The sequence below is a fragment of the Pristis pectinata genome, chromosome 24 (assembly GCF_009764475.1).
Source record: "Pristis pectinata isolate sPriPec2 chromosome 24, sPriPec2.1.pri, whole genome shotgun sequence".
Classification (NCBI taxonomy): domain Eukaryota; kingdom Metazoa; phylum Chordata; class Chondrichthyes; order Rhinopristiformes; family Pristidae; genus Pristis; species Pristis pectinata.
Window position 1 is genome coordinate 1,448,215 of NC_067428.1, and position 72,089 is coordinate 1,520,303.

The following is a 72,089-nucleotide window of genomic DNA, read 5'->3' on the forward strand; positions in this document are numbered from 1 at the left end:
AAGGTTGGAGTTTTGGAAAAGGGGAAGTATTGTTACAGGGTAGTGGTGAGGCCTCATCTGTGCACAGTTTTAGATCTCTTATTTAAGAAGGATATACTGACTTCGGAGGCAATCCAAAAGAGATTCACCAGGCTAATTTCTGGAATGAGAGGCTTTTCCTATTATGAGAAGCCAAATAAATTGATCCATGTTCTTTAGAGTTTAGTGGAATGAGAGCTGATCTTATTGAAACATGACAAGGTAAATGTTGAGATGTTTCCAATAGTGGGTGAGGGAACATAGTTACAAAATAATTTGAAACTGAGATGTTCTTCTTGCAAAGTGTTGCAGAGACCAGATCACTGGGGGTACCTAAAGAGGAAGGGGCTACATTTTTGAAAATGATGGCCAGGCAGGCTTGAGGGCCTGCTGCTCATGCTCCTGTTTTCTTGTGTTAGAACAGAGAGTGGTGGGTATGTGGAACGTGCTGCCAGAGGAGGTGGTGGAGGCAGATACAATCACTGAATAGGCAAGGCAGAGGATACGGATTTAATGCAGGAAAATGGGATCAGTGTAGATGGGCTAGAAGGTCAGCATGGCCATGGTGGGCCGAAGGGCCTGTTTCTGTGTTGCATGGCTCTGTGAAGCTCTGACGTGCACAATTCTGATATCATCCTTTTGTTTTAGGGGGTCTTGGAGCTCAAATGCTCACCACAGAACACAGAAGATGGAACAGTACAGCACAGGAACAGGCCCTTCCATCCACCATGTTGTGCCAAAATAATTAAGCTAGTAATTCAACAGCTAACTAAACTAATCCCTTCTGCCTACACAATGTCCATCTCCCTCCATTCTCTGCACGTCCATGTGCCTGTCTAAGAGCCTCCACCACCACCCCTGGCAGCACATTCCAGGCACCCACCACTCTCTGTGTAAGAAACTTGCCCCCAACATACCTTTGAACTTACCCCCCTCACCTTAAAATGCATGCCCTCCAGTACTAGATATTTCAACCTTGGGAAAAAGGTACCAGCTGTCTGCTCTATCTATGCCCCTCATAATTTTATAAACTCATTGTGCAGGACCTCATCCCCCTTTGCACCCATGTAGTTGGTGCCATTGTGCACCATGACCTGGGGCTGCTCACCCTCACCTTGAGAATGTTCTGTAGCCACTCTGAGATATCCTCAACCCTGGCTCCTGGAAGACAAAACACCATCTTGGCGACACAAGAGACCGTAGATGCTGAATCTGGAGCGCTGGGGCAACCCTTTGGGTTCAGTCCAGATGAAGGGTCTTGACCCGAAACATCAACTATCCATTTCCCTCCACAGATGCTGCCTGACCCACTGAGTTCTTCCAGTGCCTTTTGTGTTACAACATCCTGGCCTCTCTTTTGTGGCCACAGAATCTCCTGTTTGCTCCCTAATATCAAGTCTCCTATCGCTACTGCCCTGCCTGACTTTACCCTTCCCTGCTGAGCCACAGAGCTGGCCATAGTGCCACTGACCTGGCTGCTGCTGTTGTGCCCTGATAGGTCATCCCCCCCAGCAGTATCCAAAGGGGTAGACTTGTTGCTGAGGGGAATGACCACAAGGGAACCCTGCACTGTCTGCCTGCACGGTCACTCAACTATTTGCTGCCTGCACCTTCGGTGTGACCACCTCACTTAAACTCTTATCTATGATGCTCTCAGCATCCCAGATGATCCTAAGTACATCCAACTCCAGCTCCAGTTTCTGAATGTGGTCAGTCAGGTCAGTGTTCTTGCAAGATTGCACTGATATAGCAACTCCCACAACTTAGGTCATTCTAGAGTGTGTCACACCAATGGCGTACTTTCAAAGTGAAGCTGTTGTTGTAATGTGGAAAACATGACTGTTAATGGTTTTGGTTGAGAGATAAATCTTGGCTATGACATTGTGTTGAACTTCCTTCCTCTCCTTCAAAAGGAAATTTTTGTGTCTGCTGAAGAGGATAGATTCATCCAAAAGGGATCAGCATCTGATGTGAAAGCTGACACTGTAATGTTCCAAAGGCTGCTGCTGCCCTGCTTATAAGTTCGACACGGTAAGTTACAGGACGCAGGAGCTTCGAATCATGTGGTTTTATCCATCACAAAGTTTTATTTTGTGATGACATCACTATGTCTCCTGACCATGTGACTCACAGATTTTAGAAATGCCTTCTCAGGCCCTGGATGTTGCTGGCAAGCCCAGCATTCATGGCCCACCCCTGACTAGCCTTAGACAAGGTGGTGGGGAAACAGCTTCTTCAGCTGCTGCAGTCCTTCCAGTGAAGGTGCTCCCACGAGCTGTTGGAGAGGGAGCTCCAGAATTGGTAACGGCCTACTTGACCTTTTCAGAGAGAACATGTGGACTATGGTGAAAAGGGTTTGACAGTGTTCAGGCATCGGTTAATAGTCACTGAGAGTGGATTGAAGTTAAACACACGTAGCTTTGCAGAAGGTCCTGTGAGTGAGTTGAGGTCCACATGTGCATGTTATGGCTTCGCCGAAAGGCTTGTTTCTCAGGTTCGTGCTTTTGTGAAGTGGAATAGTACTGAATGTACTCCTGTTCCTTCAAAGCATTGAGCTTCAGATGAAGTGGCTGAAAGGTCAGTTGGAACTGGAGAGAGAGACCTTGAAAGTCGTGGAATCATACAGAGCAGAAGCAGGCCTTTCGGCCCACAAACTCCACACTGACCATTGCAAACACTTACACTAATCTCATTTACCTGCGTTAGGTCCATCACTTTCTGTGCCAGTGATCCAAGTTCTCGTTCGGAAGCTTTTTAAATGGTATGAGAGTATCTGCTCCGACCACCTCCTCAGGTAGTGCATTCGACATTGCAACCACCGTGTGAAAAAATTCCCCCTCAGATGATGCTTTGGAGGACATTTGGAGAACAGGGAGGAGGTATTTGCAGCTTTACAGCACATTAAGGTGGATAAATCCCCAGGGCCTGACCAAGTGCATCCTCAGATGTTGTGGGAGACTAGAGAAGAAATTGTGGAGGCCCTTGTGGAGATATTTGCTTCATCGTTAGCCACTAGGGAAAACTGGAAGGTGGGTAATGTTGTTCCGTTGTTTAAGAAGGGTAGCAAGGACAAGCCAGGGAACTACAGGCCGGTCAGCCTGACATCAGTTGTGGGGAAGTTACTGGAGGGAATTCCGAGGGACAGGATCTACCAGCATTTGGATAGACAGAATCTGGTTCGGAGGAATTGTGTACACCTCCATCTGATCACAGCTTCCTCTGCTACAGAAAGGGTTGGAGGGAAATTCAAACTCAGCACAAAACATTTCTGGTCCTATTTCTTTCTGAAACACTGAACTTTGCAGGGTACACCCCACCCTACCACAGGCACATCCCACCCTATCACAGGATACACCCCACCCTACCGCAGGGCACACCCCGCCCTACCACAGGGTACACCCTGTCCTACCATAGGGCACACCTCACCCTACCACAGGGCAAACGCTGTTCTACCACAGGGTACACCCCACCCCACCACAGGATACACCCCACCCTACCACAGGGCACACCTCACCCCACCACAGGGCACACCCCACCCCACCACAGGGCACACCTGTCCTGCCACAGGGTACACCCCACCCTAACACAGGGTACACCCCACCCTACCACAGGACACACCCGTCCTGCCACAGGGTACACCCCACCCTACCACAGAGCACACCCGTCCTACCACAGGATACACCCCACCCTACCACAGGGCACACCCCACCCCACCACAGGGCACACCCTGTCCTACCACTGGATATACCCCACCCCACCACAGGGCACACTCCACGCCACCACAGGGCACACCCTACCCCACCGCAGGGCACACTCCACGCCATCACAGGGCACACTTCACGCCACCACAAGGCACACCTCTGCAGAACTCTTGATGAAGAGCAGGTTGAGAATATGGTTCAGTGTTATTCACCAACATTTGTCCTTGTTGGACAGAAGTGAAAGACATCAGCGTATTGTTGATCTGCAAGGAACGAGTGTTTACATGTTGGAAGCTCACCTCGCATCGAAACACTTGGCAGGTCAGGTCACAGTTGTGAACAGAGAAACAGCTGGTGTTTCAGGTCTGAGACCCTCCATCAGAACCGGTGGTTTTCGTTGACTGTGTTTCACTGCTGTTGAGACAGGGGGCATCTCTGACATACACCTCTCTCAAAGCACTTAATCTTCACTGTGTCTTTACCTTGGGAAAGGTGTGTGTCAGGGATGCCCCCTGTCTGGCCAGCAGTTCTCTATCTGTCCTTTGTCTTCAGAGCAGGTTGATGAGTTTGGCTCTGTGTGAGCCTGGCATGGAGGTTGTCCTCTTGGTTTACACCAATGACGTGCTCTTCACGATCACAGATCCCGCAGACCTGCTGAGGATGTGAGAGTCCCAGGGGGTCTTTCCTGCCCCATCCTCAACACAGATCATTTTGGAGAGGAAATGACCCTGTTTGTGTGAGGCACCACACAACTCCTCTGTCAGGGAGTCCACCTGAGCCCCTCCGAGGCAGCCTGGCCGAGGGATGTTCGAGAGGGGCTGGAAGCAAAAGTCACCAGCGTGGACTACAAGAGCTGATTGCTGGTTGTAAACCAGCTGGTGACCTCCATGCTGTGGTACCAGTTGGTCACTTTAGTCCAGCCACCTGCTTTTGCCACCAAGATCCAGTAGAAGCTGATGGATTTCTCCTGGGGCAAGAGGAAACACCGAGTCTTTGCCATGGCTCTGAGCTTTCCCCTGGTGGTCAGTCACTGGTATGTGTCCCGACCTAGATGGTGACTCACTGCCTTCAGACCCTGCGGAGATACCTGCATGTTGAGCATCTTCCCAAATGGTTAGTACTGGCAATGTATTTCTCTTGCCAGAGGCAGTACCTTCAGGACAACATGCAGGTTGGTCAGAGGATTGGTCTGTTCCTGGGCCTGGACAGGGTGGCCATTCACAGGTGCAGCCACCGACGGTCTGTCTGAGCCAACTGTCTGCCCCTCTTCCGAGGTTATCCACGTCCTGGTGCCCATGGAGAGGGAGCAGCAGGTGTCTCCCACACTGGGCACAGCAGCTGGATTGCGGTTGACAGCGAGGATCACATTTAATTCTAAAATTATAGAGAGAATTGTAAATATGTAAATAAAGACATTTTGTAAAAAATCTGTCCGGGCTTTATGGGGAAGGGCCACAGTGTGGTCCCCAGGCCACGCCAGACACATCTGTGTTACAACCCCATGATCTATTTAAGTTTGATAACCGATGATATTCGAATCTTACGTAACGGAACAAGATTTCTTGAAATGAAGATGTTGCCTGTGTTATTCATGCGACAATTCTTTATAAGTAAAGTCTATTTGGAAATAAAAGACGCCTTTGGTTAGAGGTGAAATAGCGCTGGGGAAACGCCGCGAATCCTGCCAGCTCGGGCGGTGGGTGCGGACCGTCCCCGGCCCCGTCCCCGTCCCGTCCCCGGCCCCGTCCCCGTCCCGTCCCCGGCCCCGTCCCCGTCCCGTCCCCGGCCCCGTCCCCGTCCCCGTCCCGGCCCCGGCCCCGGCCCGCTGAGGTCCGCGGACGGGGAGCCGGCTTCACCCACCGCGGTCTGGGAACTCCAAGGGTAACTGTGGAGGTGAAGCCGGACACACCGGGGGGACACCCGGACACCGGGGATCCCCCCCCCCGTGGAACCGCCGGAGTTACCCGGACGTGGCAGAGTGAAGGTGCCTCGGGCATGCGCGGTGCCACCGTCGCCATGGAGACCCCCCCCCCCCCCACCGCAGCGGCGGGACGGCAGCGCCCGGGCAACGTTCACGGACACGGTGGGAAACGTCCTGGTCGGTAAAATGTTCCCGCCCAGTGAATGACCCCATGACCCCTCCCGGCCCCCACTGACCCCCCCACCCACGGGCCCCACTGACCCCCCCCACCCCCACTGACCCCCCCATCCCCCACTGACCCCCCCACCCACGGGCCCCACTGACCCCCCCCACCCCCACTGACCCCCCATCCCCCACTGACCCCCCCACCCCCACTGACCCCCCATCCCCCACTGACCCCCCCACCCCCGGGCCCCACTGACCCCCCCCACCCCCACTGACCCCCCATCCCCCACTGACCCCCCCACCCCCACTGACCCCCCATCCCCCACTGACCCCCTCCCCCACCCCCGGGCCCCACTGACCCCTCCCATCCCCCACTGACCCCTCCCAGCCCCTACTGACCCCCCACCCCCGGCCCCCAGACTACCCCCCCCACCCCCACTGACCCCTCCCATCCCCCACTGACCCCCCCACCCCCACTGACCCCCATCCCCCACTGACCCCTCCTGGCCCCCACTGACCCCCCCCACCCCAGGCCCCCCTGACCCCCGGGCCCCCAACTGATCCCCGCACCCCCGGCCCCCAGTGACCCCTCCGGGCCCCCATTGACCCCCACTGATCCCCCCACGCCCGGGCTCCCAGTGGGGCCCCACCCCGGCCCCCAGTGACCCCCCCCCCACCAGTACGTGTGTAACGTGGGCTTCGCACTAAGTGATTGCAGCAACATTGTGCAACATGTCAGTGTTTGCAGGAACTCTCCCAAGGCCACTGCTGTCCCCTGAGGCTTCGGGGAGATCCCAACGCTGACGCTGGTGGGATAGCTGGTGAATGCTCAACATCCGTCCTGTAGGCGATGACAACTTGTTTTACCTGGTGGTTGTGGGTAATGAGTGAGGGAGGGGTGGTGACTCCCACACTGCGCACTTACACACCTGTACATGAGGTACTGAGCAGGAATAGGCCATTCGCTCCGTGCACCTGCTCCTTCTACCCCAGTGTCACTTTTGGGCACCAGCTCCATATCCCTTGATTAATATCTAAAATTCTATTGCCCTTTGTCATGAATATAATAAGTGACTGAGCCTCCACAGCTCTCTTGGGTAGAGAAGTCCCTTATGTTGAGAGTGGGACCTCTGGTTTCAGACACTCCAACCAGTGGAAGTGTCAACGCTGTGTCTAACCTGTCAAATCTCTTACCAATTTTGTACATTTCAGTAAGATGACCTCACACTCATCCATTTAATCTCTCCACGTGACAGACTGCCCATCCCGGGAGTCAGTCTGGTGAACCTTGTGTCTAGGACTGGGCTCCCTGCTTTCTTAGGAAGGAGACTCAACCGAGGCACAATTGGGCACGACAATGGTACAGATGGTAGAGGTGTTACCCCACAGCTCCTGAGACCTAGGTTAAATACTGACCTAACACACACAAAATGCCGGAGGAACTCAGTAGGTCAGGCAGCATCTAAGGAGGGAAATAAACAGTTGACGTTTCAGATGGAGACCCTTCATTAGGTCTGGAACGTCGACCGTTTATTTCCCTCCACAAATGCTGCCTGACCTGCTGAGTTTAATTTATTTTTTTAAAATTTATTTATTTACAGCGTGGTAACAGGCCCTTCCGGCCCAACGAGTCCGCGCCGCCCATTTTTTAAACCCAAATTAACCTACCCGTACATCTTTGGAATGTGGGAGGAAACTGGAGCACCCGGAGGAAACCCACGCAGACATGGGGAGAACGTACAAACTCCTTACAGACAGCGATGGTAATCGAACCCCGATCGTTGGCGCTGTAATAGCGTCGCACTAACTGCTATGCTACCATGCCGCCCCAGCACTCCAGCATTTTGTGTGTGTTGTTCCAGATTCCAGCATCTGCAGAATCTCTTGTGTCTTAAATACTGACCTCGGGCGCTGTCTGTGTGGGGTTTGCACGTTCTCCCTGTGATGGTGTGGGTTCCTGAGGGTGCTCTGGTTTTTTCCCACATCCCAAAGACCTGGAGTCATAGAGCTGTACAGCAAGGAACCAGGCCCTTCAGCCCACTTTGTCAGTGCCGACCCCGATGCCAAACTACACTAATCCCATTTGCCTGAATTAGGTCCATATCCCTGGACACCTTTCCTCTCCATGTCCCTGTCCAAGTGCCTTTGTATCTGCCTCCACCACCTCCTCTGACAGCTTGTTCCAGCCACCCACCATCACACACCATCATATGTGGAAAAACGTGCCCTCTGATCTCCTTTACATTTCTCCCCCTCATCTTAAACCTATGCCTTGCAGTTCTGGACTCCCCTGCCCTGGGAAAATTTTCTAATTATCTATCCTATCTATGCCCTTCATAATCTTTCAAACCTGTATAACGTTACCCCTTAGCCTCCAATGTTCAGTGAGAATTAACCCAGCCCATCCGGTCTCTCCTGATAACCGCAGCCCTCCATTCCAAGCAACGTCCTGGTGAATCTCTTCTGCACTCTCTCTCTATTGCTACCACGTCCTTCCCACAGTGTGGTGTCCAGAACTGTACACAGTACTCCAAGTGTGGTCTCACCAGTGTTTTGTACAGCTGCAACATGACACCCCAGCTCTTATACTCAATGCCTTGGCCTCTGAAAGCAAGCACACCAAACGCCTTCTTCGCTACCCTATCCAGCTGTGTCACCGCTTTCAGGGAGCTACGGACTTGCACCCCAAGATCCCTCTGTACATCAATGCTCTGAAGGTTGCTGTCATTTATTCTGTATGTCCAGCCAGAATTTGACTTCCCAAAGTGCATTACCTCACACCTGTTTGTATTAAATTCCATCCACCACCACTCTGCCCAACTTTCCAGCTGATCTATGGCCCACTGTGTCTTTGGACAATCTTCTTCACTATCCATGACGCCACCAAATTTTGTGTCATCTGAAAACTTACTAATCAGGCTGCTTACGTTCTCATCCAAATCATTTATATATATGGCAAACAACAAAGGCCACAGCGCAGATCCCTGTGGTACACCACCGGTTACAGTCAGAGAAACCGTCCCCCAGTACCTTCTCCCTCCTATCACCAAGCCAACGTTGGATCCATTCTGGCAAGACCCCTCAGATCCCATGTGCTTCAACCTTCTGGACCAGCCTGCCATGTGGATCTTGTCAAAGCCTTGCTGAAGTCCATGTCTACCATGTCTACCGCCCTGCCTTCATCTGCTTTCTTACTTAGCCCCTCAAAAACCTCGATCAGGTTTGTATCACAGCACTTGCTGTGCACACAACCATGCTGACTCCTAATCAATCCCTGCCTTTTCAAGCGAACATAAATCCTGTCCCTTAGAATTTTTTTCCAATAGTTTCCCTACCACTGACGTAAGGGTCACCAGCCTGTAATTTTCTTTTTGAAAAAGGGAACATTTCCTATCCTCCAGTCTTCTGACACATAGCATCCTGGGATAGATCCCATCAGGCTCTGGGGATTTATCCACATTAATGTGTACTAATATATTTAACACATTGCCCTTCCTGATACAGACCTGCTCTAGAATATTAACGTACTCCTCCCCTACCTCTCCATCCTCCACAGCTGTCTCTCTGGTAAATACAGATGAGAAGTATTCATTAGGATCCCGCTCACGTCCCCAGTCTCCACACATAGACTTCCCCATTGGTCTCCGAGGCGACCTACCCTTTCCTTAGTTACCCTCTTGTTTCTAATATAATAGGTCTTGTTAATCCTGTTAGCCGAGACCATTTCATGTTCCCTGTGTTCCCTCCTTTCTTAAGTTCTGTCCTGTATCCCCTATAAACATCAAAGGCCTCATCTGGAACCAGCTGCTGAAACCTGACATGTGCTTCCTTCTTTTTCCTGATCAAACCTTCAATTTCCGTTGCTAACCAAGGTTCCCTCATCTTACCACCTTCGTCTCTTATACTCACTCACAGGGACATGCTGACTCTGAACTCTTACCTTCTCGCTTTTGAACATCTCCCATTTATCAGATGTTATTTTCCCCTCTAGCTGCTGCTCCCAGTCTAACTTTGCCAGGCCCTGTCTTACACTATTGAAATCAGCCCTCCCCTATAAGGTCAGTCCTAGACCCTTTTTCCACGACTACCTTGAAACTTACTGAACAATGGTCACTGTTCCCAAAGGATTCCTCCAAAGACACTTCCACAACTTGCCCTTCTTCATTCCTGAATACAAGATCCAGTACAGCCCCTTCCCTCGTAGGACTCTAAATTGCTGCTTCAAAAACCCTTCTTGGTTGCATTTTAAGAATTACCCAGACAGCCTCATTGGCCAATCCCACCAGGATTTCCTCCTTGAGCACTGGTGTAATGGTCTCCCTGATCAGCAGTGCAGCACCCCTACCCTTCTGTACCCCTCTCTGTCACACCTGAAAGTTCCTATACCCTGAAAAATTGAGCTGCCAGTCCTGCTCTTCCCTCAGTTTTTTTCCCTGATTACAGCGATCTCATAAACCCAGGTGCTGATCCGTTGTCATCTGTCTTACTGTCAGACTCCCTGCATTCAATTAAAAACAGTTACGCCTACCAGCCCCCTCATGTTTCCCTCCTGTCTCTGCCTATTCTTCCCACTGGACCTGCCTGTCTTGTCCTCTACATATGAGTCAGACCACCCCTGCTGCACTGTCATTCTGCGCCCTACCCCCTGCCTCACAAGTTTAAACCCTCCTAAGTGGTGCCTGCAAACCTCCCTGCAAGAATATTGGTGCCCCAGTTTAGGCACAGCTTGTCCTTCTTGTATAGGTCACCCGTGCCACGGATGAGATCGCACCAATCCAAATACCCTCCCTCCTGCACCAGCTCTTCAGCCGCGCAGTCATCTGTCCTTTCTTCATACTGCTCCCCTCACTAACATATGGCACAGGGAGTAATCCTGAATTACAACCCTAGAGGTCTCGCTTTTCAACTTTCTACTTAACTCCCTAAGTTTGCTTTGCAGGACCCCGTCTCTCTTCCTCCCTATGTCGTTGGTACTGACATGGACCACGACCTCTGGCTGCTCATCCTTCCCTTTCAGAATGTCCCGTGCCCACTCAGTGACATCCTTGACCCTGGCTCCTGGGGGGGTGGGGGGGGGGGCAACACTCCATCCTGGAGTCTCGCTCGCAGCCACAGAAACACCCATCTGTCCCCGACAACCATGTCCCCTATCACCACTGCTCGTCCAGACTATGTCCTTCCCTGCTGTACAGCAGAGCCTGTCATGGCTGCTGCTTTCCTCAGAGGCCATACCCCCTAAGAGTGTCCAAAGTGGTATACCTGTTGTAGAGGGGATACAGCCACAGGAGGCTCCTGCATTGGCCACCTGCTCTTCCTCATGGTTACCCATCTACTATCCGACTGGGCCTTTGGTGTGACCACCTCCCTGAGACTCCTATGGTCCTTTCTGCCTCCTGTCTGCTCCTCAGTGAGTCCAACTGCCAACCCAGCTGATCCATGCGGTTTGGGAGTTGCTGTGGACAGAGTTGTCAGAGCCATGGGACTTCTTCCTGATCTCCCACATCTGACAGGAGGAGCACGCCACTCTGCTGACTGCCATTATTACCCCTTTAGTACCTCCAGGGTTAAAAGGAAAGACCTCATCTTGCATTACCAGACTTGTCGCTCTGCCTCCTCACCACAGCCTCTGCACTTTGACCTCAGAAACAGCTGCTCTCAAAATGGCCACTCTAATATGGCTACTCCAGCTATAGCTGGCTTCAACTTGTGTGTTGGTAGGTTAATTGGTCATCGTAAAACTTGCCCCTGGTGTGTCAGTGAGTGCTAGAATCGGGGTGGGACTGATGCGAAAGGAGGCAATAAAATAGGTTGTGTAGAATTAGTGTAAATGGGTGGTTGGTGCAGAGTCGGTGTTCCCGTGCTGTATGGTTCTGTGGTCTGATGTGGTCTTGCCAGGGCTGTATACAATTTGAACAAGAAGTCTCGACTCTTGTACTCAAGTGCACTTGTAAAACAGACCACGAGAGCATTTGTCACCCTAACTGGTTGCTGAACCAACACGTTAACTTTGTTACGGACTCAGTGAAAGTCCCTTTAAGATACAGAGTGTGTGTGTATGTGTGTGTGGGGCGTGCTTACGTCAATAGAAGATAAAGGACGTAATGACGTTGTTGAAGAAGGAGAAGAAGAGAGAGAGAGAGAGAAGGGAGAGAGACACCAGCCTGCTAGTTTTCTCTATCGATGGATGAGAAACAATAACTGTGTTTGCCACAGAAATCCATGTATGGAAGTTGGAAGTAATCCAGTGGAGTTCACTTTGTTGCTGACCTGTAGAGGGAAACAGGTATTTGTGTGTGGATGACCACGATTCGGATGCTTTTCGGGGTGAGGAAGTCACTACCGAGTAAACCCTGAAGTGTCGTTTGGGTTCCATCGTGGAACATTTGGATTTCATATTTATTCTCTCTATGTTCTCTACATCTACGTCTTATCTTCTGACAACGGTGGTTGTTGAAGAAGCCCTTGCTCATGTTTCACCTTATGGCTTGCGGAACTGAACTTTAAGAACCATTCTGGAACTTGGAGTTTGGGACTTTGTCACACACACACACGACGAGTTTAGTTTTGGGGTTAACGTTCGAGGTTTAACATTTTTGAATTCTAACATACTAACATTTTTACTTTTATTTTATGTATTATCATAAGTAGTAATTAATAAAATAGTTTTTAACACTGAATCATGCTCAGTGTGTTTCTTTTGTTGCTGGTTCGTGACAACTTTCAGTGATCCATGTACAATCAACCCCCCCTGAACACCATCACCTTGCAATCTCACACCATTTAAAGAAAATAGTCCACCTTTACATTTTATTCCACTATTTTCTGCATTATATTTGCTCTGCCTTATCCCAGCATTCATTTTGTCTGTCCATGTTCCCTCCAAGCCTCTCTGTACTCTCCTCACAGCCCATACTGCACCCATATACACCACATCCATCTGGATCTATCACACTTGATCCCTCATCCATATAATTGATATAGGTTGTGAACAGTTGGGGTCCCAACACCAATGCCAGCAACACTGACCCTGTTTTCTGTTGGTTACCCAGTCATCAATCCCTGCCAGTGTATTCCCCCCATTACACTGTGAGCATTTGTTCACTCACTGCGCACACTGCTCACTGGGCACACTGCTCACTGTGCACACTGCTCCCCGTGCACACTGCTCCCCTAACCCTACTGCTAGTCACATATTGCTGCATCTGCACAATCACACACACGCACTCCTCACTCGTACACTGATCATTCTGCAAACACTGTTTACTCTCTGCACGCCACTCATTTGGACACTCTAAAAACACTCCTCACTCTGCACTCAGTGCTCTGTGTACACAATGCTCACACATTGTTCACTTTGTACACACAGTTCACTCTCACTATATATACTGCCTCAACAAACAATCTGCTGGAGGAACTCAGCAGGTCCAGCAGCATCTGTTGGAGGAAAGGAATTGTCGATGATCAGGAGACTGATGCACCGCTTACTCTGCATGTGTTGCTCTGTGCACCCTGTTCACCACTGCACACTGAGCTCACTCTCACACTCTGCATATAGTTCTCAGTTGCACACACCCCCAACATTCATCACTCTGCACACACCACTCATTCCCACCTGCTCACTCTGTATATGCTGCTCATCTGGCTTACTCACACATGTACTGCATACTGTGCACAACTGACGTGCATACACTGTGCTCACTCACACACACCGCACATTGTTCTTGTGCACGTTGCTCACAGAACTGTCAGTCTGCACACACTGCTCACTCACATTCTACATATGATGCTCTTTGCCTCCGTGCCTCATACTTGGCACATCCAGTTCACTCACACAATGCAAGTTCTGTTCGCAGTGTGTGCACACTGCAAACATCACATACGGTTTACTTTGCAGTCACGTCTCCTGTGTGCACTACTTACACAATTCCCTGACAAACTCTGCACACTTGGCTTCATTCACATATACTTTGCACTCTTGCACACTGCACAAACTGTCATTTGCACACACTGCTTGTTGACTCCATTTCACACACACAGTTCACTCACGCAACGTGCACAATGCTCACTCTGCACACTTGACATATAGAACAGTACAGCACTGGACAGGCCATTCAGCCCACAATGTTGTGCCGATCTTGATGCCGATTTATACTAAATGTCCTCCTCCTGTTTACCATCCACATCCCTCCATTCCCTTCATATTCATGTGTCCATCTAAAAGTTTCTTAAACTCCACCAAACTGCCTGCTCCCACCACTACCCCGGGAACCCACTCCAGGCACCTCCCACTCTCTGCGTAAAAAACTTGCTCCTCACAACACCTTTAAACTTCCCCCCTCTACCCCTAAAAGCATGTCCTCTGGTGTTTGACATTTCTACCCTGGGGAACAGATTCTGACTGTCTACCCTATCTCTGCCTCTCATAACTTTAAAAACCTCTGTCAGGTCTCCCCTCAGCCTCTGACACTCCAGAGAGAACAACCCAAGTTTGTCCAACCTCTCCTTATAGCTCATACCCTCTCATCCGGGCAGCATCCTGGTGAACCTCTTCTGTACCCTCTCCACAGTCTCCACATCCTTCCTGTAATGGGGCGCCCAGAACTGCACACAATGCTCCAAGTGCGGTCTGACCATAGCTTTATACAGCTGCAGCGTGACTTCCTTACTCTTCTACTCAACACCCTACCAATGAAGGCAGCCGTGCCGTATGCCGTCTTTACCACCTTATCTATTTGCGTAGCCAATTTCAGTGAACTATGGACCTGGACCCCAGGATCCCTCTGTACCTGAATGCTGTTATAAGGGGCCCACCATTAACTGTGTACTTTCTCCTTTCATTTGACCTCCCAAAGTGCAGCACCTCACACTTGCCCGGATTAAACTCCATCTGCCACTTCTCTGCCCATATCTGTAACTGATCTAAATCCCACTGTATTCCTTGGTAGCCCTTTACCCTGTCCACAGCTCCACCAATCTTGGTGTCATCCGCAAACTTTCTAATCCACCCATCTGCATTTTCATCCAAATCATTGATATATATCACACACAACAGAGGTCCCAGCACCGATACTTGCAGAACACCACCGGTCACAGACCTGCAGCCAGAATAACAGCCTTCCACCCCTACTCTGTCTTCCATGGGCACGCCAGTTCCGAATCCAAACTTGCAATTCACCCTGGATCCCATGCATCTTTATCTTCTGAATCGACCTACCATGAGGGACTGACTGAAGTCCATGTAGATAACGTCCACTGCCTGCCCCTCATCAAACACCTTTGTCACCTCCTCGAAATAATCAAGTTTGTAAGGCATGACCTGCCCCGCACAAAGCCATGCTGACTGTCTCTAAGCAGGCCGTGCCTTTCCAAATGTGCATAAATCCTGTCCCTCGGTATCCAATAGCTTCCCTACCACTGACGTGAGGCTCACTGGGCTATAATTACCTGGATTATCCCCCATTTCCCTTCTCGAACAAAGGCACAACATTTGCTCATTTGCATCCTCTCTACACTGCTTTATTCTCCAGAGGTCACTGAGTTCTCTCACTGGCTCACACACTGCACATACAGCATGCATTCCTCACTCTTTACATTGCCCACGCTCCACACTTGCTGCTCACGTTTCACACAGCACTCACTCACCCACACTGCTCAGTTGCACACTCACACACGCTGCATCCCTTGTTATCTGCGCCCCAGCACCACTGGCAGCAGGAATCTGAACACCGATCATACTTTGTTCCAAATGCTAGTTTATTCATGTAGTTTAAATAATGGCATACAAGCATAAATTTGCTTTCTTGCAAATGGTTGATTGATATCTATGGAAACAAAATGCAGAGGTTTTTATTCATAGTTCCTTTCAAGAAAATCAGGGTTTCATGTAAATTTACCAAAGATAAGCTGCTGAGAGGTCTGGCGATGTGGAGGGAACTGGATGGAAATCTGGCTGCGAACACTATTACCTTCACGGCAACACGTCACATCTACCTAACAAGGCACTGTTAGTAAAAGAAGAACATGATATTGGGCCTGAATATGGAGATCAGAGGAAAGGATTCTCTGTGACTTAGTTGTGTGTTTGATAGAGAATAGTCTATATTAATATCCAGACTGGGAATTGGGTGAGATAGTGATTGACAGATCAAAAAGTAGGGAGTTAGACAGGATTGGCAAATTGGAGCAAGAAGCTTAGACCTTGGACTTTGGGGACCTTGTTCTTGAGGTTTGCAGGTCATAGAGTTACTCAGATAAAGAAATCAATCCAGAGTGCTACAAAGAACTTCATTTCTATTCAATAGGCAGTGCTTTCCAGAATTTCACCATCAGTATATATATACAGTTATATAATTGGCTGCAGGCTGGCTTCATTCATCCTGATGATTGCTGAATATCCCTGCTTCCCAGCGCTGGGCCATTGCACTTTTACGGCGAGTGACTCTGGTGGATTCGACTACCTACAGGTAAGAAGCCAAGAGTCAGGAGAATGGGATTGTACAACTATAAATTATGCATCTGCCATAACACAGAACAGACAACCCACAAGAGCATGAAGCACCTTTGATAAGTTAACAGATTTCCAACGCCATGAAAAAAAACAAAAAAAATGACATACAATCCCAGTGGGTGGGGGGGGGGGGGGGGTGGGGGGGATGAGTGGACTACAATGAATATGATGGAGAGGGGAGTATGGTGGGTGCATGTAGGGTTAGGGAAATAATTAATAAAATAAATAATTGAAAAAAAGTTAGTCATTTGTTGCTTCCTATTTTGCAGGCCTGCGATCCCACTGGGTCTCTGATCCCTTGCCAGATGTGACCTGACTAGGACCGGGCAGGCTCCCCAAGGGAATCCGAGCAAGAGTGGGCTCTGTCCTTAGACCCCACGAGGAGTCCGCCATCTGACATCAGCAACAGGCAGCTCCATCTCTTCCTCAGGAGGTGTTGGGCCGTCAGGTTCGGTGCTGTGTGAGAGGAATGCAAGACAGTGAAGGCGGGGGAATGGGTTACAGTGTGTCCGACAAGTTGGGGAAAAGAATGGGAAAAGGTATGGACTTGGATTGGAAGCAGTTGTGCAAGGCTGAGAACTGTGATAGGGTGCAGTGTGAGAGTGGATGGATGGGCTTTGTTTGGCTTATGGTGCACGTGACACTTGATGTGATAAAGTGTGTGTTAAATGGTCAGGAAGATACATGGTATCTTGCATTTGTGGACGTAATGGGGGGGGGGGGGTTCAGTGAATTATGTGTTTAAGGTTGGGAAGGGGTTGCCATGGGGTGTACGTACTATGTGTAAAACTGAATGGGATACAGCACGTTTATGAAAAGTTGTAACATAGAACAGTATGGCATAGGAACAGGCCCTTCAGCACATGTTGTTGTGGCAAACTGATTAAACTGGTAATCGAGTGTAGCAATGTAACGGTGCAGTATTACGCCATGTTTGTGTGGTGTAGTAGCTGGATGGTGTACAGGATTCAAGGGATGTGGGCTTCGCAGGCTGAGCCAGCATTTCATTGCCCATCCCTAGTTACCCCTGAGAAGGTGGCGGTGAGCTGCCGCCTTAAACCACTGCAGTCCTTGAGGTGTGGGTACACCCACAATGCTGTTAGGGAGAGTGTTCCAGGATTTTGACCCAGCGACAGTGAGGGAACGGTGATACATTTCCAAGTCAGGACGGTGTGTGGTTTGGAGGGCAACTTCCAGTGGGGTGTTCCTGGGCCCTTGCTGCCCTTGTCCTTCCAGCTGGTAGAGGTGGTGGGTTTGGAAGGTGCTGTCTGAGGGGTCTTGGTGAGTTGCTGCAGTGCCTCCTGTTGACGGTACAAACTGCTGCCACTGTGTGTCGGTGGTGGAGTGAGTGAATGGTGGTGGATGGGGTGCCTGTCAAGCAGGCTGCTGCATCCTGGATGGTGTCGAGCTTCTTGAGTGGTGTTGAAGATGCCTCACCCAGGCAAGCAGAGAGTGTTCCGTCACACTCCTGACTTGTGCCTTGTAGACGGTGGACAGGCTGTGGGGAGTCAGGAGGTGAGTTACTTGCCGCAGGATTCCCAGCCCCTGACCTGCTCTTGTAGCCACATTGTGTGCATGGCTACTCCAGTTCAGTTTCTGGTCAACGGTAACCCCCAGGATATTGATAGTGGCGGATTCAGTGATGGTGATGCCATTGAATGTCAGGGGGTGATTGCCGGATTTTCTCTCGTTGAACATCGTCATTGCCTGGAGCCTGTGTGGGGTGAATGTTACTTACCACCTGTCCGCCTACGCCTGGATATTGTCCAGGTTTTCCTGCATTTGGATGTGGACGGCTTCATTATCTGAATGGTGCTGAACACTGTGCGATCATCAGGGAACACCATCCATCTGACCTTATGACGGAAGGATGGTGTGTTGCGGACTGCGCATCAGTGTCAGAGTGTGATGGGATGTAGGAAGGTAACATTCTTGAATATTTCCAAAATTGTGCTGGAATAGCCCAACAATGATCTCTCTCGACTGTTTCCATACAGTTCAAGCTTTTAGGTACTGTACGGCCCAGAACGTGAAGCGGTCTCAGACTTCTGATGCGAAGGCACTGACTACCCAAATCATCTGCAGATTTTGTCCAGGTTTTGCTACTTCTCAAGGTTGGCACTTTACGACTGAACATCGCTGCTGGTTCTACCACTCCCCTGGGTTTGAGGAAGTTTAAATAGTGAGGCTGGTGTTATAGGGCCTTGGTCAGATCTCATGGACCTAAATATGAAAAAGGACCACTGACCAAAAATGTCCCCACACGGCAAAGTGCTTTGGGGCAGGCTGGCAGGGTTCCTCCTGTGACTTAATCTCATACATGAGCAATCACTGTCACACGTGCCAGGACTTGGATAGAGAAACCTACACGGACACGGCTCGCCCATTAGTTGAAAGAAATGTCATCGACCTGAAACGCTAGTTGTTTTGCTCTTCACAGATGCTGCCTGACCTGCAGGTTTTCTGCCTCTATATAACTGGTTAGATTTGGTACCCGAGAAACCAGAACAAAATGAAGGAGCAGAGTCTACTTATCCAGACTTGTGCAGATCAGAGATTACAAGAAGCTGACAACTTCCACGTCTCAATAGCCAACCTGCGTCACATTACACGAGAGTTTCTCCCTTGACACTGGTGCAAGCGGAGTGTACCATCCACTGTAGCCCATAACCTACTTCGACATCACCCATCAAATCCACGACCTGCACCATCTAACGCAGGCCACCCAGACACTGGTCAGCCAGCCAGCTCTTTGCCTGTTGGGCCAGGCTCAGACAAACCACTGCACATGAGGTCCAAGGCTGCCAAAGAATGGTGTTTGTGGATGAAGTGTTGGGGAGCAGATCACAAAGACTGAAGAGAGGATCAGTACTTGGGAGGGCAGGGCTGAGGGAGAATTGGAGATGAGATGCCAGGCCAGCGCTGGGGGGTCATAGAGACTTCGTTGGAATGGGGAGGTGGGCCGATGGGTGGTCATAGAGGGAGCTGCAACTTTGTTGGGGTGGAGGAGGGTCAATATCAGAGAGGTCAACATTTGGAGTGGGCTACGGGGGATCAAGGGAAAAGTGGGCCCGGACATAATGGAGAAAGCTCTTCAAAAGGTGGTGAACTGCCCTGGTGAAGTGCTGCCATCCTTCTGGTGAAGATGCTCACACAACACGTGAGGGGTAGGGAGCTCCATGATCCAGACCCAGCAATGATGAATGAACAGTAACACATTTCCAAGTCAGCACAGTATGTGATATGACTGGGATCTGTTGGTGGTGGTGTTCCCATTTAGCTGCCGTCCTTGTTCCCTTGGTGATAGGCCACAAACTTGGTCGGCACTGTCGAAGTTGCCTAGGCAAGTGCATTAATAGATGTTACACACTGCAAACATTGTGCACATTCGGTGGAGGGAATGGATGTTTAGGATGATGGATAGACAATACAAAGCAGACTGCTTTGTCCTGGATGGTGTTGAGGTTTTTTTTGGGGTGTTTTTGGAGCTGCATTCATCCATTAGAGAGGTTCCTATCACACTCCTGACTCATGCCTCCCAGATAGTGGTAAAGCTTTGGGGTGTCGGGAGGTGACTCATTCACTGCAGGATGCCCAGCCTCCAAAGTGCTCTATCAGCCACAGTATCTGTGACTGGTCCAGTTGAGTTTCTGATCAATGGCGAGCTCCAGGATATTCACGGCGATGTCAGATTTAGGTGGTTAGACTCTCTAAGGTTGGAGATAGTCATGGTTTGGCATTTCTGTGACTTGTGAGCTCCTTGCCACTTCTCAGCCCATGCCTGAATGTTGTCCAGATCTTGCTACATGCAGGCATGGACTGCTTCACTTGCTGAAGAGCTGCAAACGGGGATGAACATTGTGCAGTGACAGTGAACATCCCCACATCTGACCTTATGGTGGGAGGAAGGTCATTGATGAAGCAGCAGCAGGTAATGGGGCCAAAAACCCTGCTCTGAGGAACTCCCCCAAGGATATCCTGGGCTCGAATGATTGACCATAAGTCAGAGGCTTTCCCCTTGCTACACACTGACTTCAGTCGTACCAGGGCTCAGCTCCTCGATTGTCACATGTGGTCTAATAATACCTTGATGTCAAGGACAATCACTGTCACAACACCTCTTGGAATTCAGTTCTTTGATCCAAGGTAGGACCTGATCATTGCTGATTGGGAGTAGACCAACTGGCCAGTAATTGACTGGATTGTCCAGTGCCTTTTCCAGATTGTTGGGTAGATGCCAGTATTGTAGTTGTTGTAGAACAGTTGGAGACTCAGCAATGTGTAGAGCTCAGGCCTTTAGTACGAGCCAGATGTTGTCTGGTTCGAGAGCCTGTGCTGTGTCCAGTCCCTCACCATTTCTTGGTATTATATACGTGAATCAATGTTTCTGAGACCGGCTGCTGAGACGGTGGGGATCTCAGGGAGAAGCCGAATATGGGGGAACTGTACAGGCTTTCAGCTTGGTTCTGCCACTCTGTGCCAATTTATAATCGAAGTTCCTTGTGACCAGACCCACTGCATTGTAAGATTACTTTCACCCACAGACTATAGTAGTTCAAGGAAGTGCCTTGCCATCATCTTCTCCAGGGTCCTAGGGGTAGGCAACATTCTTGTCAGAGGTGCCCATGTGAAGAATAAAAGACCCAGAAATGGTTAATGAACAAATCATCAATAGGGCACACGCAACTATATAAGCCAGAGGAGTCTATGTCTCTCAAGGCCATTGAAGAGTAGCAGCCAAGCAGTTAGTAACGCTGAGTATATTTTGTGGCATGCAACAGACTGAAAGGCAGCAAGCTGAAGACCGGAGCAAGGAAAACGTGACTACCTCAGTGTTGATGTCATCGGAAGGCTCGATACCAGCATACTGAAGTTTAAAAAGAAATGCATCAAGAACTTGAGTAAGTGTCATTAGATAAACCACAGTAAAATGCAATAAAGACTGATCTCCATACTATTTAGCCCCTCACTGTCTCTTGGACTTGCTTACTGACACTCTGTGCTGAGCTGTCTCGGCAATCTCACGGCACTGTCACATACAGGCCCATTCAACCTGCATGGTTACACAGGGGCTCAGTGAGGTGCTGGTAGCTGGAAAACTACCAGCACAGTACCTCAGCTTTACACACAAAACCATCAGTGCTATAGTTATATACTCGGCTCATTATGTGTGGCATTGTATGTGTCGGAGAGGTGGGGGAAAAGGGGAAACCAATAGAGAAAGATGGAAAAGTAAGAGAGGAAGCAAATGAAGAAAGAGTAGAGGAGGAAGGAGATTTCTTACATTAGCTCTTCCTTTTCTGAAGTGATAGTATTACACATCCCATTCTAAACAAATGAAGCTGTCATTGAACCTGATTCTTTTACATCAAGTTGACCTCCCTATTCTATCTGTTTACTCTGTGTTTCCATGTCAGCTCTCAGTCTCCACCAATCACACCTCAGTGACAGTCCTTGAGACTTTTCATCAGCTTAGGAATCCAATCATTTCCATGTGACCCAAGATTTATTGTCGACAGACAGAGACAACTGAGGTTGTAAACATGCCTCAAAAAGCAAGTGGAATGTCTGCACAATTTACTGCCAGAAAGGGAAGGAAACACAAACTTTAACTCACTGAAGATTCATCCTTTTTTCCTGAAGGTTTCACTTTCCTTCCTCCCTGGCTGTGTGTCACTGGAAGATCTTTTGGTTGATCACCATTCAAAGCTCCAGCTCTTGAAGTCGACTCAGGATGCACCAGGGGACTTTGGGACTCTGATGTGGGGGCTGGTGCTGTAAGGAAATAACAAGATCTTTAATCTTTAAGTATGGAGGAAGCACTGCCAGAGGCACAGCCCAGGGAGAATGCTACGTTGTACTGAGGGAAGGTCACACTGTGGGAGGGGCAGTACTGAGGGAGGGTCACACTGGGAGGGGTGGTACTGAGGGACGGTCACACTGTGGGAAGGGCAGTACTGATCCGCGCTTACGTGCACGCGCGGGTGCGTCTAGAGAGGGAGCACGCGGTTTCCGCGGGCACCCTAGCCGAGTTCCGCGCTTGGTGGGCCCCTCAGGGGATCGCGTGTGTCGTGGACGGTACGGACGCGATTCTTATTTGAAGTGTCACGTTGACGGGTGTAGAGTTGCGTGTGTGTTTCGGTAGTATTAGTTTGCATTCTCTACTGTAGTATGTCGTTGCGTAGTTTCTTCTCTTCTGTATTAGATGTCGTGTATTGACACTGGTTGTCTTTTGTAGTGCTTTTAGTGAATAAACGTTTATTATTAAAAAAAAGGGCAGTACTGAGGGATCGCGTGTGTGGTGGACGAGACAGATGCAATTCTGGTGTGAAGTGTCGTGCGTTTTGCGGTTGCGGGCGTAGCGTTGCGCGGGTATTGGTTTCGGCCGGGTTGTTTCTTTCTGTACTCGACGCAGCGTGTTTGCTCTTGGTTGTTTTGTAGTGTTTTTTAACGAATAAACGTTTTGTACAAAAAAAAGGGCAGTACTGAGGGTGGGTCACACTGTGGGAGGGGTGGTACTGAGGGAATGTCGCACTGTGTGAGAGTCAGTACTGAGGAGCGCTGTACTGTGGGAGGGACAGTACTGAGGAGCTTTGAACTGTGGGAGGGGCAGTACTGAGGGAGGGTCACACCATGGGAGGGACAGTACTGAGGAGCGTCGAACTGTGGGAGGGGCAGTACTGAGGCCTGTTTCTGAGCCATAAGACACTATGTCCCCAAGTTATCAAGCTGTCTTAGTCTGGTAACTAGAACATACACAACTCTCGTCTGAGGTGCCGTGTACAGTTCCAGCAAGACCTGGTTGCTTTTATATTATGTACCTCAGCCAATAAAGTCAAGCATTGTACCGTCCTGTTACCTTCAGGGATGTGTGGTTGTGTACACCTTCACAGTGTCCTACAGCCTAGGTCCATTGTAATGTTCAGTAATTTCTCTCCGTTCTCTTTTACATTAGAACCATGGTTCTAAAATGTAAATGATCCGAATAGTTTAGCCTGCATGATGAGTTAACATTGAGCTATGTTCTGCCTCAACCAGAGACATCAAAATCTAATGCCTTCCACAACGAATAACATCATCAATAGTTAGGCTGGGTCACATTACCACAGTGTGGAAGAAGGCATGCTTGTGAACGGCTCGCTGCTATAGAAAAAGCCAAATTCTAGGTACGATCCCCTAGTAGTTATGGTACTGCAGTAGCAACCTAGTGGTCATGAGTTCACACCCCAGTCATGTAGTTAACAGCTTCCAATAAAATTCAAGTAAACTTGTGGCTGGTTTATCATGTAAAAAAATGAATAGAAAGCTGCTGGATTGGTGTGCTGGTATAATTTCAGAAAGAGGCCCTACCACCGTTCCCCCTTTTGGCCAACATTTGACTCCTAATGTTCCGAGTGATGGATAACAAACACAGGCAGAGTTTAGTATCCATGTGGTGGAGCTTTGCACTGGGCTGCAGTAAATCTTTGCCCCACTTAATGGATGGCAAAATTAAGGGCTGGACGCCATTCATTGGTTAGGGTGGGAAGGGGTGAGGTTAGAAATCAATGAGACTAACAGTAGCAATTTCCACTCAGCACATACAAACCATCACAGAAGTTGCCGTGTTAGTTGCTTCATTAGAGCACCACTGACAGTTTTTTCTTTCACTCTCACTTCAGCAAACCATGAACAGAAGGCAGTTCTGCAAACACCCAAGCGTCCATTCACTTTCACACCTTTTGCAAGTAGCAGTAAAGGATATTTGTTAGTCAAAAGTGCACAGGAGACAAAAGTAGTTCAGAAGAAGATTATATGGAATATACTGTAAGTACAGAATGTTGGAAAAAGCCAGAGGTAAAATTCTGCGCAGACAGAAGCTGAGAATGTTTTGGGTTGTATACCTTTCATCCTGTACATGATCATTACTTAGTTGGCCAGAGTGCTCACTGATGATTCAGAAACCAGGGGAAGGAGAGAATGGAAAACTGAGAGAATACAAAGCTGATATTAGATTTTTATAATGGAGGAGAAATTCGTTCAGAAGTATAATTGTAAGGTAAATGTTATCTTTTGGAAGACATTGTAGTCAATCCTACCAAATTTAAGTAAACAACTACAAAACATATTTATACAGGACTTTTAATGTACCATAGAACCATAGAACAATACAGCACAATACAGGCCCTTCGGCCCACCATGTTGTGCCGACCTTCAAACCTCACCTAAGCCTATCTATCCCCTTCCTCCCACATATCCCTCTATTTTAAAATCCTCCACATGCTTATCTAACAATCTCTTGAACTTGACCAACGTATCAGCCTCCACCACCACCCCAGGCAGCGCATTCCATGCACCAACCACTCTCTGGGTGAAAAACCTCCATCTGATATCTCCCTTGAACTTCCCACCCATTACCTTAAAGCCATGCCCTCTTGTACTGAGCATTGGTGCCCTGGGAAAGAGGCGCTGGCTGTCCACTCTATCTATTCCTCTTAATATTTTGTATACCTCTATCATGTCTCCCCTCATCCTCCTTCTCTCCAATGAGTAAAGCCCTAGCTCCCTTTGTCTCTCCTCATAATCCATACTCTCCAATCCAGGCAGCATCCTGGTAAATCTCCTCTGCACCCTTTCCAACACCTCCACATCCTTCCTATAATGCGGCGACCAGAACTGGACACAGTACTCCAAGTGTGGTCTAACCAGAGTTTTGTAAAGCTGCATCATTACTTTGCGGCTCTTAAACTCGATCCCACGACTTATGAAAACTAACATCCCATAAACTTTCTTAACTACCCCATCCACCTGTGAGGCAACTTTCAGTGATCTGTGGATACGAACCCCCAGATCCCTCTGCTCCTCCACACTACCCAGAATCCTGCCATTAACCTTGTACTCCGCCTTGCAGTTTGTCCTTCCAAAGTGTACCACCTCACACTTCTCTGGATTGAACTCCATCTGCCACTTGTCAGCCCAGCTCTGCATCCTATCAATATCCCTCTGTCAACAGCCCTCCACACTATCCACAACACCACCGATCTTTGTGTCGTCTGCAAACTTGCTAACCCACCCTTCCACCCCCTCATCCAAGTCATTAATAAATATCACAAAAAGTAGAGGTCCCAGAACCGATCCCTGTGGGACACCACTAGTCACAGCCCTCCAACCTGAATGCACTCCCTCCACCACAACCCTCTGCTTTCTACAGGCAAGCCAATTCTGAATCCACAAGGCCAAGCCTCCCTGGATCCCTTGGCCTCTGACCTTCTGAAGCAGCCTACCATGTGGAACCTTGTCAAACGCCTTACTAAAATCCATGTAGACCACATCTACTGCACTACCCTCATCAATCTTCCTGGTCACCTCCTCAAAGAACTCTATCAGGCTAGTGAGGCAAGATCTTCCCTTCACAAAGCCATGCTGGCTGTCCCTAATCAGTCCATGATTCTCTAAATGCTCATAGATCCTAGCTCTTAGAATCCTTTCTAACAGCTAATCCACCACAGATGTAAGGCTCACTGGTCTGTAATTCCCTGGACTATCCCTACTACCTTTTTTGAATATGGGGACAACATTCACCACCCTCCAATCCTCCGGTATCATTCCCGTGGACAATGAGGACTCAAAGATCCTAGCCAACGGTTCAGCAATCTCCTCCCTTGCCTCACCAAGCAGCCTGGGGAATATTCCATCAGGCCCCGGGGATTTATCTGTCCTAATGTTTACCCTTACCAACACTGTCCTCAGAGTCATCAAGACCCCTCTCCTTGGTGAATACTGAAGAGAAGTATTCATTGAGAACCTCTTCCACAGCTTCCAGGCACATCTTCCCACCTTTGTCTTTAATCGGACCTTCCTTAACTCTAGCCATCCTTCTGCTCTTCACGTACAAGAAAAAAGCCTTGGGATTCTCCTTAACCCTACTTGCTAAGGCCTTTTCATGTCTCCTTCTTGCTCTCCTCAGCCCCTTCTTAAGTTTCTTCCTTGCTACTCTATATTCCTCATGAGCCCCATCTGGTCCTTGCTGCTTACACCTTATGTATGCTGCCTTCTTCTTCCTAACTAGTTGTTCCACCTCTCTTGTCACCCATGGTTCCTTCACCCTGCCATTCCTTCTCTGCCTCACCGGGACAAATTTATCCCTAACATCCTGCAAGAGATCCCTGAACATTGACCAAATCTCCATAGTATATTTCCCTTCAAAAATGTCATCCCAATTTACACTCTCAAGTTTTTGCCTTATAGCCTCATAATTCGCCTTTCCCCAATTAAATATCTTCCCGTCCTCTTTGCTCCTATCCCCGTCCATGACAATGCTAAAGGTTATGGAGCGGTGATCGCTGTCCCCCAAATGCTCACCCACCGAGAGATGTAGGGAAGCATCACAAGGGACTAAAGAGTAATCCAACAAATATTTATACTGAGTCAAAGTAGGGTGTGTTAGTAGGGGTGAAGAAAAGTCTGATCAAAAGGCTGGTTACAAAGTGCCTCTTAAAAGGAAGAGAGAGTGTTAGGGAGATGAAAAGATTCGGGAAGGGATTTCTGGAGCCTGGGATCCAGAGAACTAAAGGCAAGCTGTCAGTGATGTGGGCAAGGGAGGTCAAGGAAACACAAGGAACCGGATTTGGAACAACCCGGAGGATTGTGGAGCTGAAGGACACAACAGAAGGTGACAGGAACAAGCAAACAGCACAATATTGTTGAGAACTTTAGAATGGAGCTATAGCCATAGTGTGGCCAATGCAGGCCAAAGTCACGGTTAGAGGTGAATAGAATTCAGTGTAAATTGGGATAAAGACACCAGAGTGTTGGATAAGTCATTGGAATAATTAAATCCGATATTGACCACAAACACAAAGGATAATTCTCTGTGGTTGGATACTCACTTTGGGATCAAATACAACATTGAGGTGAGGCTGTGTAAAGGTGGCTGTGTAGGGAACAGAGCCTGTGGTTTGAAGAAAATAGAACATAGAAAATCAGAGCAGGAGTAGACCTGATGGTCCTTTAAACCTGCCCCACTGTTCAATATGATCCTGCTTTCTCCTCGTATTCCTCCAGCTGTGACAATGAAATCTGACTCCTTCATGAACATATGTAGTAATTTGGCTTCAACTACCTTCTACAGTGGAGGATTGCACAGATTCATCAACTTCAAAGAAATTTCTCCTCATCTCAGTTATCCCCAGCCTTGACCCCTGGTCCTGCACCCCCCGGCCATCAGGAGCATTCTTCCTGCACACAGTTCTGTTAGAATTTTGTAGGTTTCTAGAAGATTCCTTCTCACTCATCTAAGCTCCGGTAAATATGTCCAGTCATTCCATGAGTCAGTCCTGGTGAACCTTCGCTGAACTCCCTGCTGAGCAAGAACACCCCTCCTTGGATAAGGAGATCAAAGTACACACAATATTCGAGGTGCAGTCTCACCAAAGCCCTGTACAGCTGCAGCAAGACATCCCTGCTCCTGTACTCAAAATCTCTTGCAACGAAGGCCAACGTACCATTTGACTTCCTAACCACCTGCTGCACCTACATTGACTGGTGCACAAGGACACCCAGGCCTCGCTGCACCTTCCCCTCTCCCAATCTATTGCTTTCAGATGATAACCTACCCAGCTTTATTAGCCACTAAAATGGATAACCTCACATGATTCACCTTAAACTGCATCTGCCACGCATTTGCCCACTCCCTTAACCTGTTCAAATCACACTGCAGCTTCTCTCATCCTCACAGCTCACAATCCCACTCGGTAAACCTGGAGCTATTACATTTAATTCCCTCATCTAAGTTATTAACATATATTGTAAATAGCTGGGGTCCCAGCACTGATCCTGTGGAGCCCCATAAGTCACTGCCTGCTACTCCATAAAAGACCCTCTTTGTTTCCTGTCTGCCAATCAACCTTGCATGCCAGTCTCTCATGTGGGACTTTATGGAAAGCTTTCTGAAGTCCATCCTCAAGAAGTTCCAGTGGATTCATCAAGTATGGTTCCCCTTTTGTAAATGCATGCTGACTTTGTCTGATCCTGTCAGTGTTACAAGAGCTCTGCTATTACATCTCTTACAATGGACCAAGCTTCTTCCTGACCACCAATGTCTGGCCAACTGGGCTATAATTCCCTGTTTTCCCTCTAACTCTACCTCAATCTTCGTAATATTTAGTTGTGGGAAACTCTGTTAATCTACAAGTGGACGTTGGGTACACAGCACAATGCATCAGAGACAGTGGAGGGTGAAGGTGGAGCGTGTTGCTGACAAGTGTTGTCGCTCAGAGACAGCATGTAAATGAGAAATCAGAGGCCACTGCATTTAGTTGCGGGGGTGGGACGTTTGCTCCAGAGGCACTTACGGAAACAGTCAGTGACTCGGGATGACCAGGTGATTGAGAACAGGACTCTGGAAGTGCAGACTGGAGAACAGAGGAATGCTGGAGCAGTTATGTTACTGGACTGTTAGTCTGGAGGGCTGCTAACAAACTGAGACGAACCAACACGGCGGCTGTGGAATTTAAATTTAGTTAATCTACAGTTTAAAACAATGGCCTCAATCATTGTGACTGGAAACTACTAGATTGCCATAAATCCCCATCTGGTTCACTAATATCCATCAAGGAAAGAAATGTGCTATCTTTGTGTGTCTGGCCCATGGGTGACTCCTGACCCACCAAGTGGTTGTCTTACCTGCCCCCAGAGAGCCACTTGTACTGTACTCGCTGGGTTAAGACAGAAAAAGGATTAAACCTGGACAGGTCACGCAGCATCAGCCTAGGACTGAATCAGATGCAGCAATTCACTCCCAGCCCACTCGCCTGGGGACTGGGGTCTGTGCTGGGACAGCTGTCCCACAGACTAGTCAAGCAAATCCTGACAACGTGCCAGACTTCCCCATCACAGTCCTGTCCCACCAGAGCAGGCAGCAAGACAGTGTACAACTTGAGAGTAGCCCTAGGAGTCCTCAGGATTGACTCTGCACCCCTGAACTCTTTCGGCATCAGGTGAAATTATTCCTCAATTACCACCGACTTTCCTTCCTCAGCTGATGAACCAGTGTTCCTCCATGTTGAACTAAACTTGGAAGAAGCACTGAAAATGGCAATGGGAGCCGAACATAGTCTGGTTGGGGGGACTTCAGGACTGGGCTGGTAGCACCAGCACTGACTGAGCTGGCTAAATCCTGGAGCACAGCTGTAAAACGTGCCCAGCAAGTAGCGGGTGATCCAACACGAAGGATAAACCTCCTTCATGCCATCGTTACCAAAGTCCCTGCAGCAGATGCCTCTGTCCACAGCAGCATTAGTGGAAGCGACCAACCTCACAGGTTTTTCTGCCTTACAAGGGCAAAAGAGTGGATCTACCTACTGGAAGGAAGGCTCCCCGCAGGCTGCTCCTTCAGTCTCCGGGCCCGCAGTTCCTCTTCCCGGCGTTGCTCTTCCTCAATTTCCTGCTCAATCAGGAAGTTGGTCTGGTTCTTCCACATTCTCAGGGTGAACGGCTGGTTCTCTGAACTCTCTTGTGCCAATTCTTTACATTCTGTTGAGTCAGCTTGGATTGTGTTGCTTTCTTCTGGAACAGCATTCACATCCAAAGATTCCTGTGAAGCCGAGCTGACTAACTTAGACTGCCAGCCGAGCTGTGGTATAACTGGTACATCATCTGTTTGCTGTTCAAATACCTTCTTCCGTTCTTCTACCTCTTGAGGTATTCCTTTATCGTACAAGCCTTTGACTTTACCTTCTTCCTTCAACTTCTCTTCCCTCTTGGAGTCCATTTCAATTTCTCTCTGGACAAAAAAGACCATGCGGTTCTTGTCCTTATGTTTTGAGAAAGGAGATGTGGGGGGTACTTGGGATAACAGTGGCTTGGTCTTGATTTGCACCATTTCCTCAGAGTTTACCGACTTCCTAATCCCTCGTTCTTTGCGAAGAACCTCTTCCCTTTCCAAGGCTAATCGGATTTCTTTCTCAATGGGTGTTTCAGGCATGGGTTTCTGCTCGGAACACTCAAAAGCACAACTGTTATCAGTTCCCAAGTTCAGCATTTCATTTGATGCCCCACCGTCACTTGTGTAGCCATAGCCATAATCATTGGTCATCTCTCCCAATCCAGAATCAAGGTCATCTGTTGAGGAGTGGACAGGCAGATTTTGCTGCATGGAACCAATTTGTTCACCACCATTGTTTTCCAGACTTGCAACCTTCTCAGCAGTGAACAAACTATTGCTCACAGGACTTTTAGGAGAATGCTCACCACCGTGGACGGAATCAACTCGAACAGCTTTCACCACGATTGCCGGACTGGTGTCCAAGGCAATACCATCCTTGCAGTGAAGTGGCTGGGTTGATCCAGAGGGTGTGGAACATTGGCTTAAGACCGGGTGGGATTGAGCAGAGGGCCTTGGAACAGTTGGGACTTCTTGCCTTGACCTCTCCATCTGGAGGAACTGTTGCCGAGCGGCAGTAAAGTTTATTTGCTCGGTATTGATGCTTTCAGGTTGTGAAACGGGAGATTTTTTACAGAAAGAAAACGAATTGGCATTTTCAGTGGACATCTGGAGCTGAGTGGAATCTTCAAGTGATGTTTTCTCTTCCAAAAGTAATGGCTTTGTTGAAAGCTGCTGCTCTGCAGTGGTGGTGCTTTTCTTCATGGCTTGGTTTTTAATAATCTCCTTTCTCTCTTTTTCAAGATTTTCACAACCAGCTGTTTCTTTAATGATTACTGTTTGGTATTTTCTTTCCTCATCATCTGAAAAAAGTTTTGTTGGTTTTTTTTCTGTATCATATCTCCGAAGGTCAAAGTTGGCTTCTTTCTTTATGGTGGTTAACTTTGCCTCCCTTGGTGTGCTCTCTGTCCCTGCAGAATGCCCGCCATCTGCTCCACCATTAATCAGAGAGTCCTGATCGCCCATATCCTGGCATTGAATGACAGCAACCTTCTCTGCATGAATCTTGGTATCACCACCACAGTCGATCTCAGATGGAGTGGCTGCAAAGGAAGGCACTGAGCCATTCTGTGTGACGGGGTTCAGATTGAGAGAAAGCAAATTGGTTCCATTTTCAAGACTTGGATTAGAACCGTTGTTGACCAAAGCCCCATTCTCCACACTGAAGGCATTTCTTTCAGCTTTCTGCATTGGGACAGGAGCCTTGTCTTCCAGACAACCCTCCGTTTCTCTAGGTGTCTGTAGGTCTCTGGAGAGGACAATTTTGTTATCTTCCTTCAATCCAGACTCATCAGTTGCCTCCTCTTCCACCTGATACTTGGTTCCTGCAGGAACCTGCTTCGTGTCTTCGTTTAGAACTTTACCTTTCTCAGAACCTTTGCTCCACTCAGCTTCACCCTCTGGAATTCCTACCAGATGAGTTCCGGCGACTGGTAGCTCCCCGTGCACTGGCTCCTTGGAGGCAGTGGTGCCTTGCTCAGATTCCACCTCTTTCACCGTGGTTACTTGGAACGCAGGAGTCCCTGGTTTCTGATAAAGAGAAAAGAAAAACGTCAGTCAGAACGTGTACATTATGGAAGCTGCAGCACATAACTCACACTCAGTACAATTAAGATGTATTAGTCGGTTATTTTCAGATGCAAATACAACTCCCACCATGATATTATTTAAACAATGATATTATTTACCATCAAGAGTATCTGCAACTGTAAACTAGAAATGTAAGCTCAGCAGGACAAGAGCACACAGGGACTATCAGCTGATGCACAGCAGGAGGGAGAACGCTCTAACACTGCTCTTTAATGGCAGAGCTCTAGGTTTCCAGGCCTGGGCTTGGTCGGGGTCTCTGCTGATTTCCTGTGATTTCTAGAGACGGTGCGATCATGTTGTATTTATGTGCTCCCTAATGTACGTCTTTGTTTGTCCACTTCCTGCTGCCATTTGCTGCTAATGCAGACATCACAGCCACCCATAAAAACATAGAATGCCCTCATTCAACAGTTCCCTAACTGAACCCTTTCCACAGAATTCTTGGAGGCCGAATCATCCGTGACTGGCCACTGGTGTCCAACACCTGCCCCGTCTTGTTGACAGGAACCCCTGCAGTCACACAGAGTCAAAGCAGCATGAAATGCATCATCGTTCAACTGTGGCTCTCAATTGACTGCTCCGGGCCACGTTAGATTCACCTGTTGCAATACACCAGGGCAAGGTGAAGGAATACTGGCCTGAGGTTTGAGGGGGTAGAAATTCAACACAGCCCTGGCTGGAGCACACCTTACTGTGGACATATCGGCCTCGGAGAGAGTGCAGCCAGATTTACCAGAATTTAATCTGTTCTCAAAGGGTTAAGTTACAAGGAATGGTTACGAACACAAGCGCTGGATTCCATGTAAATTAGGAAGTATAGTTGTGGCATCTGGGACATGGGAGACGGAGCCAGAAATGAAGTTCGGAAACATTTCCACTCACCGACGGTGGCAGACGTGGGACGCACTTCTGCAAACACACAAGATGCTAGTTGACTTGTTAAATGTTAATTCAGAGACTGATGAATATTGGTCAACCAGAGATATTATGGGATAGGAGGAAGAGGCAGTAGGTGCAGACTAGGAATAGAAATTCTCAGCTGGAGTTAAGGCCGATGTGAAGCTGAAGTATGAGTTAGGAAAAGTGGAGAACAACCAACCATATTGGAGCATTGAAGCAAGGAAAAGACATAATGTGTTCCCAGCAGGAAAAATGCACAGGGCTCTCAAATCAAGTCACCGGATATCTTGTGGAATAATGTGGGAAAAGCGTAGCTCGTAACAACACAGCAGTCAAACTACAAAGGAAATTAGAAAGCAGAGGGAGTGAAAAAAAAATTCACATACTCCTCCCTTAACTCTGCAGCCCCCACAACCTTCTCCCAGCTGAACACTGATGAGCAGCATTCGTTTCCGACCCCGGCCATATCCCCGGCTCCACACATCCCCTTTGGTCTCTGAGAGGATCTACTCCTTCTTCTTACTTCTAATACATGGTTTTAGGATTCTCCTTAATCGTACTTGCCAAGGTCATTTCGTGGCCCCTTCCTGCCCTCCTAATCTCTTTAACTTCTCTCCTATATCCCCTATAAACCTCAAAGGACTCATTCAGTACCAGTTTCCTCCACCTTTTTTTTTACAGTGTGGTAACAGGCCCTTCCGGCCCAATGAGTCCGCACCACCCATTTTAAACCCAAATTAACCTACCCGCATGTCTTTTGGAATGTGGGAGGAAACCGGAGCACCCGGAGGAAACCCACACAGACATGGGAGAACGTACAAACTCCTTACAGACAGCAAGGGGAATCGAACCCCGATCGCTGGCACTGTAATAGCGTCGCGCTAACCGCTACGCTACCGTGCTGCCCACCTGACATACACTACCTTCTTTATCCTGATCAAATCTTCAATATCCAGGCAGACACGGTAGTGTAGTGGTTAGCCTAACACTATTAGTGACCTGGGTTCAATTCCGGCCACTGTCCCCGTGTCTGCGTGGGTTTCCTCCGGGTGCTCCGGTTTCCTCCCACGTTCCAAAGACATATGGGTTAGGAAGTTGTGGGCGTGCTATGTTGGCGCCGGAAGCGTGGTGACACTTGCGGGCTGCCCCCAGAACACTCTACGCAAAAGATGTATTTCACTGTGTGTTTCGATGTACATGTGACTAATAAAGATCTTATCTCATCTTACATGCTTTGTTAACCAAGGTTAACCAAGGCGGGGGAGTGGGGCTAAATGGGAGAATGGATCAGCTCATGATAGAATGGCGGAGCAGACTTGATGGGCCGAATGGCCGACTTCTGCTTCTTTGTCTTATGTTCTTATAGAACGTGTACCTACAGGCCAGTCAATGTTAACACTAAGGGTGAGCAAATTTTTGGCAAAACCCTCTGCAGGCATTGTTTAGAAAGGCAAGGATAATTAGGGCCAGTCACCATGGATTTGTTCAGGGAATGTCGTGTCTGATAAAGTTGAATGAAATTTAATGCGGTGGTAACAATGAGCTGCTAAAGGCTGCACACTTCATGTCGTCTGCTTGGATTCTAATAAAGACTTCGATCAATCTCTGATGTAGGATTTTGTGAAGAAAGCAAAATCCCAAGTGACCTGAGGGAAATGGCAAGTTTATTTGAGAACCAAGTGTACTGTATGCTATGACTTGACACATTATTATGCCAGACATTGCAATTAGTTGAGGATTAATGGCTTTCACTTTATTTGCTTGGCTTAGCGAGCAGCAACACTAGAGCCCACGGGCACTTGGACTTCAGTAAGGTCTTTGACAAAGTTTCAGATGGGAAATTGGTCCAAAATGTTAGAGCCCTTGGGATCCAAGGCAGGTTGGTGATTTCATTCAAAATTGGCTTGATAACAGCAGGCAGAGGGGTGACCAGTGGTATACCACACGGATCAGTGCTGGGACCATTATTGTTACATACTTTAACAATTTGGATATGAATGTCCGAGGTATGATTAGTAAGCCTGCAATTGACATGAAAATTGGTGTTGTTGCTAGTGGAGGATAGTGCAGGAGAGATTGTAATGGATAGCAAAGAGATGGCAGAGGAACTAAATGAGTATCTTGCATCAGTCTTCACTGTGGAGGATATCAGCAAGATACCTGATAGTCAGGGGTCTCAGGGGATAGAACTGAGTTCAGTCAAGATTACTAGAGAGAAGGTGCTAGGGAAGCTACATGGACTAAAGACAGATAAGTCTCCCGGACTGGATGAAGTGCACCCTCGGGTTCTGAAGGAGGTGGCTTTAGAGATTGCGGAGGCATTGGTGATAATTTTCCAGGTATCAATAGACTCCGGTGTGGTTCCGGAGGACTGGGGGGTCACAAATGTAGTTCCGCTGTTTAAGAAAGGTGGGAGGCAGCATAAAGGAAATTACAGACCTATTAGTCTGACATTGGTGGTGGGAAAGTTATTGGAATCGATCCTCAAGGATGAGGTTATGGAATACCTAGAGGTGCAAGGCAAGATAGGTCCAAGCCAGCATGGTTTCGTGAAGGGAAGATCCTACCTGACCAACCTATTGGAGTTTTTTGAGGAAATCGCAGGAAGGGTGGATAAGGGAGAGGTTGTGGATGTTGTGTATTTAGACTTTCAAAAGGCCTTCGACAAGGTGCCGCACAAGAGACTGATTAATAAGATGAGAGGTCATTTAAGGGGGCGTTTAAGGAGGAGATAGATAGGTATCTAATTAGTCAGGGTATCAAGGGATATGGGGATAAGGCCGGAAATTGGGGCTAGATAGGAATAGTTTTAGTTTAGCTCATGGAGCAGACTCGATGGGCTGAATGGCCTACTTCTGTTCCTTTGTCTTGTGATCTTGTGATAGTCGTAGGCTACAGGTTGATACGATGAGTTGGTAAGATCAGCACAGCAATGGCAGATGGAATTTAATCTCAATAACTGCTCTTTGGGAGGACTGTTAGGGTAGTTTATATGCAATATATGCAGGACCTTTGGGAGTATTGAGGAACAAAGGGACCTCAGAGTGAAAATTCAAGGATTCCTGAAGAACAGGTAGATAGGGTGTTGAAGAAGGACTACGGGGTTCTTGCCTTCACTGGCTGGGGCACAGAAAATAAGAGCAGGGAAGTTATGGTATAAACTTTATAAATCATTGATTAGGCTATGCTGGAGTACTGTGTACAGTTCTGATCACCACACCCTGGGAAGGACGAGGTTTGCACTGGAGAGGGTGCAGAGCAGATCCACCAGGACATTGCCTGGCATGGAGTGTTTGAGTTATAAGGAGAGACTGGAGAGCCTGGGTTTGTTTTCCTTGGTGTGGAGGAGGATGAATAGGATCTGACAGAGGTGTACAAAATAATGAGGGGGCATAGATAGGGGAGATGGCAGTAACCCTTTCCCTGTAGCTGAGGTGTGAAGGTTTCGGGTAAGGGGTACGAAGTTTAGAGAGCAGCTGAGGAAAAATGTTTTCATCCTGAAAGTGATTACAATCTAGAAAGCATTGCCTGAGGGGATGGTGGAGGTAGGTACTGTCACAGCTAACAAATGCTGGGAAATGGGATTAGTGCAGATAGGTACCTGATGGTCATTGAGTCATACAGCACGGAAATGGGCCCTCCCACCCATCATCTCCATGCCAACCTGCATGTCTTGGGAGGGAACCGGAGCACCCGGGGGAAACCCACGCATTCACAGGGAGAATGTGCAAACTCCACACGGACAGCACCCGTCAGGATTGAATATGCTCTGGCACTGTAATGCAGCACCTCTTCCGACTGTGAGTCAACCCTCAGCTCCTTTTGTGTTACATTGATAACTGTATTGGTGCAGTTTCCTGCACTCATTCAGTGAAGAACATTCTACCTCAATGTTTGCTGCTGATTTCCACCGACTGTCACTTTCACGTGGTCCATGTTGTGAGTGTGGTGACCAGAACTGCACACAATATTCCAACTACAGTCTAACCAGTGTTTTGTAAAGTCGCAAAGTAACATCCCAACATTTGGAATCCATACCCCGAACTTGAAAGCAAGCATGTCCTGTGTGTTCTTCCCCGCCCTATCTACCTGTGTTGTCACTTTCAGGCAACTATGGACTTAAACCCCAAGATTGTTCGACATTCTCTAGCACCCCATCATTTACTGTACACGTCCTACCCCTATTTGACTTTGCAGAATGCATCACCTTGTACTTGTCGGGATTAAATTCTATCTGCCAATGCTCAGGCCAATTTTCTATCTGATCTATGTCCCGCTGTAGCTTTAGACAACCTTCTTCACATCCATAACACACCAACTTTTGGGTCATTCTCACACTTACTAATCATATCTCCCACATTCACAACCAATATATCACAAACAACAAGGGTCCCAGCACTGATCCCTGCGGTACACCACTGGTCACGGACCTCCAGTCAGAAAAGCATCCTTTCACCACTACCCTCTGCCTCCTATCACCAACCCAATTTTAGATCCAATTAACCAGCTTGGCTTGAATTCCATGTGCCTTAACCTTCTGGACCAACCTACCACGCAGGGCATAGTCCAATGCCTTACCAAAGTCTATATAGATAGTGTCTACTGTCCTACCTTCATCAATCTCTTTTGTTACCGCCTCAAGAATCTCAATCAAATTAGTGAGGCAGGATTTCCCTGCACAAAGCTGCGCTGACTATCCCTGATCAGTCTCTGCCTCTCCAAATGGACAGAAAGTCTATCCTTCAGAATTTCTGCAATTAATTTCCCTGCCACTAATGTAAGGCTCACCAGCATGTAGTTATCTGGTTTATCTCCTTTGCCCTTCTTAAATAAAGGAATAACATGAGCTAACAAAGAGCTAAAGATCTCCATCGGGGTCCCAGCAATTTCCCATAGCATTCAGGGATAGATCTCATCTAGCCCATCTCACCCTTATCTGTCCCTTGACATCCAACACTTCCTCCTTCCTAATACCTAACCTGCTCCAGATCCCCGTACCCATCCCTGAACTCACTGTCTTCCACGTCCTTCTTCTTGGTGAATACAGATGGAAGTATTTGTTTAGGACCTCATATTCATTGCCCAGCTCCATGCACAGATTACTTCGTTGGTCCCGAAGGGGACCCACTTTTTCCCTGCTTACCTTCCTGCTCCTGATATTTGTAGAATGTTTTGGGGTTCTCCTTAATCTCACTTGCCAAGGATACTTCATTGTCTCTTTCTGCCCTGGATTTCTTTCTTAAGTTCACATGTTATTCCTCAAGAGCCCCTCAATCCCAGATGCCAGTACCTGCCATTTTCAAGTATTTCAGCATTTTTTGCTTTAGTTTAGGACATTCTCTGTTATTGGCTAAGTCACAGAATACGAGATCAGGGGACCTTGAACTATTTAGGTCACAACGAGAGCACTGGGCACACTTCTGGCCACCAGACCACAAGAGGTACGTGATGGCAGCGGCGAGGGTGCAGAGGAGATCTGAGACATTTGGCAAGGCTGGAGAGGTTTAGTTACAAGGGGAGATTGACTCGGATAGGGGTTTTTCCTTGGGAATGGAGGAGATTCTGGAAAATTAATAAGACGTATAATATTGTGAAAAGCCAGGACGGGAATAGGTAGGATCTAGTTCTCTTGGCAGAGAAATCACTAACTGTGGGTGGTAAGCTTAAGCTGGAGGGTGGGAGAGAACCTGAAATCACTGCCTTAAAGGATGGAACAGGCAAAAACCTCATCACAGTGAAAACATGTGTCAGTTTTTTTACCTGTAGACCTGGAGCTGAGATGTGGGATTAGTTTGAATTGCTCTTTAAAGGCCAGCATGGACACCATGGGCCAAATAGCCTCCCTCAATAATATTAACATTTCTGATCCTACAACTTAGTAGCACTAATGTTGGGTACCAGGCTAATTGAAGTTCATCATCACCGACGAAAGGAACATTCAACTGAAGTGTTAAAAAATTGGCCCTGAGTCAGATCTGATCAGGTGATGATGGAGATGTGACAAGTGTGCCCGTTGTTTAAAAATGTTTATAAAGCAGCATGTTATAATTGTATATGACCCGGCAACACCCAGGAACTGTCATCTGGAGATATCCATTGCTCAGTCGCTCTAATTCAGTTGCAAATTGAATGAATGTTTGTGCACCAGCTGTATTAATAAACGGGACAACAAGCAATGTGGCAAGGGCTGGGCAGCTGAATACCGGAAACAAAGGAAGGGAGGAGGTAGATGGTGGGGGAGGTTTGGGGTGGGGTACAGAGAGATACTTACCTGAAGGGGGAAAGAAGAATAGGTAACCGGGGGGGGGGGGGGGGGGGGGGGGGGGGTGGAAGGGAAAGAAGGTGGTGACTGCACTGAGGTTTTGAAGGGGAGGATTTTGCAAATACTGGATGGCAGAAGATTCCTTTAAGTCAGTGCTGGATATCAGGCAGGTGGTCTGAAGATTCAAAGGGTGCGGAGGGTGAGGGGATCAAGTGACAGTACAGCTGGTGAATCAGCCTGCCTTCAGGGCTAGTACTTAGATGAGGAGAGGGCTCGTGACAGATCAGCAGGTTCACCAGAGATATAGTCCAGGGACAAGAAGAGAAGCGATTGCCAGCAAATCTCCAGTTACGAATGGTTTGCCTGGCACATTAGCTGAGCTACGGGACTAGCAGGCAGAGCTAGACTACTTATCCTGATGATAGAAGCGGGTACAATCACAATATTTAAGAGACACTTGGACAGGTCCATGGACAGGAAGGTTCAGAGGGATACGGGCAAATGGGACTGGCTGAGGTAAGCACCGTGGTTGGCATGGACGAGTTGGGCCAAAGGGCCTGTTTCTGTGCTGTATAGCTCTATGACTCTATAGCTACAAATTTGAATCACACCACAGCAACTGGGAAATTTAAATTAAACTAAATAGATAAATCTGAATAAATAAATAAATGAAGCCAGGTGAGTGTGATCCCAGCCTGCAGAACGGTGGTAGACAGGTATTGAAGGGCCAATCATATTGAGGAGGAACACTCTGCCCTGTCAACATCACACTGGATGCCCTGTGTGACACTGATGGGAGTAGATAGCCTGCAGTAGATATGGAATCCTGATGACGAGGGATCTCAGCACGGGGCACAAACGTGGGAGAATGCAGCACATTTGGTAATTGAGAGAAAGGATTGGAAATGGGACAGTAATTTGCAAAGATGAGTAGTTTAGAGGTTCTTTTCATCCTTTCATTTTCATAGAAGACTTGTTTGTTAGTTAGGAAGAAGTTGGAGATGGAGTGGGCCGGTTGAAGCGGGGAATTGTGATCAAAGCGCCCTTAATATTCCAATGGGAGAAAAGGGAACATTGAAGATCCTTGAAAAACTAGCCCACTAAAAGCTGGCAGCAGGAACTCTTCAACTGGAACAAGTTTGTGTCCGTCTGAAGGCACTGCCATCTGGACGTGCAGTTCCACACAGTCACAGGTGCTGCCACTGGGCCCTCGTACCAAAAGGGCACAAGCACAATGTCACTTCCCATCACTGGACACATTCCTGGAGGTTCCTAGAACCATAGAACACTACAGCACAGAAAACAGGCCATTCGGCCCTTCTAGTCTGTGCCGAAACTTTATTCCGCTAGTCCCATTGACCTGCACCCAGTCCATAACCCTCCAGACCTCTCCCGTCCATGTATCCATCCAATTTATTCTTAAAACTTAAGAGTGAGCCCACATTTACCACGTCAGATGGCAGCTCGTTCCACACTCTCACCACTCTCTGAGTGAAGAAGTTCCCCCTAATGTTCCCCCTTAATCTTTCCCCTTTCACCCTAAAGCCATGTCCTCTCATACTTATCTCTCCTAATCTAGGTGGAAGGAGCCTACTTGCATTAACTCTGTCTATACCCCTCATAATTTTGTAAACCTCTATCAAATCTCCCCTCACTCTTCTCCGCTCCAAGGAATAAAGTCCTAACCTGTTCAATCTTTCCCTGTAACTCAACTCCTGAAGACCCGGTGACATTTTTGTAAATCTCCTCTGCACTCTTTCAATCTTACTGATATCCTTCCTGTAGTTAGGTGACCAGAACTGCACACAATACTCCAAATTTGGCCTCCAGAGGTTCCTTATAATGTGCTTCACCTCCTAAACACAAATGGGCTCAGCTGTTATCCCAACTCTAATATCCCTATAACTATTGACCGAAAGTGGAAGGAGACATAAAGCAAATCTTTTCAATTCCTTCAATGATTCTCAGTGAATGAATTTCTGGAGACTCCAAGACAGTGGATTTACACAAGGCTTAGAGTGATCCCGTGCTTTTTGATTCAGACTTGCAGAGAGCTTTCAGGTGCCACAGAACTTGGCCACATGGTAGACAGTGTGGAGGGATGCTTGAGATTGAAAGGACTTGCACTGTTTGCTATCAGTTTGCCTGTGGGGCCAACTATGATGCAGCTTCTAGCGGCCAATGTCTCAGTGCTGCCACGGAAGTGGAGGGTGCTGCCGTCATGGGTCTGGATGCCAGTGTGCCAAGGCAGTACCCCGGACACCGCAGCACTCAAGTGATCTCACCCACCCCCCCCCCCCCCCCCCCCCCCGAAGCCTGTCAGCGGATATGGCCCCTGGTTGAGCCTACCCAACCCTGCACCTCCCAACTCCACATGTTCATTCTCCTTGTCCCATGGTCAATCCCCAGAGGTAGCCTTACTGAGCTATCCAATGTCTTTCTGCAGTGCTTTGTACACAAACCTGTAAGTAACTAAACAAGAGGCACCTCTGCTCCAGCCAGACTCATTCCCTGTAGGTGACTGAAACTATCCCAAACATGTTGGCCTGGAAAATGGTAAAGATATGAAGAGCGGTATGTTTATCGGTTCACAGCAGATAAACCAAGGAGCACCACTTGAAACTTCAGGAGCACAAGAGACCCAGGGCAGAAGGCCTTTCCTTTGCTCTTCAGTGGTAGAGCATGTGAAGGAATCCAGGCAAGTCCAAATGGGTAATCCTTTATTCTTAAACAGTGACCCTTAGTTCTCGCACTGAGTAAACGTCCTCCCCACATCCACAGATGTGTTCCTTTCACCTGCTCTCACCTGTCTAAACTACAGTCAATATAAGCCAGGCCTGTCCAACCCTTCCTTATACAACAACCGTGTGTATTAGACCGGTAAACGGCTTCCGACACATTAACATCATTCCCTCAGTGCACAGTGCGTGGTCTCACCAACACCCTCGATAACTGAAGCATAGTCTCCCTAGTTTTGTCTTCAGTTCCACTCACACTGAACAATAACATTCTGTTAACTTTCCTAATTGCAGTGCCTGCACACTGGCCGTCTTTTAAAAAAAGGTTTACCAACATATTTACAATATTTATGTGATTTTCATTCAAATATTCACCTCACTTTCATATTAAAACCTCACCATCCTGGTCCAGGATGCCCCCCAGCCCTGGTGGTGCCATCAGTCCCAGAAGGCATCCAGAAAACCAAGGGACACCTGGGCACAGTTGAATCCTTGGAAGCGGGGCAGGTAGTCAGCTGAGCCAGAACCCTTGACACCTTGGCCAGGCCCAGGAGCAGACTGACAAGAAGGTCCCCTGACTGCCTCACCCCTTTCCACACCGGACATCCATAGATCAGGAAGGTGGGGCTGAAGTGCAACTAGAACTTGATGAGCAGCCCCTTCCGATGGGGGCTGCAACCTCTCACATTCTGTATTTACGTGGACCACGGGCTCCTCCAGGCCACAGAAATAGCAGGCGTTCCGGGAGCCCAAGAACCAACTTAAAAACCCTTTGAACAGCATTGCTGTGTGCGGCACTCTCCATCCTAGGTTCCCCGTGTAAAAGGGAAGGACTGTCGCACAGAGACACCTCCACTGTGTCCCTGGCCTTTGTGAACCATGCACTCGGATACTAGATCCATCTGCACCTCTGGGCCCTGCAGTCTCCCACCACTTCCTTTTTACTTTTCCTGCCAAAATGAACAATTGTACATTTTTCCACATTACGCTCCATTTGCCAGATCTTCCCACTCAGAACCCACCCCTCTGTAGCCTCATGTCCCCTGAATAACTTACTTTCCTACCTATTCTTGTGTCATCTGCAAACTTAGCAGCCGAATTATTTTTACAAACTGTAAAAGGTTGAGGCCCCAGCAATGATCCCTGTGGCACACATTTGGTTCATTTTCCCAACTAGAGGACTGATTTATGGCTACCAATTTGTTACCGACTGTACCTAGCTTTTAATTTCCACCTCAAATATCTTACGGAAATGTTAGTGCATCCACTTATGCCCAGCACGATATTTCTTCACAGAGCCTCAGTACGTTGGTCAGACATGATTGTCATTCACAAAGCCACGTTGACTTTCCCTGATTAACCCAGGAGTGGATTACTGCCCCTTTAATTGGTGCTGAGCAGTTATCCTTTATTCCACTGAATGTATGTTCAGCTTTGGAAGGTGCTAGGGGCGGGGTGTTGACATTAAATTCCCCTGCATGCTGTTGATATCATGACCCACTTACTCTGTGTCCTCTGGCAGACACTGAGTTCACACACACACACCACATAGTAGACACCAGCATTTACGTCAGGGATGTCTGTATGAGCTGTGGATATTATACTTAGAACTCATAGGACCTCTTATTGACCAAACGTTGTGTGATACTCAGCAAAATTTTGCCCCAAAAGTCTACACAGGCACTCAATAAGATGCCTACCCGTGAAGACAGGTTAGTGGGACAGACAAGAAGCCATCTGATAGCACACACAGCACTCTCTCAGAACTGATGTAAAATGATAATTTTTCAATATATTTGAAAAATATCCTTTGACGTCCCCATAAATCTCCAATACAGAACAAAGACCAGTAAAAGAATAAATTCCAATCTCGTGTCCAAATGAAATTGTTCATTATAAATCTACTTACGTCATTTGGAAAATTCAGAGGGAGATTAATTACTCTGAGATAAAGTCAGGCAGCTTGAAGACCGAGTTTAACTCTTACACGTTATCAACAAGGAGAGGGTGTCATCATTGGACTGTGTACACCTCTGATAAGCAGAATTCCTGGAATATTGTCATCCACAACATGTCATTGGCCAGTGGTGTGCACCCCACCAACCCACTGTGCACAGCACATGGAGGCAGCCAGCAACAGTCTACACTACCAAAGGGCAAAGTAAGGCTATTCTGTTTGCTCCTTGCCCTAGTTTACTTACATTGTGCAACTGCTGATTACTAACTGCTCTGGCTTTTATTCTTGTATAAATTACTTTGAAAAGACAGAAGAATTAGGCTAATTTCATATTTCTAAAATAAATCCAACAAAATGAGCAGAGATGTCGAGCCCAATGGTATCAGCCAGTCAAATGTGTGCAGGAGCAGTGCAGAAGAGTGGTTCAGCTCCCGTGCTAGCAGAATGCTGCAGAGGACAGGTCCAGCCTCCCTCTCATCCCACTACGTCAAAGTTCGGTTGTGAAGAGACCGGGAGTTGGGAAAGACTGGGGGGCGGTTGGTGTTGCAGGGCGGGAGATCAGGAGCAGAGCTGGGCTGCAGGTGTTAAGGGGAGGTGAATCACAAGATTGGAACAAATGAGAGGTTTGTGGGGTGCGCTGGAGATCACAGCAGGGTGAGGAAGGGCAGGGAGATTGCTGCAAGCACCTTACCAAGTAAGTGCTTCCCAGATCAGTACTGCATTGTCAAGACCTGGAGCAACACACACACAAAGTGCTGGAGGATCTCAGCAGGTCAGGCAGCATCTATGGAGGGAAATAAACAGCCAACATTTTGGGTCAAGACCTGAAACCTCAACATCAGGAGTCCTGAAACGTCGACTGTTCATTTCCGTCCACAGATGCTGCCTGACCTGCTGAGCTCCTCCAGCATTTTGTGTGTGTTGCTCCAGATTCCAGCGTCTGCAGAATCTCTTGTGTCTTTGTTAAGACCTGTCTATCCCAGGACTGCCCTATTTGGGTTCCCTGGTCCAGAATCCTGCAATGCTCCAATAGGAGTGCTGCAGGGGGAATGACATCACCCCGTGCATTCCTGACACAAGAATTGTGTCACAGTCTCAAGGAAATCTCAATTTGCCATGTCCCCTTTGAGACTCACCAACTTTTATCGATGCACCATAGAAAGCATCCTATCTGGATGCAACTGCTCTGCCCAGGACTGCAAGAAACTGCAGAGAGTTGTGGACACAGCCCAGCACATCACAGAAACCAACCTCCCCTCCATGGACTCTGTCTGTACTTCTCGCTACCTTGGTGAAGAATCAGCATAATCAAAGACCCCACCCACCTGGGTCATTCTCTCTTCTCCCCTCTCTTATCAGGCAGAAGATACAGGAGCCTGAGGGCACGTACCACCAGGCTCAAGGACACGGTGATAAAATTATTGAACGGTTCCCTTATATGATGAGATGGACTCTTGACCTCACAATCTACCTTGTTGTGACCTTGCACCTTATCATCTACCTGCACTGCACTTCCCTGAAGCTGTGACACCTTACTCTGTATTCTGTTATTGTTTTAACCCTGTACTACCTCAATGCACTGTGTAATGAACTGACCTGTAAAAACAGTATGCAAGACAAGTTTTTCACTGTACCTCGGTACAAGTGACAATGATAAACCAATACCAAATGCTCAATGCAATTTCATAACACTGTGATTTGACCCAGAAATTGTGGCAAATTAGTTTTTTCTGGATTAAAACAATTTTCAGTTGTAGAGCATGGAAAATGAATCCAGAGCTTATGCAATGTTTATTTGACATTCGTTTTAATTAGGGAAATAAAACTGACTGAACAAAACAAACTACAGAAGGAGTGAGTTGGCTTTGTTCGATCAGGATACCACATTAAAAGGTAGGTCAATGGATAAAACTTAATGCACAGTTCACAAGTAATATATATTCCTTTAAGGCAAAAAAAAGATCCAACAGGGAAAATGATCTAGTTATGGATATTAAGAAAAGTTGAAAAAGGTATTGGAAAAAATAACAGGACCAAAAGACGGTAAATCCCCAGGACCCAATGATCTGAAACTTGGGGTTTTAGAGGAAGTGGCAATGGCTGTACTAGTTGTTGGTGAGACCGCACGTGAACTGTGTGCGGTTCTGCTCGTCACACTACAGGGAGGACGTCATTGAGCCAGAGAGGGTACAGAAAAGGTTCACAAGAATGTTGCCAGGACTGGAGGCTTGAGTTGTAGGGGGAGACTGGAGAGGCTGGGACTGTCTTCGTTGGAGCGAAGGAAGCTGAGGTTTATAAAATTATGGCGGGCATAGATAAGGTCGCAGTCTTTTTTAAGGCAGGGGAGTCTAAAACAAGAGGGCACAAATTTCAGGTGAGAGGGGAAAGGTTTGAAGGGGACATGAGGGGGCAGGTTTTTCACACAGAGGGTGGTGGGTACACGGAACGAGCTGCCAGAGGAAGTGGCAGAGGCAGGTACAGTTGTAACATTTAAAAGACATTGGGACAGGTTCATGGATAAGATTATTTATTAGTCACACGTACGTCGAAACACACTTCACTGTGTGTCTTTTTGCGTTACTGAGAATGTGCTGGGGGCAGCCTGCACGTGTCGCCGCTCTTCCGGCGCCAACATAGCATGACCACAGCTCCTGACCTGTATGTCTTTGGAACGTGGGAGGAAACCGGAGCACCCGGAGGAAACCCACGCAGACACAGGGAGAACGTACAAACTCCTTACAGACTAGCGGGAATTGAACCCCAATTGCTGGTGCTGTAATAGCGTTACGCTAACCGCTACACTACCGTGCTGAGGTTAAAGGCTTAGAGGCCAAATGCAGGCAAATGAAGCCAGCTTAGGAAGGCACCTTGGTCGGTAGGGATGAGTGGGCTGAAGGGCCTGTTTCTGTCCATGACTCTTTGGAGCTAGTGGATACTCGCAATAGAGGGAGTGGAGCAAAGGTTCACCAGATTGACTCCTTGGCATGGTAGGTTGTCGTACAAGGAGAGGTAAGTAGACTAGGTGGCACCAAGGTAAAAGATCAGCCATGATCTTATTGAATGGTGGACCAAGCACGAGGGCCACATGGTCCGATCTCCCTTCATTTATTCATGTTGTATCATTTTGTTATGTGTTTAGATTTGAAATGAAATGATTTAGAAAGGAAAGAATGAAGGGAGGGATATTTATGCAATCTTAAAAGATCCTCCAAAATTAATCAAACAAAATGGACGAAGTGATCTGATAAATGTTTTAAATGGATTATGAAAATACTGTATTGGATGGTAAAGGTATCCCAGGGCTGAGTGAAACAAAATTTCAATAGTCACAACAAATGACCATGAAATGGGAACTTTCAAAATTACCTCAATTACGGTTTATCAGCAGACACCAGATGAATGGCTAATTGAGAACGTGCTCTTGGAGATCGTTGTGTTTTTGTTGTGAACACTTTAACAAACCTTGTGAGGAAAGGTCTTCAACATCAAAAGTTAATTCTGCAGATCTCTCCATAGAAGGCTGTGGAGCAAGTGCTGGGACATGGGATTAGAATTGGTGGGCAGGGGCACAGTGGGCCGAAGGGCCTGTGTGCTGGGTGATGAGACGCTCCCTGACCCACTGAGTATCCCAGTTTCTATGTTTACACATGAATGGGCGGGGAATGGAGGGATATGGATCATGTGCAGCCAGAAAGGATTCGTTTCATTCATGCCCAGCACAGACATCATGGGCCAAATGGCCTCCTCCTGTGCTGTACTGTTCAATGTTCTGCAGATCGATAGCCTGGCCACCTCAGGAATGAAGAAAGGAAAAAGTCCTGACCCGAAACGTTGACCACCTGCTTTTCTCCGCAGATGCTGCCCGGCCTGCTGAGTTCCTCCAGCATCACCGTGTTTTTCATCTAGATTTCAGCATCTGCCGTCCTTTATTTTTCTTAAAGTTAATGCTGCTACATCTCATTGCATTGAATGCACGGTAGTGCAGCAGTGAGCGTAACACTTTACAGCGCCAGCGACCCGGGTTCAATTCCCGCCACTGTCTGTAAGGAGTTTGTACGTTCTCCCCGTGTCTGCGTGGGTTTCCTCCGGGTGCTCCGGTTTCCTCCCACATTCCAAAGACGTACGGGTTAGGAAGTTGTGGGCGTGCTATGTTGGCGCTGGGAGCGTGGCGACACTTGCGGGCTGCCCCCAGAACACTCTACGCAAAAGATGCATCTCGCTGTGCGTTTCGATGTATGTGTGACTAATAAAGATCTTACCTTAATGGTACAAATAAACATAAATAAAAATACATAAGTTTGATCACAATGGCTGATGAGTGTCCAAAGTTAGGAACTAAATATTCAGGGTCATTGATGTTTCTTTTCTCTGGAAAAGCGGGAGTAGGTCTGGTAACAAGGATGAGATGAAAGGACAGTGTGAGAAAGGAACTTCCCCCAAAAATCAGCATCCTGGAAGCAGCTGGAGGAGTAAAAGCCACAACCCAGTGAGAGGCAGGAAGCAAGTGTGAGCAGTTCACAAGCACCCCAAGGACAGACAGATGGGCATGCAATAATCCTGGGCACGTTAAACACTGTACAACCGGGCAAACCAAACTCTCAGTAGTAGCCTGGAGTCCAGGTTTAGGAATACATTTCAGAGATTATTTTCCAGAAGAGTGTGTTGAGGAACCAACAAGGACACACACCACTTTAGCTCTAACATTATGTAATAGAGTCATGGAGTAATGCAGCACAAAGGCCTTTTGGCCCACCAGGTCCATACTGGCCATCAAGTACCTATCTACACCAATCCCATTTACCAGCATTTAGTCTGTAGCCTTCTGTACTCTGGTGATCCAAGTGCTTGGCTAGATAACTTTTTAAATATTGTGAGAGTCTCTGCCTCCATCATCCACTCAGACAGTGTGTTCCAGATCCAAACCACCCTCTGTGTGTCCCTTCTAAACCTCCTGACCTAAACCTGTGCCTATACTTTTTGATGTCTCTGCTGTGGGGCAAAGTTTCCTACGTTTCCCCCAATCTGCGCCCCTCATTATTCTGTGCTCCAGCCGGCAGCCTCCTCCGCACCAGGGAAAACACACCCAGACTATTCAGTCTCTCATAACTGAAGTGCTCCATTCCAGGCAACACCATAGCGAATCTCCCCTGCACCTTCTCTAATCACGTCCTTCCTGTAGTGTAGCAACAGGTCTACGCTCAGTTTTCCAGCTGTGGCCTAACTTTGTAAAGTTGCACCAGAACCTTCCTGCTCCTTTATTGTATGCCCCGGCTAATGAAGGCAAGTATCCCAAATGCCTCCTTCACCACCTTAGCTCCCTGTGCTATCATCAGCAGGGATTCTTGTACTCCGAGGCTTGACTGTTCCTCAGTGCTCCCCAAAGCCCCACCGCTCATTGTACATCTTCCCTTAACAGTCCTCCCAAAATCCATCTGCCATTGCACCGCCATCTTACCACCGATCAATATCACCCTGTACCCTACGATTATCCTCCCCACTAACAACACCACTGATTATTGTGTAGATAAAACTAGAGGACGATTTAGGGGAAGGGGCAAGAGATTTAGGGGGATCTGAGGGGGACCGTTTTCACCCAGAGAGCGGTGAGTACCTGGAACACACTGCCGGAGAGAATGGTGGAGGCAAAGTCGCTGACAGCACTTTAAGAAGTGTCCAGACGAATACTTGAATGGCCCAGGTGTAGAGGCTGTGGGCCAGTTGCTAGAAGATGGGATTAATATGAATGAGTCCCCACTGCTCACAATGGACATTGTGGGCTGAATGGCCTCTTCCCAGGTGTATGACTCTATCTCCTACATCCGCATCCAAATCAGCCATGTATATAACAAACAGTAAGGGTCCCAACAGCAATCCCCTTGGCCCACTGGTCACAGGCTTCCAATCACAAAAACAACCCTGCACCATTACCTCTGCCTCATTACTAAGCTCATTTTAGATCCGCTTTGTCAACTTGTGTGGATCCCATGGGCTCTGACTTTTGGACCAGTCTCCCATGTGAGACCTTGTCAAAGGCCATACTGAAGTCCACATCAGCCACATCAACCACACCATCCTCATCAATACCCATATGTCTTTGACAAATCCAATCAAAATAGTAATCCAAACCTGACAACACCACGCTGACTACCTTTGATTAATCTCTGCCTTCCCAAATGCAAATTAATCCTGTCTCTCAAAATTGTTTCCCAGTTACGTTCCCTATCACTGATGTTGGATTCACAGGTGTTTAAACACCTGGTTTATCCCCGCTGCCCCTCTTGAACAAAGGCACCATAACTGCTGTCTGCCAGTCATCTGGCACCTCACCAGTGGTTAATAAAGATTTAATTATGTTTGTCAGGCCCCAGTAATCTCCTCCCTCACCTCACACACCAGCCTGGGATACATCTCACCTCATGCATTACACACCTCCTTCTTAATAATAACATGTTCTGGAACTTCACCGTCCCACTTCCTGAATTCTCCAACTATAATATCCTTCTCCTCAGTAAATTTAGTTGAAAAGTATTCATTGAGCACCTCGCCCACACCCTCCAGCCCCACACACAGGTTGCCACCGTGGTCCCTAACGAGCCCACTCTTTCCCTGCTTACCCTCTTGGTTTTAATATTGTTTTGAAATGCTTTAGGATTTTTCTTAATCTTGTCCACCAGTCCACCGTTTTGTACCCCCTCTTTAACCTCCTAACTTCTTTTTAAGTAGCCAGCCCATAGTTTCTGTACTCCTGTAGGTCTCCCCAGTTTCCAGTTCTCTCTACCTGTCGAATGCTTCCTTTTTTAATCCAGCCCTTCATGTCCCCTGACAGCCAGAGTTTCTTGGAGTTTCTATCCACACCTTTCACACTTGTGGGAACACACTGGGTCTGAACTCTCATTATTTCACTTCTGAATGACTCCCACTTGTCCAAATTAAACCTTCCCTCAGGTAGCTGCTCCCAGTCTATTTTTGCCAGGTCTTATGATATTGAAATCGACCTTTACCAATTCAGGACCTTACCCTCAGGACCCTCCTTATCCCTACACATAACCACCTTGAAACTTACAGATTCATGGTCACTGTCACCAAAATCATCCTCCAACTAGTTCTCCAGCGTCATTCTCCAGTGGTCCAATGCCCACTCTCGCCTCTCTCTTACTCGTTATCTATCTAAAAAAACTTCTGGAATCTTCTTTTATATTATTGGCTAGTCTACCCTCATTTTTCATCTTCTCCTCACTTATAGCTTTTTCGCTTGTCCTCTGTTGGCTTTTAAAGGTTTCCCAATCCTCGGGCTTCCCACTAATCTTCGCCATGTTGTTTGCCTTTACTTTTGCTTTTATGCTATCCCTGACTTTCCTTGTCGGCCGTGGTTGCCTCGTCCTCCCCTTAGTGTGCTTCTCCTTCCCTGGGATGTAATTCTGCTGTGTCTCCCGAATTACTCCCAGAAACTCCTGCCATTTCTGCTCCACCGTCATCCCTTCCAATCAACTCTGGCCCACTCCTCCCTCGTGCCTCTGGAGTTATCTTTACTCAACTGTAATACTATTAGCCCAGGTTTCAGCTTCTCTCTCTCTCAAACTGCAGGGTGAACTTCTGGTCCTAGGGTTCCTTCACCTTAAGCTCCCTGATCAACCTGCCTCATTACACAACACCAAATCCAGAACTGCCTGTTCCCTGGTGGGCTCTACCACAAGCTGCTCTAAAATTCCATCTCGGAGACATTCCAGGAATTCCTTTTCCTGTGGTCCACCACCAACCTGACTTTCTCCAGTCTGCCTGCATATTGAGGTCCGCCTCGATCACCGCCTTTCTCACATCCCTTTTCTACCTGCCGCTGGATCTTGTACCCCTCTGCCCGACTGCTATCCCGAGGCCTGTACACAACTCCCATCAGGGTCATTTTACCTTTGCGGTTCCACAAAGATTTTACATCTTCTGATCCTACATTGCTTGTTTGTGAATGTCTTCATTCACAAACATTCACAATCACTCAGAACCTGCTAAAAAAATTAAAACATTAAAAAAATTTAAATGACCAAAAATTAAAGGTTAAGAATCCAAAAGGGCACACATCAACAGTTAAACTAACTTAATCAAATCAGATAAAAACCGTGCATTGCTGACAGCAACATTGATTTCACGGGACATTGTACTGGGGAGGGGGGAGGGGGTTAACGTGGCTGGGGATCAGAAGGTGGACCCCCGACCCCTGTCTGAGATCCAGGAAATGGACAGGAGTTTCTGTTGCCCCGATAGACTCCACAGGGAGCCCAACCAACCACACAGCACAGGTGCTCCATGGCACCATGGCCTCAGCTGCCAACAGCCCAGTTATGAGTGCAGGGGCTGATCTCAGACCCAGGATTGCAGGCGTTCATGCGTTGTTCAAAATCAGAATCTTCAGTTCAAACAAAGGCAGTTACAAAGGTACAGGAGTCAATGTGGAGAGTCATACAGCATAGAAACGGGACACTCAGTCCACCATTTCCACGCTGACCAGTTGGTTAAGGTAGATAGAACACAGAACAGTACAGCACAGGGACAGGCCCTTCAGCCCACGATGTTGTGCCAAAATAATTAAACTAGTAATTAAATGCCCAACTAAACTAATCCCTTCTGCCTGCACATGATCCATATCCTACCATTCTCTGCACATTCATGGGCCTAAGAGCTTCTTGAACCCCTCTATCGTATCTGCCTCCACCCCCACCCCAGGCAGTGCATTCCAGGCACCCACCACTCTCTGTGCAAAAAACCTGCCCCGCACATTTTCTTTGAACTTTCCCCCTCTCACCGTAAATGCACGCCCTCAAGTATTAGACATTTCAACCCTGGGGAAAAGATATCGGCTATCTACTCTGTCTACGCCTCTCATAATCTTATACACCTCTATCAGGTCTCCCCTCAGCCGCCACTGCTCCAGAGAGAACAACCCAAGTTTGTCCGACCTCTCCTCATAGCACGTGCCCTCTAATCCAGGCAGCATCCTGGTAAACCTCTCTGCACCCTCTCCAAAGCCTCGACATCCTTCACATAATGGGGCAACCAGAACTGAATGCAATACTCCAGATGCAGCCTAACTAAAGTTTTAAAAAGCTGCAACATAACTTCCCAACTCTTGAACTCAATGCCTCAACAGAGGCAAGCGTGCCGTACGCCTTCTTTACCGCCCTGTCAACCTGTGCAGCCACTTTCAGGGAGCTATGGACTTGGACCCCAAGATCCCTCTGCTCATCAACATTGTTAAGGGTCCTGCCGTTAACTTGTGTCCTGTCCCTTTACATTTGATCTCCCAAAGTGCAACACTTCACATTTGGCCGGGTTGAACTCCATCTGCCATTTCTCAGCCCATATCTGCAACTGATCCATATCCCGCTGGATCCTTTGCCAGTCTTCTACACTATCCACACCACCACCAATCTTTGTATCATCTGCAAACTTACTAGCCCACCCCTGCACATTTTCATCCAGGTCATTAATATACATCACAAACAGCAGAGGTCCCAGTATGAACCCCTGCGGAACACCACAATCACAGACCTCCGGCCAGAATAAGTCCCATCGACCACTGCCCTCTGTCTTCTATGGGCAAGTCAATTCTGAATCCAAATAGCCAATTCACCGTGGATCCCATGCATCTTAATCTTCTGGATGAGCCTCCCATGAGGGACCTTGTCAAACACCGCACTAAAATCCAAGTAGACAACATCCACAGCTCTACCTTCATCAATCACCTTCGTCAGATCAAAAGGTATTTTGGTAAACAAGTGAACAACTAAAAGAATTCATACTTTGCAATTAATAATACATTCCCCCGAGAAATGAAAACATCTCTGGGTAAACACTACTTCTACAAACAACTACAAGAATTAAAGATAGCATAGGGATTTCACTGGAAAAGCTGGGATTGTTCTCCTGGGACCAAAGAAGGTTTCAAGGAAATTTGATAGTGGTGTTCAAGATCCTGGGAATTCAGACTGGTTTAACAGACAGGAACCGTTCCCATTAACTGATGATTCAAGGATCAGGGACACAGGTTAAAGTGAAGGGCAGAAGATACATGGGAATGAGAGGAACTACCTGCCTGTCAGGGGACCTGGAGGAGGTCTGAGTGCTGTGCAGAAGGAGCTGTGCTGGTCCTGACTCAGTCACAATGTATGCAGGTTGTTGCAGGATATGACTGCATTTTGAAAGGAATTCATTGGCTGTGAAACACTTGGAAGTTTCCTGAGAAACTCGCTCATGTACTAGAGAAATACAAAGCTCTTTTTTTCAGCTGCTCATTAGCTGTCAAAAATCTCAGTCGACAGCACTAGCCTCAAGGCATTTACCCCAGCGGAGATTTGCTGTTCTGGAATTCACTGTGCTCCATGTGACCAGCCCAAGGTGACTGTGTCACTCACAGGTGGACATTCCCTCTGCAAACCAGAGATCACTTTCGCCACATTCAATGGATCATCCTTTGCGATTTCCACCAGCTCCAACAGCACTGGACAGATGTTCCCCTCCTTCCCCATTCAACATTTGGGAGTGATTCACTGACCCACCATGACTTTTACACTCTTCACAGAGAAGCATAATCTGACCCCAACTGCTCCTGCTATTAACTCATTTGGTCTCACCCTATCAGGGATATTCCCTTTGTCCTGCCCATCCCACCCTCCACCTTTTCTGCTACTGAAAACCAGCTTGTTTTCTCTCTTGCCCAGTTCGGACGAGGAGTCCCAGACTTCAGCATCAGTGCATCAACCCCGGGCCCGTTCACCCCACGTGGGACCGTCCAAGTCCTCCTGACAACCCAACTGCATCCACGGGTATTCCTTAATCTCTCCGACCAGTCACACCCCCAAATAACTCCAGGAGGTTTGACAACACGATTTTCCTTGACTAAATCCACCTGAATTTCTCCAACGGTTTGAACGTTTCCAGGTGAGATGTTATCACATCCCGCATGACAAGTTCTGGCTCTCTCCCTGCCACTGACGTTGGCCGATCCTCAAATGAGGAGAGTCATCAACAGTGTCTCCAACAGTTAGTGAGTTGCTCCCCAGACACAGCGGGTCAGGCAGCAGCTGCGGGGGGAAACAGTCGAGGTCCGTCTGGCAATTGGGGGGATGGGTCTTTGCGTCTCACGGGCGGCTGAACAAGTGGGGCTGACAGTTCACCGACCAGAGCCTCCTGCCCCGGACCCCGCTCCCCCCTCCCCGCTCCCACAGCTACCCTCGGCCACTTACCCGCGCCCTGCTCGGCTCCTGGTCGGCGGCTCGGGGCGGACGAGCGGCCCGGCTCGCAGTCTGACGCCGCCGCAAGGTCCAGAGTCCATGAGCGCAGCCCGACCACACCCAGCGGCGGGGGGAGGGCGAGGTCTGCCCGCTTCCAGGAAGGCAGGATGTCGGTCGGGACAGGGACCACAGGGGGGTCCGGGACAGGGATCACAGGGGGGTCCGGGACAGGGATCACAGGGGGGTCCGGGACAGGGAGAGCTCCTTCGTGGGACCCTCGGCAGCCCGGTCCGAGACATGTCCCCCCCCCCACCTCCCGCAGCACCCGCAAGGGGACAGGGTCACGGCGGGACACCTCCCACTGCGGGGTCCCGGGAGGGCGGCGCGGGGGGAGAGTCCCGGGACTCGGGGGTGGGGGAGCGGGGGAAAAGACCCGAGACCCGAGGGGGGGGGAAGACTTGGGACCCGGTGGGGGGGGGGATCGGGGGCCGGGGTCAGGCGGGGAAGGGGCAGAATCCACGCCAGCAGAGGGCTTTCACCCCGCGTTCAGGCCACGGAACCAGCGGGGACTTGGCACCGAGGGGTCCGGCAGTTCACACAGTCACAGCCCCCGCCCCTCGCTGCACCAGGCAGGGGGGCAGCGGCTCTTAAAGCTACACTGCCGGTGGCTGAGGGGAGGTGGGAGGGTGGGGGGGGGGGCATCCCTTGTCCCCAGGACCCACCCTGGGACACGGCAGCCACTGAACGGACCCCCTCAGGGTGAAGGGGTCAAGTGAGGTCCGGGAACGTGGCGCACACTGTCCGGAAATTCGTCCACACCCACCCGCACATCGAGGGAGTGCGGACCTTTCCTGGTGATGGAAGGTTCCGGTTATCAGTGGCAGCCCTGGGGCAAAAAACAAACAGCTGGAGGAACTCAGCAGGTCGGGCAGCATCTGTGGGGACAGAGGGATGGTCGACGTTTCAGGTCGAGACCCTGCATCAGGACCAGGAGTGACCGGGGAGATGGCCGGTGTACGGTGGTGAGAGGGAGGGGTGAGATGGGCCGGCAGGTGATAGGTGGATCCAGGTGAGCAGATGGGGCCGGGGAGGGGAGGGGGAGACGGAGGCTGGAAGGTGATGTGGAGCCACGTTAAGGGAGGGACGATGGGGCAGAGAGAGGCCGGGGGAGGGGGACCCAGATGGGTGGGTGTGTGGGTAATGGGCAGTGGAACCAGGTGGGGGAAGGTGGTGGGTTTTAGGTGACATGGGGTGGGGTGGGGGGGAGAGTTCCAGGACCCGGGGGGGAAGAGTCCTGGGGGTGGGGGGAGAGAGACCAACAGGACAGAGAACCAGTAGGAGTGAGAAAGTGAAGGAGTTGAGGATTCTTCCTGTTGGGGAGGGGTGAGTGAGGCACGCACACTGTGGGGGTGGGGGAACTGCCCCAAAGCACCGTAGCCTCTCACTCACTGAGTACATCCAGACCAAGATCCACCAGGTGTCATAGATCAGGGGATGGAGGGATGGGTTGGCAGGAGAGCACTGGATCACCCATCACCTTATTTACATTTTCATGGATTGTATGACTCAGGAGGAGGCCACCCAGCCCATCGAGTCTGTGCTGGCTCTCAGAGTAATCCCATCCATCCTATCCCCCCATTTCTTTCCCTGTAATCTATTCCTGAATGGAGCCCACAGCTCGAGGGGCGAATGGCCTCCTGCTTTTTCTGAAGCCTTTCTGGAGGTCTCCATTACTGACCCTTTCAGCGCAGTTCCAATGATTCATCCAAACCTTTGGATGATCAGTCTCGTAACATTAAACTCTGATCAGAGGACGCTGCACAATCGTAAGATACTGAATGTGTTGATCCAGAAGAAGAAAAGCTGTGGCTGGGCAGCAGACACGGGAGCAGCCCCTCCACACGGACCCCACCAACTACTACGTACTCAGGGCTTCCTTTAATCATCTCCTCTGCATAGAAAATATCTCCAGCTCCTCACACATCTGGAGGCTGAGTTGTGATCCGGTGGGAAAGGAGCCGAATTGAGAGCTGAGGGAGGTATCTTCAGCACTTACAGCAAACTGCCCCTGGACAACTCCTCATTACTACCAGATGTGCTCCTTTTGTTTTGCTTCCTGGGATTTGTGTCTCTGAGCAAGCGGGAACGATGTCAGGATGCACTGCAACTGGAAACATTCTGGGAATCCATGCACTCGTGTGGTTAACCCTCTGTGGACAGGAATCTGTTCCAGACTGTGCAAGGAAACCTGCAGCATGGAGGTATTGACATGGGGCAGATGTTTCGCTGTGCTGGGCAGCACTTCCACCTGATAATTACACCGGAGAGTGGTCCTTTCAATTCACAAGGACACATGGACACACAGCGAGCACTCTTTCACCGTGTGAAACATAGCATGCCATCCTCTCAGTATCAGCCAGGGTTCAACATCACCTGCAGCTTCCCGAATCACCACTCATTTATCTGATGCTATCTAAAAGCAATCTGAAACAGTCGTAACCACGACCAGCAGCAAACCGCTGAAAATGCATAACTAATTTAAAAAATGAGATTATTTTAAGTCTTTGAAATAATTCGCTTGATGCACAAACTGGAAAGCTCTTGGGTAATACTAGTGAGCAACCTGATTGGATGGATTTGAACCATCAGTTCCCACAGACTCCAGGGACCACTCTCGTTAAACTGCTCTGCCTCCTTTCCCTCTGAGCCGGATCTCTGAACCACTGTTCCCGTTAAAAAACTGGTCTCTCCAGGTTTCTGGGCCATGGGGTTCAGAGAGGAACAGTCCACAAATTGGGAACATACAGTTGAGTATTCCAGAGTTGAAATCTAGGCTTCAAGCATCGAAGTTCCAGGCCCTGGGAGTGCAAATGGTTTCACATTTCACACTGTGCTGTGGACGGGGAGATTTCTCTGGAGGGCATTTGTTCCTGGGCCAGTTTCTTCCAGCCCATTCCTGTCCCTCAGAGACCTTGCTGGAGCTGCCATCCACATTTTCTCCCCGGCTTTAAAGGTGGTTGTTATTAGCCAATCCAGTCTAGTCCTCAGGAATGACCAGTTGGAGTAGATGTCAGACAAAACGTGTCAAATAAGGTGGTGGTGGGGTGAGGTGGGATTGTGGGAGGATGTGTTGGAGAAGATTCTGAGGGACAGGATTATGTTTGTTTGGAAAAGCAGGGACTGGTTAGAACTGTAGAGACGTCCAGCCCTTCAATCCGCGGTGGGCATTTAACACCCATTTATACTTGCACTACACGATTCCCATTTCATTTCCCCCACATTCCCATCATCTGCCCCCACATTGTACCACCTACTTATGCAGCAGAGGCAATTTACACTGGCCAATTGTATGGCCAATCTGGGATGTGAGATTAAACCAGATTACCCACGCATCATAGCGAGGACGTGCAGACTCCGCACTGACAGTACCCAAATCAGGACTGAACCCAGGTGACAGCAGACGTGCTAGCTGTATCATAGTGCCGCGCGATATCACGGTAGATGAAGTCCATCAGTGTCAGGAAGTGTAACAGTTTTGAAAACAATGAGCTGGATTTTGCCATCATTTCCCTGGGTAAACGCCTGCAAATTCAAGATTCTCATACAAGTCCTGAGCTCTCTAGCAGTTATTTGCTTGAGGCGATACTCAATGTGTGCAGTGGAGAAGCACAAAGTGGTAACAGTCTCCCAGGGAATCCACAAACAACTTCAGAGTATACTTCACCTCTGATTTTAATGAGGGAGAACAGTTGTAGGAGGAGTCAGCATGGTTCTGTGCAGGGGAGATCCTGTCTCACAACTCTGGCTGCCTTTGAGGAGGTAACTAAGAAAGTCAATGAAGGCAGTTCATTGAATAAGTGCAGTTCAATAAATGTAGTTTGATGGACTTAGTTAAGGCTTTTGACAAGGTTCCACATGACAGGCCAGTCCAGAAGGTTAAGGCACAAGCGGTCAGTGGCTTGTTAGCAAACTGGGTCCACAACTGGCTTGGTGATCGGAGGCAGTGGGGTGGTGGTGGACGGGTGTTCCCTGGGACAGCCCATCCTTCTGTCAGACCAACTCAGCCATGTCGGCACCTGCCCCTCAGGTGCTCCTGAACTACCCCAGCTCTGTGAACTCAGTATCACACAGCGACCAGCTGACCTGTGTAGACAGTGCCAAAGACGTTCTCGGCTGAAACCTGGTCACTATTGCCTTGTTGTTGGTGAAAGCCTGTGACAGGCGGGGGCGGCTGCACATCTTCATCATTTGCCACAGCAACTACATATCAAACCCCCACTGTCTGTAAAGCACTTTATGGTATCCTCAGCTTGTGAGAAATGTGAATTCTCCTTCCTGTGGAGGGAAGGGCACCAGTTATTTTGGGCATTGTGTGTTATTAGCTGAGAATCCTTCCTCCCGATAATGAGGTAACCGATGGTGTGAATTGACAGGGCGTAAGGGCTGGCATCATTTCCACAGGCAGCAGTGATCGGGAGGGGAGAGAGAAACCCAGATTCACCTGGTGAAACTATCGCGGGTGCCTCACCTCCTCCAGTCACCCGACCAGGGTGGGACTGCTTCTCACAGTTTAAAGACAAAAGGTTTCTTCCAAAACCAGATGAAAGACTTCATAGAAAGTAGTCAATGCCCTGTATCTCATTCTGACAGGACTGGTTACGTTAATAAAGGGATTTAATTAATTCCCTTCTGTAAACACAGTTTGGACAAACAATGAGATACCATTACAGCGTGCACACAATTTAATCCTTTCTAGGTTCCCTACTGCGATAGTCATGCACAGTGTTTTTGAGAGCCAAGCTGACAATCCAAATCACTTTTGTGGGCCACTCACACGGTTATAGATCCAGCAAATAAACAGAAAATGCTGGAAACATTCATGCAGACCAAAGCAGAAATAATCTTTCAGGCTGATAACTTTTCATCACAACATATCTCTCCACTTCTACAGCTTGTTGGAAGTCCTGAACTTCCTGACCGGCACTTGCCACTGTCCAGATGAAGGGTCTCGACCCAAAACGTCAACCACTTCCAAAGCTGAGAGCTGTTTGGTTTTTTCCACTCTTTCCGCTGTTATACTGACTGTGTTCTGGCATTCCTGATGGAGTCGTCTGGCGGACTGCCAACTGCCTGCAGCTTCTCAGCAGTTACTTTGGGAAGTCTGGGCACTGACCCTGTGGGAGGACCTTCACCACATGTCCCGCAGTGCCTCAGGAGGTGGCTTACTGCCCTCTTCGTCAAATACCCTCCCAATCCCCACGTGGCCTCATAGGAAGAAAAGGCTCTCAAAATAAAAAAACACAACTCTGCAAGAGCACGAGGCAATAACTCTTTGTGTTCAGTGTTAGATCAAGAAGTGGTAACTCCCAACAAATGAAGCACAGTTGACAGTTACAAGGGAACGGCAGACCAGACCATGACTGACTTGATCACGTCAGAGACCAGCAGCCTAGGCTATGTACATCTCTAAAACAATATATGTAAGAACAGAGAAACAAGACCCATTAAGAGTGGACTAGTAGCCAGTGGACCTGTTCATACATGTGGTCAGGTGTCCACACCAGTGGAGAGTGAGGATACAAAGCAGGAGGAACAAACATGGGAACTCAGGAGTTTTATGTGCAGCTCCGGCTGGGCATCTGTGAGTGGATGTTCAGGTAACTGAGAGGAGGATAGGTTCACATAGCTGAGTGTTGTGTAAAGTGCTGAGGGTTTTGGTGGTATTTAGATATTTACTTATTAGTCACATGTACATCGAAACACAGTGAAATATGTCTTTTTAGGTTACTGAGAATGTGCTGGGGGCAGCCCGCAAGTGTCACCACGCTTCCGGCGCCAACATAGCATGCCCACAACTTCCTAACCCGTACGTCTTTGGAATGTGGGAGGAAACCGGAGCACCTGGAGGAAACCCACACAGACACGGGGAGAACGTACAAACTCCTTACAGACAGCGGCCGGAATTGAACCTGTAATACCGTTACGCTAATCACTATGCTACTGTGCCGCCTGTATAGGAGGAGTAAGGCATACCCTGACCAAAGGTATTTGACTGTGGGATTGTAGTTGTTTGTTGTTGCAAATGGTAAATTCAAACTTCCGTGTTAGACAGATTTAGTTCCTTCACCTTCTCAAGGGCAGTTAATGATGGGCAATTGACAGCCTTTGGTTGCCTTGCTCTAGTTGCCATGGAGGAACCCCTTTAAGGCTGAGATCCACATCCCCGAATTCCTAGTGACACAGATGCAGCAGCTACAGTGGATCGGGGCTGCAGACAGTGTTGGGGGGATTCGTAACTGGGTGTTAGTGCTAAACGTAGCATGTGTTTAGCACATCAGATAAGGGCAAAATCTAACTCCTGACTAATCCTTGACCCACACAAGTGGCTGCTCTGGCTGAGTGTGGGAAGGTGGGCAGCTTGCAGCTCACGGAGGGGCTGGATGTTCACATATTCTCCTCTTTTGCCAAAAAGTGAAATGATAACTCAGACTGGACAGTGTATGACTCACTCTCGACAGTAAACACACCCAGCAACAAGCCTGCATGTGGTAAAGTTTTCCGAGCATGGATGGCCAATGAATATTGGCTGTCATGGGGTCAGGGCAGGACTGGCAAGGCTGGTCTTTACTGGCTGTCCCTAAGCTGGGGTGCTCCTTCTGGTGAAGGGACCTCAGCAGTGCTGTTGGGTAGGCAGCCCGTGGATTTAGGCCCAGCGATGTGGAAAGATCAGCAATACATTTCCTAGTCGGGGCAGTGCGCACTGTGGAGCGGAAAAGTTGGCAGAGGCTGTGGGTTTGGGAGGTGCTTTCAGAGCAGCCTGGGTTAGTAACCATCGTGCATTTTGTAGATGGCAAACACTGCAGCCAGTGAGAGCCAGCGGAGGATGGGGCCAAGAACGGTGCTAAACTTCTACAGAGCTGTTGCAAGTGCACACATCCAGGCTGATGGAGAGCATTCTGTTATACTGATGGTGGAACCGCCTTCCGGTGTCAGGAGGTGCGTCAGTCTCCGCAGGAGAGGGTGGCGCAGAAGTCAGCTGCTGCCTCACAGCTCCAGCGACCTAGGTTCAATCCCCACCCCCAGTGACCACGTCCAAAAGGCATGGGTCGGTAGGTTAATTGACCGCTGTAAATTGCCCCTAGTATGTAGATGACAACAACCACAGCCATCCTCCTTTGTGTGTGTGACTCTGGTCATTGGGGTGTTTTCTCCTTGATGCCCATTAACCGGGGGATTTTGATGCCGCACTCGCTCGAATGCTACTCTGATATCGATGACAGACATTGTCACCTCACATTTGGAATTCAACGTATTGGCCCATCCTTGGACCAAAGCTATGAGAAGGTGTGCAGCAAATAACCGGCAGGGCAAAGGGAAGGTTAGCATTTGGGACAAGAACATTTGATCGCCGGACTAGGAATATCTTATTGCGATTGTACAGGGCTTTGATGAGAACCTTGTGCACAGTTTCGATCTCCTTACCTAAGAAAGGATGGACTTGCCATTAGAGAGATTGCACAGGGTTTAACTGGACTGCTTCCAGGGATGGCAGCTTTGCCAAGTGAGTGACCAGACTGAGATTGTATTTTCTGGAGTTTAGATGAATGAGATGAGATCTCATCAAAACTTAAATTTTGTTACAGGCTGGATTCCCCCGGCTGAGAAGTCCAGAATCTGGGGGCTCAGTTCTGGACTAAGGTTTTGGCTGCTTAGAACTGAGATGAAGAGAACTTTCTTCACTCAGAAGACAAGTGGGCTGAGGAGGCTCAGACACCGAATTCACTCACAACAGAGAGCAACAGGTTTGTGGACCTTAAGGGACCTGTTCTGGTCCAACCATGTGGATGCCACGGCCACGAAAGCTCACCAGCACCTCTACTTCTTCAGGAGACTAAAGAAATTTGGTTTGTCCCCTTTGACTCTCACCAACTTTTACCGATGCACCATAGAAAGCATCCTATCTGGATGCATCACGGCTTGGTACGGCAACTGCTCGGCCCAGGACCACAAGAAACTGCAGAGAGTTGTGGACACAGCCCAGCACGTCACGGAAACCAGCCTCCCCTCCATGGACTCTGTCTATACTTCTCGCTGCCTTGGTGAAGCAGCCAGCGTAATCAAAGACCCCACCCACCTGGGTCATTCTCTCTTCTCTCCTCTCCCATCAGGCAGAAGATACAGGAGGCTGAGGGCACGTACCACTGGGCAAGGACATCTTCTATCCCATGGTCATAAGACGATTGAACAGTTCTCTTATACAATGAGATGGACTCTGACCTCACAATCTACCTTGTTTGACCTTGCACCTTATTGTCTACCTGCAGTGCACTTCCCTGTAGCTGTGACACTTTACTCTGTACTGTTATTGTTTTTACCTGTACTACCTCAATGCACTCTGTACTAACTCAATGTAACTGCACTGTGTAATGAATTGACCTGTACAAATGGTTTGCAAGACAAGTTTTTCACTGAACAATAATACAAGTACAAGTGACAATAATAAACCAATTCCGATACCAGGCGATGTGGGGCAGGACTGGACAATGGTGCTGGAGTCGAGGATCAGCCATGCTGGAAAGGCTGGACTGACCACTTGTCATCCTGCTTCACACTGAACTCCACCACCTCCACCCCCCCCCCCCCCCCGGTTCTACATCCCCCCAGCTTTCAGCACCTCTCCATCAAGCCCCTGGTACCTCAGCTCACAAACCACGTGTGGGGTGACACGGCCCGATCTCACTGTGTCCCTGGCCCCAGTCTTCACGCTGCAGCTTATCCCTGGGGTATTAACCGACTTTAAAATGAACTCTTTTTAAGGCTAGTTCACAAATTACACATTTGCTGATTCAGCAGTGTAATTCTGCAACGTTCTATTTTACAGCTTTATCTTTCCTTACCTGTGTTATTTCTAGATTGGGAGTGGTTGCTGTCACCAAAGGGTGGGGTCAGAAGTTTCATTTTATTGGCGTGACTCACTGTGTAAGGGATGAATACTTCTCAGTCCTGGTGCACGGTGCCCTGACTGGGACCGGGTGGCTGGGTTCCAACCTCCTGCCCCGGCCTCTTCAGCATGTGACCGAGAGACGCACCAGGGAGCAACCCGCCATTCTCCAGGTCGTGGGGTTAGGGCCAACCCTGAACCATCTGCCTCCCCACTGATCGTAAGACGTTGCCTTCCTCTCTCCACCTGCTCTCCCACACACTACTCCTTGCTGGCACCGGGCAAAGGCACTACAGCCGCAACAAGCTGTACCCACCGCTCGTTCTGCCTGGGTGAGAGCGCACCTGCGTCCCACACTCAACGAGAGCAGCTTTCTTCCAACCGTGTGGAGTGACGGAGTCTGTGAGTGACGGAGTCTGTGAGTGAGTGAGTGAGTGACAGAGCCCTGAGTAATTGACACAATTGGTAACAGTACAACCATGGCGGGTCACCAGGGTGGGTCAGGGACCTCGGGACAGGATACAAAGACGTGCCTGTCAGTTAGGACCTGCTCCAAACACCACGTCCCAGCCGGACCTCTCTGATCAACAATGCAGTCCCAGGCTGTCATCACTCTGGGAGTCCCACAGCCCTGCTCTCACCCCGCACTGCTCCCTCCATGGGATCATGTTGACTCTGAACATTCTCACCACAGATCTGCCGTGTCCCCAGCACCACGGCATCAGAGAGGTCACCAGCTGAGCACTTCTTGCAGGAGATTGCAGGATGAAGTTCCCCAGTTCAAACTGCGACCCTTTCCATGGGACCTTTAGTACCCAGGGACCAGTGGGGGGCAGATGATGTGTAACATCCCCTCACATTGTGCTGCACTTCTTCACCTGCACTGAGGGGTGTGCTTTAATGGATGAATCCCTGATCTATTTTGTCTGACAATTAGCTACAGCATCTCTGTATTGTCTGATGCCCACCATTTTACTTAAAGTCAGCCCAGTATTAAATATATTCACTGCAGGGACCTCCAGTCTGCAGATGTAAACAGTGGTGTGTAGTCACCCGGACACATAGAGTCATGGTGATCTACAGCACGGAAACAGGCCCTTTGGCCCAACTCATCCATGCCAACCAAGTTGCTTACCCGAACTAGTCCCATTTGCCTGCATTTGGCCTATATCCCTCCAAACCTTTCCTATCCATGAACCTGTCCAAATGTCTTTTAAATGTTGTAACTGTACCTGCCTCAACCACTTCCTCTGGCAGCTCGTTCCACACACCCACCAACCTCTGTGTGAAAAGCTTGTCCTGCAGGTCCCCTTTAAATCTTTCCCCCTCTTGCATTCAGTTCTGGTCGGCTTCATTACAGGAAGGATGTGGAGGCTTTGGAGAGGGTGTAGAGGTTTACCAGGATGCTGCCTGGTTTGGAGGACGTGTGCTATGAGAAGAGGTTGGACAATCTGGGGCCAGTTTCTCTGGAGCGGTGGAGGCTGAGAGGAACATCTGAAAGAAATTTATAAAGTTATGAGAGGCATAGACAGAGTAGACAGCCGTTATCTTTTTCCCAGGGTTGAAATGTCCAGTACTAGAGGGTATGTACTTAAGGTGAGAGGGGGAAGTACAAAAGGAGATGTGTGGGGCAAAGCTTTTTTATACACAGAGAGTGGTGGGTGGCTGGAATGTGCTGCCAGGGTGGTGGTGAAGGCAGATACGATAGGAGCATTTAAGAGACACTTAGATAGGCACATGGATATGCGGAGAGGGGAGGGATATAGTCAATATGTGGGGAAGAGGGATTAGATTAATTAGGAGTCATTGGTTTAATTAGTTCAGCACAACATGGTGGGCTGAAGGGCCTGACCCGTGCTGGACTGCTCTATGTCCTCACCTTAAACCCATGCCCACTAGTTCTGGACTCCCCACCCCGGGGAAAAGACTGTGACCATTTACCTTATCTATGCCCCTCATGATTTTATAAGCTAAGATCTCTTTATTGATCACATGTACATCGAAACACACAGTAAAATGCATCTTTTGGTGTAGTACTCTGGGAACAGCCCGCAAGTGTTGCCACGCTTCTGGCGCCAACTTCCTAACCCGTATGTCTTTGGAATGTGGGAGGAAACTGGAGCACCCGGAGGAAACCCACGCAGACACGGGGAGAACGTACAAACTCCTTACAGACAGCGGCCGGAATTGAACCGGGGCCGCTGACGCTATGCTACCGTGCCTGCCCTTATAAACCTCTATAAGGTCACCCCTCAGCCTCCTACACTTGAAAATAGTCCCAGCCCATCCAGCCCTTCCTTATCACTCAGAGGTGAATGACATCCCTCCGGTAGCAGGGCGACCAGACCGTACGCAGTTCTCCAGACGTGGCCCTGAGGTTTCCTTCCATCCCTCCTGGAGGTGTCGCTGTAGCTGGGCTCTTCCCGGCACTCAGGACCCTCCTGACAACCCCTGACCAAGACCTGCATGTTTGGGAACTGTCTCCCTCTCTCTCCTCCGCAGCCACAGTGTGTGTTACTGCCGTGTGACTGCCGTGGGGAGTGTGCCTGATTGCTACACGGTGAAGTGCAGGGAAATATGGAAATAGACCGTGATATTGTCGGGAATCACCAGGGTCCTGGATGTATATCACCGGAACATTATCTAGAACATAGAACAGTACAGCACAGGAACAGGCCCTTCAGCCTACAATGCTGTGCTGAACTAATTAAACTAGTAATTAAACGTCTAACTAAATGAATCCCTTCTGCCTACACAATGTCCATCTCCCTCCATTCCCTGCACATCCATGCGCCTGCCTGAGAGCCTGTTAACCACCCCTGTCGTATCTGCCTCCAACCCCACCCCAGGCAGCACATTCCAGGCACAGACTGGGGAAGCATATCGAACGGGGCTTTGCCCACTTCTGTGAGGTTTGCAGGGTGCAAGGCACGGAGTCGGGCAAACTCCATTTCGTGGCAGATGTCCTTTCCTTACAAGAAGTTAATTTACAAAACCTTTTAAGTGAAGAATTTTTATGATCTTGGCCAAGAACACTGAGAGATGAAGTTTGACCTGAGATTGAAGGTAGCCAGATTAAGGAAAGCAAAGTCAGAAGAGTAAGTTTCTGTGCTGCTGGTGGTTCAGTGAACTCCAATTCTCTGACAAGAGCTCCTGGTCCAGAGTCCTGGAAGGACTGAAAACATCGGGTTAGGATGAAGGGGAACTGCACTCTCTCAGTTCACCTTCTGCCGAGAGCAGTGCGTTGGACGCAGTGATGGGTTGCTGACACCCAGGACGTGAGTGCTCTGGGTTCCTGCCTTCTGCCTCATGCAGTCACCGTTACCACCGTCGTGTGGAGCTGACCAGGAGAGTGGTGATCTATTCAATGGCTCCTCCAGCCAGACTTGCATTCTTCATGGACTCTGCTGCCTAGATCTTAACCCAGGCCAACTCCCAGGACCACTGGGCTAACTGGCTTCTACTTCACCGCCTCAATTTTACCCTCGATTTCCAATCCCTCCTTGGCCTCCACCTCTGAATCATCAGACACAGATTAACGGGAGCTTCGGATGTGTTTAGGCAGACGTAGGTGCCAAAAGCTTGGCCAAAGGAGAGTTTTATCCTGAGTGTCAGAGCTTGAGTCCCTTCACTGTGGTGCTGCGCTGAAACTGCCCCCACACTGAGATCAAACCCTCTCTTCAGACAGCAAAGGAACTTTGTGAGTTCACGTGGTGCAGTTCTCCTTGTATGAAATGAAGATTCTACAGTCTGTCACCGGACCAGAGGTTTGTGTCAAGGACCCGCTTTGAATACAAAACATAACTCACACATTACTGGAGTACCCTAAAACCACCCTCCTCACTGTCAACAACTCTGCCAATCGTTGTGTCATCTGTCAACTTACTGACCATGCCTTCCACACCCACACCCTGCACCCACAGCTCACACCCACACCTGCACCCGCACCCACCCCACACCACACCCACACCCACACCCACACCCACACCTGCACCCACACCCACACCCGCACCTACATCCACACCCACACCCACACTATAAACAGCAAGGGTCCCAGCACCGATCCCTGTGGGACACCAGTGGTCACGGGCATCCGGTTACAGAACCAAACCTCCATCACCCCCCCCCCCCCGTCTCTATCGCCAAGCCAGTGTTGGATCCATTTCGCCAACCTGCCCTGGATCCCATGGGTCGTGACTCTGAAGACCATGTGGGCCCTTGTCAATGGTCTGACTGAAGTCCAGTGAAATTCTGCTGCACCGCCCTCATCAATGCTCTTTGTTACCTCTTCAAAAAGTTCCGTGGGATCGGTCAGACAAGGTCTGCCCGAGACAAAGCCACGCTGGCTGTCTCTGATTGATCCCTGCCTTTCCAAGTGATCATTAATCCTGTCCCTCAGGATGTTTTCCAGTAACTTCCCCACCACTGACGTCAGGCTCACAGGTCGGTAATTCTCCCTGCTGCCCTTCTTGTAAAGAGGGACCACATTCGCCGTCCCCCAGTCATCTGGTGCCTCACCTGTGGCCGGAGAAAATGTAAAATCTCAGCCAGAGCCCCAGAAACCTCTTCCCTCACCTCCCACAGCAGCCTGGCATTAATCTCATCCAGTCCCGGGGATTTTAGCCCACTGAGCCATCAAATACCTCCTCTTTATTGGTTGGGACTTGCACTAGAATTTCACCGACCCCTTCGCTGAAGCCTCCAACTACAGAGCCCATTTCCTTTGTGAAGACCAATGGAAAGTGTTCATTTAGGACCTCACCCATTCCTCTGGCTCCACACACACTTTGTCCCTGTTGTCACTCACGGGCCCTGCTCTTTGCCCAGTTATTCTTTTGTCCTTAATATACATAAAACGTCTTCAGATTTACCGTAATCCTGTCTGCCAGTGATATTTCGTGACCCCTCTTTGCCTTCCTAATTTCCTCTTTAAGTGCCTCCCTACACTTTTTATACCCTTGACGGGCCTCCCCCATCCTTAGTTCTCAATACCTGACACACGCTTCCTTTCTTCCCTTTATCCAACCCTCGATATCGCTCGACACCCAGGTTTCCTGTACTCGTTAGCCTTGCTGTTCATCCCTACAGCAACATGTTGGCCCTGAACACTCACTGTTTCTCCTTTGAATGCTTCCCATGGTGCAGGTGTAGACTTAACTGCAAGTAGATGCTCCCAGTCTACCTCTGCCAGGTCCCGTCTTATTTTAATGAAATTGGTCTTCCCCTAATTTAAGACCTTTATTTCCTGGTCCATCCCTATCTTTTGAAATATACCTGCCTGCCCTCACTGCCCCTCCTGGTGATCACCCATCTCTCTGTCTGTACCTGTGGGCTGACCCACTCACTGAACGTGCTGTTGACCACATTCCCCTCAGTCCAGAACAGAACTGTGGAGGAGAACTGATGCCATCTTCACCCCCCCCCCCCCACCCCCACCGCCGCAGAACTGCTTCACCTGGCCAGTCTCACCTTGTGGAAGCTTGGTCGGTGGGATCCCTATGACACAGCAGTGGCTGCACTGTAGTCGGCTGAGCTTGTGAGGGGGAAGCTGGAGAGTGGAGATAGGAGACCCTACTGCCTCCACCCAGTAGGAGTCGTGAGGTCAGTTCTTTCCCCCAGTCCCACTCTGCCTTGGTATTATCCTGTACTTTTGAAGGGATTGGGGTCCAGCCACGTTCATGGATCTGATGGTGTGAATCAGAGCAAGGTGGGAAATAGGGGACAGTGTCAGTCTCTTCATCAGCTGGAGACTACAGCGGGCATGAACTCCGGGAATACAGCAGAGGCTGGTGGAGCCTGGTCTCCGCTCCCTAACTGCTCCTGGAGCAAGGTGAATGAGCCAAGAGTGCACGTTCCCCGGGCAGACATCGTCTCCCAGGCTGTGTGCACTGAGCTGTGTGTGTGTGTGTGTGTGTGTGTGTGTGTGTGTGTGTGTGTGTGTGTGTGTGTGTGTGTGTGTGTGTGTGTGTGTGTGTGTGTGTGTGTGTGTGTGTGTGGGGTGAGATCAGGTCTTAGCTCCAACCCATTGCACCCATCGTGCCTTGGCCCTGTTATTTGACAGGGATAAGTCCATCCCAGTCCCCATGATTTGCACCGACCTGCCTCCCCGGCACCCTCTACACACTGCCTACTGAACCCTGCCCCGAACTCTCACTGTCCCTCCGTAACGTTACTGCCCATCCTCCAGTTCTCACTCTCAGATCTCAGTGGGAGGGTTGCAGTCGGCAACCACGCACAGGAGTAACTAGGCCGGAGCTGTTTGTGGGCTGTGTCTTGGTCTGAATGCATTTCTCGCCCTTTGCCCTGCACCTCCTCTATAGATCCTCTCCCACTCTCCCCAATAACTCAGGTCATTCGCTTCACCATGTGATTTACCTTAACCGTGCATGTGATCACTATCTTTTAATCTTTTCTGAGCTTGAAGTATTTATACCATCTTTATCTCCTTTAGTGTTTGGAACTTTGTCCTTTTACCCCTCTTAATGTCTTTAAATTGTTATTTTGTTTTGCTGTTGCCGTGTGGCTGGGTTAAGGCTGAGACTGACTGCCCGGCCACACCCGGCAGCTCAGCAGCCCCTCGTGTTGACAGTGTTAGTGTCTGCAGCCCCTTCCAGCAGCCCTGCAGCCGCACATTCACTTTCCTGATCTATTTGACCCTCTGCCAATGTCACAGGGGTCAAGGTCCTGGGAGATCAGGCTTTTCGGTTTAGTTCCTGGCTCCTGGACCTCACAGCCACTGCCTCTCCCTCCTCTTCCCTGAGTCACTGTTTGCAACACAGATCACAGCCCACTCTCTCCCCGTCTCCACAGCCACTCTATGTGCCTCCCGACAAACATTTCTGATCAATGCCTTCCTCAACTCTCACACATGCTCTCGGAACAACTTTTCATCAAATCCCCGAGAATCCCAGCTTTTACATTCGACTTGTAAACCTCAGGCCCTTGCGTCACCTGAAACCCTCGCACTCCCTGGAGCTGGGACTGAGGTTCTCCTTCCTCTGTGGAGTATGTCCTGTCGGACAGCGCCAGGGTCTGTGCTCCCCCCTCCCATGCCTGGCTGTTCATCACCCCACCTCTTCCTAAAACTCTCTGCACGGGGATCTGTCCTGCAGCGAATTCTCCAGATGTTCCTCCCATTTCTGATGTTTTAGGTTTTTTACCTCATATTCTGCCTCAGTAAGTGTGAGCGGGTGAGGCAGCTCTCCACTGATGGGTGGATCCTGGGGAAGGGCTCTGCACACCTCCCCTGCTGGCACACATTCTCACTCACCCCACAAGAATGTCGGAGTATTGGTGGAAGGAACTGGGACATGCTTCCTAGAAACCTCATGGGCATGTGTGACGTGAGATACAAAGACCAAGCTTAGCCCCTCCTGAACTAGACTCTGAAATATTGCTGCCTGATTTCAAGAATGTGATGGCGTGAGTTTAACCTCATTCCGTTCTGTGGAATGCGTCAGACACCTGGGCTCCCTTACTGTACTGCTGTGGGTTGTGACATAGTAAATGCCTGAAAAGGCGGAGGGATATTGCTGAGGATTGTCACATTGGGGCAACTTTAGATCCTTGAAATGTGTGTGTGTATCCATGTGTGTGTGTGGCTGTGTGTGTGTGTGGCTGTGTGTGTGTGTGTGTGTGTGTGTGTGTGTGTGTGTGTGTGTGTGGCTCAGTGTGTGTGTATGCGTGTGTGTGTGTGAGACAGCAATCCTGCACTGCAGAAGTGCCTGTACTTGCACTGACACAGTGTCAGTGACTAGTGTGTTGAACTGTCCCAAACAACCAGCTGCTTCCAGGGAACCTCCGCTCTGCAAATCGCCACAGTGTATGTGGACTCGAGGGAGAGCCCTCTGAAGTGGCAGCCGTTGGACCAGGCATCAGCAGAAACACAACCGACTGTCTCAGTTGGATGGAACGAACTGAGGAGGGGAAGCAGGGTGATCTGGTGCTTAGAGAGAGGCAGTGCTGACACTGTCAGGGTGTGCAGCCACTGCCCCCTCCACAGTGTCCATCACACACGGGCCCTGTGTCTGCAGGGTGGAGGTGGTCGGTGCAGTGAAGCACACAGCACCATCCCCCCCCCCCCCCACCGCCATCTCTACCAGTGTGGAGGTAACCCAGTAAGCTGCAGATGAATAGGGAGGGTGTCCAGAGAGGACAGGGGGTGGGGAGAAGGCCTGGAGTCCGAGGGAAGTGGGAGGATCGGCGGAGAAGGGCCAATGGAGGGTGCAACATCGGGGCAGGGGCAT

At 48.9% G+C, this 72,089-nt stretch overlaps 2 protein-coding genes and 1 long non-coding RNA gene across 3 annotated transcripts in view; 1 reads left to right on the plus strand and 2 right to left on the minus strand.

The window, feature by feature from the left end:
• Positions 1–5,671, minus strand: part of LOC127582644 (uncharacterized) — a 12,697-nt gene extending 7,026 nt beyond the window's left edge. Inside the window, exons 1-2 of the long non-coding RNA XR_007958140.1 lie at positions 5,580–5,671; positions 4,873–5,093 (exon numbers count right to left, since the gene is read on the minus strand). This is a non-coding gene — a long non-coding RNA (uncharacterized LOC127582644). The remainder of the gene's footprint in view (positions 1–4,872; positions 5,094–5,579) is intronic.
• A 9,874-nt stretch (positions 5,672–15,545) lies between these two features.
• Positions 15,546–55,112, minus strand: LOC127582632 (mitotic interactor and substrate of PLK1-like). Its single transcript, XM_052038099.1, has 5 exons — positions 54,915–55,112; positions 29,654–31,763; positions 21,930–22,087; positions 21,141–21,179; positions 15,546–16,262 (listed from the first exon to the last, which is right to left on the minus strand). The coding sequence occupies exons 2-5, from the start codon at positions 31,422–31,424 to the stop codon at positions 16,173–16,175; spliced, it is 2,058 nt and encodes a 685-aa protein (XP_051894059.1). The 5' UTR covers positions 31,425–31,763; positions 54,915–55,112; the 3' UTR covers positions 15,546–16,172.
• Positions 55,113–71,260: 16,148 nt separating this feature from the next.
• Positions 71,261–72,089, plus strand: part of LOC127582692 (low-density lipoprotein receptor-like) — an 89,691-nt gene continuing 88,862 nt past the window's right edge. Inside the window, exon 1 of the mRNA XM_052038250.1 lies at positions 71,261–71,265. Coding sequence (XP_051894210.1) covers positions 71,261–71,265 — 5 coding nt within the window. The remainder of the gene's footprint in view (positions 71,266–72,089) is intronic.

Bases quoted from the DNA above. Each gene is read 5' to 3' on its own strand.
- LOC127582632 (XM_052038099.1), bottom strand. From the start codon at position 31,424: ATGCAGAAAGCTGAAAGAAATGCCTTCAGTGTGGAGAATGGGGCTTTG. The intron at 21,180-21,929 runs GTGAGTTAAAGT...TTTAAACTTCAG, and splicing joins GAAAAAAGGATGAATCTTCA to TATGCTGGTATCGAGCCTTC. The intron at 16,263-21,140 runs GTAGTCACGTTT...TCTTACCTGTAG, and splicing joins CCGATGACATCAACACTGAG to GTAGTCGAATCCACCAGAGT.